At 40.5% G+C, this 51,034-nt stretch overlaps 1 long non-coding RNA gene across 1 annotated transcript; it reads left to right on the forward strand.

Moving 5' to 3' along the window:
* The first annotated feature begins 5,937 nt into the window (after positions 1 to 5,937).
* Positions 5,938 to 14,835, forward strand: LOC121921050. The gene is made up of 2 exons (XR_006101829.1): positions 5,938 to 6,080; positions 14,790 to 14,835. It is a non-coding gene; the product is annotated as an uncharacterized LOC121921050 (long non-coding RNA).
* Positions 14,836 to 51,034: the final 36,199 nt, after the last annotated feature.

A 51,034-nucleotide genomic window follows, 5' to 3' on the forward strand; every position in this document is an offset into this window, starting at 1 on the left:
ACCTGCACCGGCTAGGTCCTTTCAGGGAACCACAAACACCAAACAACACAACACACAAACCACAACAACACAAACAAAAAAAACCCCAACAAAACCCAAGACAAACACAAAAAACAACAAACAAAAAAACACAAAAACACAAAAACACAATTCTCCAGCCACAACCCCAACACCAACAAGAAAAACAAATTAAACAACAACACAACTCGACAAAAACACAAGCCTTGGTACAGGAAGATCTCCGGGCACGGAAGCGGGTCCTGCGATGGCTAGAGCATCGCTGGCGGAAACACCTACGCTTAGCCAACAAGACTCTCCTAGACCGCCTTTTGGAGGGACTATGGAGAGGCGTATACGGGCAGCTAGAATTCGTTCTATGGTGCTCGTCGATCGCGTCCGCGGAGTCGCATCCAGCAGAGTTGTTCAGGGTAGTCAGGGAGCTAACTCAGCTCCCCCCTGCCCCGAACCAGATCCTTGAACCTTCTAAGGCCTGCTGTGACCATTTTAACAACTTCTTCGCGGATATAAAACCTCTCGGATAAGCGAAGGTCTAGAAGCCAGCATTAGAGCAGAACCTAGAGCAGAGGTATCCAGAGCTTCCTGGACTCAGTTATACTGGATCAGTTTGAGTCTGTCAGTACCGAGGATGTGGACAGGATCCTTCAGGTAGTGTTAGGAAGACAACTTGCTCTCTCGATCCTGTCCCTCATGGCTAGCGGCACGGGGCCCCCGGTTGTGACCTCATTGTTACACACCGGATTATTAATACATCCTTGAGGGATGGGCGGTTTCCATCTAATCTGAAATTGGCCATGGTAAAAACTTTGTTAAAAAAGCCCTCCCTTGACCCCCTGTTGCATAACAATCCGGCCAGTTTCGCTATTGCCATTTTTGGGAAAGGTGATCGGAGGGCGGTTGCTCTCCAGCTCCAATCGATCCTGGATGAAATGGATTATCTAGACCCATTTCAAACCGGCTTTCGGGCGGGCTACGGGTTGAGACTGCTATGGTCGCCTTGGTCGATGATCTCCGTCTGGGCATGGACAGGGGTAGCGTGTCCCTGTTTGTGCTCTTGACATTTCAGCGGCTTTCGATACCATAGACCATGGTATCCTCTGGAACGCCTGGCGGAGGTGGGAATCGGGGGCACTGCGCTCCAGTGGTTCCGGTCCTACCTCTCTGGGAGGTTCCAGATGGTGCAGCTGGGAGACGTGTGCTCCGACAGGAACCCTAACATCGGGTCCCTCAAGGAGCCATTTTGTCTCCCATGCTTTTTAACATTTACATAAACCGCTGGGAGAGATCATCCGGAGACATGGGGCGCGGGGTTATCAGTAGCTGATGACACCCAAATAGTCTTCTCTATGCCTCCGGCTGATGCAACGACGGGGATGGCATCTCTCCTCTGTGGCCTGTTTGGAGTCGTAATGGGCTGGATGAGGGAAAACAGACTCAGCCTGAATCCAAAGAAAACGGAAGAGTACTTGTGATAGGTTCTCCTGGTCCGGGGATGGTGGTAATTCCACCCGTCCTGAACGGGTCACGCTCCTGTGAAGGACTCTGTACACAGTCTGGGGTGTGCCTCTGACTCATCGCTCCACTTACATCTCAAGTGGATGTGACAGTCAGGAGCACCTGTTATCAGCTTCGGCGGATACGCCAGCTGCGTCCCTACCTGGCAGAGGGACCTTGAAACTGTTGTCACGCTCTGGTAACCTCTCGCTTGGACTTCGTTAATGCGCTCTACATGGGGCAACCCTTGTACAACCATACCCAAGCACTAGCATTAGTGCACGACATATGGGCACCTGACTGGTCACTAATACGTCGTAGGCCAGACCAGTCAAAAACACTCGCACGCCACGGCACTGCCAGCTCCGGGCGCAATACAAGGTTGTTGTCGTTACCTATAAAGCCCTAAATGGCTTGGGCCCAGGGTACTTGATGGACCGCCTCTCCCCATACAATCCGCCCCGCACTCTCAGATCATCTGGGCAGCAACTCCTAAGAGTTCCGGAGGCTAGGTTAGTTTCTACCTCCAAGAGGGCCTTTACGATCTCGGCCCCCAGCTCTGGAACTCGCTGCCCACAGAGCTTCGCGCAGCCCCCTCCCTACCCCAATTTAAGAAGGGTTAAAAACCTATTTAGAGCAGGCTTACCCCTGAATATTTTCCCCCAGACTGTTTATTCTCCCCCCTCCCTCCGCCAGCACTGTAGACTGGCATGAGGTTGTAATGTTTTTAATATGTTTAGGTTTTTACTGCGATATGGCTTTTGTATCTTGTATTTGCTTGGTGTTTATTGTATTATATAATTTTGTTGTGCACCGCCCTGATTTGAAGAAGGGCGGTATAAAAATAAAACTTTTATTTATTATTATTTATATAGCTGTAACCAATTGTTTCCTAGCCCAGCAAGTGGCTGCAATTTTGCAATGTCATGGAATATTCACAATGATTTGAACTACTGGCGGAGAAAATCAGTGCTGATAAACTGTGTGCTGCTACGAGGGAACTGAAATGTCAGTTCAGCTTAGATAAAAAATCATGCAAGGCCTACAAGAATCAGGAGAGGATGTATACTATTATTCTTGGTCACTTGGCCATGCGTATAAGATTGTAGGTGCCTCCATTCCCTTCTTATAAAATAAAAAAGGAGTGACCTCAAAAAAACCCCCAACAGAATTAACCTGTTATGTATCCTTGAGATAAGAGTAAAAGCAAAGATATCTTCTTGATTGTCTTTTCCTCCTACAAAGTACCTTTGCTGGTGAGGCTGCATTTTAAAATGAATATCATAAAATAGGATCCTTAATTTTTTGAATCCTTAATATATTTTTGGAAAGGCAGAGGAAAAACATACTTTGTTAAAAGCATACGGTCTTTAGTTAATCTAGTCCTGTCTTCATGTCTGCTTGCAACATTGTCTCAAACATATAATGGTGAGAACCCTGTTGATGGTAACTTGGCAAATCAACACTTAAGTAAATTCCATTGATTCAATGGGCCTAGTTTATTTGGGATTAATACTTTAAAGTCCTTATATTGTTCACATATTTTTGAGAATGCAGTGCTGTGCAATTTTGGGTTTGTAGTCTTGAAGCCTGATTCAAAAGACCAGGCCTGTTAACTCAAAGTTTGCTGCAATGTTAGAGTAATCCCTTATGTGGAGATGATGTATCTTCCTATGTACCTCCATGGCAGTGGAACGGCAAAAAAGATAAATGTTTTACAACATTCTTTTGATGGGTACAACCAATGAATGATGGACTCTGCAAAGAAATAGATGAAAATAGATGGAATTCACTGTGGAATATTCCTATCCTGAATGTACTTGTCAAGCAAGGATGTAGCTATTTTGGGTGGAGGCAATGAGGACATTGGCCTTCCCAAATAAGAATTCTGTCCTCCGCAATAAAGTTTTCCTTCATCCCCCATATATCTACCATTGCAGTAAATCTGCAGTTGAACATTTAGGAATACATTGTAGGCATCCAAAGAAAAGGGTCAGGCAAAGTTACCAAGGAAGTGTGAACACAGCAAATCTAAGAGCTCTATGTGTGAGCAATTTTCAGTGTCACACTCTCTGTAATGCTAATAATTGGGTGATTGAAGGAAAATTTCATGGATAGCAAACAGAATTCTTATTTTCTGGATGGTGGGGAATGTCCTTACTTTTCCCTCTCATCATACTTACAGCCCTGTTGTTAAACACATTGGTGACATCTCAGATTTTGCATGACTCATCTTTCTGTTAAACCCACTTTTTTGGCATATTGCATAAAATGTTTTAAAGAGAGGTGGTAAAAGTCTGGCCCTTGGCCACATGTGGCATCCAAGGCTATTTTTTTGTAGTCCTTGCCTGCTCTAGACCCCATTTTGTTTCCTTCCCCCAATGAAGATGAAGACTTCACGTGCAGTAATTCTCCTTTTAAATAAGTTGCAACCTGTTGTGCTCTGTTTAACATAAAATATCAGTTTTTGGAAACCAGAAGTCTATGCTGCCCCCAGAGTGACCAAGGAAAACTGGTGCTGGATTGACCACAGTTGCTCACTCTGGCTTTAAAAGAACATCTGAACATTGTTGCTGTTATGTGCTTTTAAGTCAACACTGACTTACAGTGATCCTATTTTATGGTTTTCTTGGCAAGATTTGTTCAGAAGAGGGTTGCCATTGCCTTCCTTTGAAGCTGAGAGAGGGTGACTTGCCTATGATGGTGATCTTAGTCAAGTTACCTTCTCTCAGCCTCAAAGGGTTTCCATGTCTGAGCTAGAATTTGTACCTGGCTTCCCAGAGTCCTAACACTCGAACCACAGCACTAAACTGGTTCCCTGTTTACACACAACCCCTTCCACATTACTTCATTCTGTTTGTTTGAAAATATTCCCTAATTCCCATTGATTCAATATTGAGTGAACCAAAATATGTGAAGCCTATCTAGAAAAACTTAATTCTTTTGATTATAATTCTGAGGCAACCTCCTTGCCAGCATAGTTAGTAGCACTTGCGGCAGTGTAAGGGGGAGGGGAAGGTAACATTTCCAAGCACTGATGAAGTGCTAGTGGTAGTACTGTAGTGATAAATCTTATCCAGTGCATGTAAGATTATGTGGATGCCCCTATCAGGGAAGTTTTGAATGGACGATTATTTTAATATAGCCCTCTACTCATTGGGATGTACTAAGAGATGTTTCCATTTAGATCCTTTTGCCCATGTCTTGCTAGTTATGATGTTACTCCTTTGGGTAGAATAACAGAACAATGTTATTAGTTTATTGAATATACCTGTTTAGGACTTAGGTACTCAGCACTCCCAACTCCTCCAATCAATTTTCCCATTCATCTGATCAAAGTCACCCACTTCTCAGAAAATATTTAATAGCTGACTGTATTAGTGAGCGCTCTAAGATCTAATTACAGCACAAACTATATTATGGAGTGTTTGCTAGTACACTTCATTCATTTGACAAGCGTAGTTCCATATTATTTATTACAGCACTTTAGAGCATATTTTGCAATGCATTACTCTTGCACTTTTACTGCTTCATCACATACTCATCAATTATCAAAGCCTGCTCATTAGCTTCATTCAAGGGAGATCTAGTTACATTTGCTTGCTCTCTAAGGCCAGTAGCTCAAGCAATGCTTTGGTTGCAGTTCTCATAAAAGGGGGGGGGGGATGTAGAAAGGAAAGAAGGGTGGAAATACACGTTCTACCTTTGGGTTTTCCATAAAATAATTGCAGTATGTGTAATGCCTCTGTGAGAAGGGGAGCATTTAATAGCAGCTTAGATATAATGGCATCAAAAGGTGATTCAAGGTTGTTAGAATGGCAGGTCTGGCTTTTGCAACATGACCCTAAAGAGCTGGGAGGTTAGTGACACATGCAGACACCTTACATGTGCATATGTCTTCTTCTGGTTATTGGTATTCCCTTTCACCCTCTGCAGTGACCAAAGCACCCTATCCAGACTCAGTATTGCACTGCAATACTACTCCCATAGTCATTCTGTTGCTGGTGGAGGGAATCAGAGAAGCATCTGACAATGTTACTGTAATGTTGTAGTAGTAGTAGTAGTAGTTGTTGTTGTGTGCCTTCAAGTTATTTCTGATTTATGGCAACCCTAAGGTGAACCTATCACAGGGTTTTCTGTGGCTGAGAGTGTATGAGTTGCTCAGGATCATGCAGTATATTTCCATGGCCAAGCGAACTGTGGTCTCCAGAGCTGTAGTCCAGTGCTCAAACCACTACACCATGCTGACTCCAGATCATACCATAACACATTGGCCATCATTTAATGAACACCAGGACACATGTAGCTAACCATAATTCCCATCCCTGACCAAAATCCAGTTGCTAATCACAGATGTATAATGCTGAATAATAAGTCAGTTTAGATAAATCCCATTGATCCAATGCATCTGTTTTAGGTGGGACAAGCAATTGGATTTAGCCCAAGGATTTCTCCTTCAGTAGTCTTCGTTTTCACAGTGATCCTATGAAGCAGGATAGGCTGAGAGACTGTGAGACTAAAGATCACCTGGGAAGTTTGATGGCCACAACTACTTACAACTCTTACAGGTAAATAATTTGTTCACAAATTCTTTCTCTAGTGATGTGTTGAAACATGTGCTCTGGAACACTTCCTCAACCCTAATAAAGGATCTTTCAGTCTGGACAGTAGTATATTATAGCAGATTGGTACCCATTCTGAATCTTCAAGGTTTTTATTGAAGAAATCTTATAGGATATGTTAAAAAAAACCCCACCCAACACATAACAAGAAGTAACTGTCTGTGGGGCTGGTAGGGGGAAGCTCTTTAGTTATGTAATGGTGGTGTGTGTGTGATGTGACTCCTTATCAAATTGATACACTACTGCCTGAGGTACTCAGTTTTAGTGCTGTCAGCCGAGACACAATAAATAATGACTTTTAGTAAACCAATACATATCCCGTGTACATGTTCAAAAATGTAGCTGCCACAAAGAACTCATCTGGGCTTTGTTTTTCCAGGCTTCTCTTGACTCTGCATGTTTCATCCAAAACTGTGAAACACCGTGCAGTGGTGGCTGGTGGCCTCCATGCCAGGGGGACAGTGAATCCACTATGGTTTTTGATATGAGCTTTAAAAGGTGTTTACACCCTATTCCCCAAATAGTCTCAGTAGTTTGGATAATTATTATAAAGTTCAGGCTAAAACTCAAATCCACTGACCCAGTGATATGGAAACCAACAGCTGCCACCACCATCATGTTGCACTGCATAGGACAGCAGAATGCAACTCTCTGAGAGGTAGCCTATAATATCTGGAGTTGTATGGTAAAGTACTGGACAGTGTTCCTGTACCTGTAAAAATGATAGAGAGGAGGAAGTTTCGAAAAGCAATACCCTCTTCTGAACAGCTGTTGAATCAGTGGTGTCACAAAGGTTGGTGTCACCCATTGCGGTAACACATGGTGTCATCCCCCCAATTGACCTCTCATATCACACCATACAGAATCCTTAGTAATTTTTTTTACTAATGTTACTCATAAATCATAATTTCCATATGTTACTGAAGGTAAAGATATTAGTTGTGGCATAAACAACCAGCAAAATTAAAGCTTTATCTTTAAATTACAATATTATACGCACAGCCTAATTGTACAAAGTTTCATGTGGTTAAAGTGAAAATTTGTAAAATGTGATGTTTTTAAAGAAAATTATATAAGTTAATTTTGTTCTAAAATTTAATTAAAAAAAAAAAAAGCCCCAGGGACTCGCCTTTCTCCTACCACTGAGCCTCACACAACTGACGCCATCTCTTCAGTGTTTGAAAGGCAAAAGCACAGTACATTTCTATCAAAATGTAGATCTTTGGGAGCAGTGGTGTCAGCCCCCCTTAGAGTGCCACCTGGTGCAATCTGAACCTCCTACACTCCATAATGCCACTTCTGCATTAAATGCTGTTCTATATTTCATATGTTAACTCTAATAATTTCACATGAACAGGAAGTCCCAGGCTGCTCTAAGAGCAGGAGGCCTCCAGCACACTACATCATGTTGGCTCAGGATGTTACAGAGACCTCTGGTTCCAGGGAATGTTCCAGAAAGCAGATGGGTGTAATTCAAGTGACTAACCAGGCTGATTGTACCATTCTGCTGCCCCATATGAACTAAGAGATTGATGGATAGGCTGCCAGATGGTCATCACAGTGTATCTGATATAACCAGACATATTCTTCATCTGTTTACTTCTGTCTCTCCTTCCGGTGTTGTATCTTCTATATCAAATATTTGATTTCAAGTGGAGCAGCCTATGGCAATATTTGATTTAGAAACCATTGGACTAATATAATGGATTCCCTGGATCTGATTTCAAAAGTGTTTTGCTGTACCCTTCGGACTCTGATCCAGACAGACAGGGGGAAAATATGAAGCAAAGAGGCCACAGAGTAGGACAGAGGCCCCTGCCAGTGAGACAGAAAGCCAAGAAAGCATAGCGCTTTCAGAACAGCAAGATACAGAGCTTATAGTACTTACCAAAGATTGTTGGAAATAGAGAGGCCCAGCCTAGGTCAGAGTATTGAAATGACAGATGCTCATTAAAAAGGGAGTAGCTGAATGCTGATAACCAACCACAAATTATGGTCCCTCCTTCAGGCAACTGGTTGCTCACAAACAAGAACTTTATCGCACAGGCCCTGGAACAGGCGTGTTGCGTTCTAAAGGGGAACGTTATGGGGATGAGAGGCGGCATAGAACGCATCTTACCGCACAGGGAGAACACTGCCGCCACCGCCGGACATTCCCATCGTGTTCCAGATGTGTTCTTCAGGGGGTGATTTTCAGGAACGCTTCTCAAGTGTTCCTGAAAATCGCCCCCTCTGGGATGCATCTGGAACATGATGGGAATGTCCAGGGGCAGTAGCAGCGTTCTTCCTGTGCGGTAAGATTTCCTGATGGGGAATGTAGTTCTCAACAGCAAAGATATTTGTGTTGGCTGAACTTCCCCCCCTAAAAAACCTCATATTTGGACAATACTCACATTTGGGCAATACTTTGTTTAGGTCAATTGCATGCCACAATATATGTACGTTCTCTGGAATTCATTGTATGTCAAGATGGCACAGAAAACAAAGGGACTAGGGTAGGAGCCCTGGTGGCTCAGTGGTTAAATTGCAGCCACTCACTCACAAACCATAAGGTTGCGAGTTCAATACCAGCAAAAGGGCTCAAGCTCGACTCAGTCTTGCATCCTTCCGAGGTCGCTAAAATGAGTATCCAGATTGTTGGGGACAATTAGCTTACACTTTGTAAACTGCTTAGGGAGTGCTTAAGTGCACTGATAAGTGGTATAGAAATGTACCTGCTGCTACTGTACCTGCTATAGGGTAGTAGTGAAGAAAAAAAAGGCTGATGTCCAGACCGTGGATGGAGTGATGGCACACGCTCTTCCTCTTCTTCCTCTCCGTTTTTCTGAGATGGAAAGTGTGTTCCCTCAAATAATTGGGCTTTGCTTCTGTGTCTGAAAACAGTAGTGATTGCCAGCATTGTATTTCTCTTGTAATTTTGTTCCTCCTTCAATCCACTTGTTGTTGACACACCAGTTGGGACCACTACTTTATACTGCACTCATAAATGGAGGAGGAAAAAAAAGTCCTCGAGGCAAGCAAGCAAAAGGGAAGGCATGAAATATGGCCATAAAGCTTCCTGTTATTGTTTAGAGGCATAGTTCTGTGTTGAATTATAAAATGAAAAATGGGAATAATAGCAAGCACCAAATATTAGATCACTTTGACAAGGAAATTCATTGCCGGGAACTTTCCCATAAAGGAGATTACCATTGTCTGCCCATTTAGAGTCAGGAAGTTACTTTTTAAAAAATTATATTTACAAATCTACTTTTGTTTTTCATTGCATTCTGGCATGATTTAATGCCCCTCTGCCTTTGGCTGCTTTTTTACAAAATAGCAGCCGATTTTCTAATGTTGAGCCTCCGTCGGTGGATCATTATTCTGTCAGTACTGGGGAGAAGATGTTGCAAGCAGCTAACTTCAAATAGGTTTATGGTTCCACTCTGCTACTCACTCAGTAAATATGATTTAAGCCCACAAAACAAAATAACATGATTGCTATTTTGCCATGCATATTCTCGGCCTCTTGTTTCCTATGACTTTATTGTATGAACTGACTTTTGCTTGTGATTGACACATAATGGATCCCCCCCCCTTCTGTGAATTCATCAGATTTATACCTGTTAGTATCTCATTTGATTTTTCATCACTTGGTTGTTCAGGACTTAATATGTGCCCCTCAAATCTGTCAACAGACTGCTGGAAAGTGCTGTGTTTCATCTGACAGCAGGAGATAGGAAAAAGCTGTCTTGTAGTACCACATCTATTGTGATGAAGACAAGTCACTAGTTGATGTTGCAGCCATTAAATGTTGTCTGAGTTGGAGCTGTTGGAAACACTGTTAAGACTTTTCTGTAGCATTTAGAGTTAAGTTTGGATGTTTTAAATATTTAGCATTTTAGTGGCTGTTTTTATTCTATAGGGTTTCTTGGATGGGTTCCCGCAGTGCATTGGAATAATTTATCATCTTCAAGTATTTACGTTACCTGTTGTGTTTGGTGATCAAGAAGACAAGACATAAAATACAGCCAAGTTTAATTGGCACATGGGTGGACCCATGGGCCAAAATTTATTGCTAGGCACAACTGGGCTTTCTTGGTGGCTGCTCCTAGGCTCTGAAACTTCCTAGAAAAGCTAGACTGGGGCTTCCCTTGTTTTTTCTGTATAGTCAAGTGAAGATTTCATTTTTTTTTTTATTATTATTATTCTGCAGGCTTTTGGGGGAAAGTATCTTTACTAATATCAGGTATTATTTATATTTGTTCATTTTCTTTTTAATGGACATGCTTTTGAGATTGGCTTCTGTATTTCCACCAGATGTCCTGGTGAGGTAGATGGGACAGAGAGAAGGGCTGCTGCAGCAGAACTCAAAACATGGACAGGTTTGTAAGGCAGAATATGGTCCTTCAAATAACCTGGACCTGAGCCATATAGGGTTCATTTTTTAAAATAGTATTTAGTATTAATGGTATTAGATGTACCCCCACTCCTCTGAATATTTACTAAGGCTATGTGTAAAAAAAAAACCATTGCATAGTAGATGTGTATAGGATTGTGGCCCTCATCTCATTCCTTTACATTTGGGTCAATGCAAAGCAGACAAATTACCTTTAACAAAGGGTCTTTGCCTTGTCAGGCAACCATGACAGAGGCTGCATCCATACTGCAGAAATAATCCAGTTTGACACCACTTTAACAGCCACTTCTCAATGCTATGGAATTCTGGGAACTGTAGTTTGCTGTGGCACCAGAGCTCTCTGATAGAGAAGGCTAAATATCTCACAAAACTACAATTACCAGAATTCCATAGCATTGAGCCATGGCAGTTAAAGTGGTGTCAAACCTGGTTATTTCTGCAGTGTGCATACAGCCAGAGATAGTTTTACCTATCTCTTAACACCCTTGTATTATCTGAAGATGCATCCACTTTTGCATACTGTCCTTTCCCCCCTCTCTTCTATGGCTATAAGCTTCACACATTTATAGAGTGTTTTTGTGTTCTCTTCTAACCATAAAGTTGCTAAACTGCACAGGGTTAGTCCTTTGTAATCTTGGTGAGTCCTTTCCAATCCCTTCAGCCATTTAATCATCACAGTTGCCCTCCTTGGACTTCATTGCAGCTTGTCTGCGTTTTTCTGATAATGAGATGCCTGAAGCAAACACTCTGCTTCATGTGTTTATCTCACCAGGTCCTTTCAAAAAGCTGGACTGGTATCTTCCTGTTCTATGACATAAAGCTGAGGCAGTCCCAGTTCTCATTACAAATGGTGTTACAAAAAACATCCTAATTTGTTAGTCCTTCTCCTGAGGAAATAACAGCCTGTTCTGCCTTCATAGGATAATGTGAAAATTACAGTTCTCGAACAGATTTAGGTAAATATAATGTCTTTGTTCTTCCTTTCTCAAAAGGTTCTATTCTTTGGCCTGTTTTGTGTTTTGAATTATCTGGGTTCTATTTCTGTCTGTTTATTTTGGAGAATATATGAGCAAGATTATGGTGTTTTATCTCATCTTGAAAATGGAGTTTTGATCCTAGCCTATAAGCCAATTTAAAAAACAAAACCCATCCTCATCAAATAGGGATTCAGTTTGATCCTTCAGATAACTATGTGATCCAGAAAACGTTTGGCAAAAAAGATATGGAACAGCTATTTTTAGACACTTAAAAAAAAAGAGCATTTCACCCAAAACAGAGGACACAAAAGGAGATGGATTTGGATAGCTATCCTTGGTATATGGCATATGCTTGAGGTTAGGCTGATAATGTTGTTTTTCTCTGTGTTATCTACTAATCCACACCTAGTTTTTCTGCATTGTTTGTTTGACCTCAAACAGCACCAAATTAGTATGAATCTTTGACATAAGATATACATATGTATGTGTGTGCATGCGTGCACGCATGTGTGCGTGCATATGATATGAAACTGGACAGTTCATAGTTAATACACCTTTTCAGACAAACTGCTGTCCTTTGACAGCCTTTCAAATGGAGGATTGCCATCTGCAGTGGAGGACACAGAGGCCTCCATCCATTTGCTCCTTCTTACTTGAGTAGACCCACTGAATCAGCTTTGGAATGTTAAGTCAACACTTAGTCAAATCTCATAGATCCAATGGGCCTAATCAAGCTGGGACTAGCTATTGGATTTAGCTCATGTATGGCCACCCTAATATTCTTGTGCAAGCAAATTATTACATGCAGAAGGTATGTGCATTTGTGTGTTGAATAGCAGGATATTTTATTTTCTCATGCTTATAGCAGGTAGCTTTACTTCTCCGTTCACTTTGTTCTTGAGCACTGGGCTACTGATTCTGGATAGCGAGATGTTAGTATTAACAAGTTTTTCTGTCACCAGTTTGATTGGCAAGAAAAGGAACACAATAAATGCTTTCTTAAACGATTAAATGGAGAATCTACCAATCTCCTGTATGTGCACTGATTCTTTATTCATGGATTCAACCATCGGTAGCTTGAATATATATGTATACAAACATCCCTCTGTTTGTGTGGACTTTGAATCTGTGTTGCTTGCTTACTTGCGAGGGACAAACGGACAGCCAATAGGGCTTGAATATTGGTGGATTTCCATTTTCATGGGGGGGGGGTCCGGGGTCTGGAACGGATCCCTTGTGAAAATGGAGGGCGATTATATATAGAATCATAGAATCATAGAATTGTAGAGTTGGAGGAGACTGCAAGGGCCATCCAGTATGTGTGCGTGTGTGTGTGTGTATAATATAAATTCCAAAACGCAAAACTTGATTTTGCCATTTTATATAAGGGATGCCATTATATATGATGGGACTTAAGCATCCATAGATTTTGGTTTCCACAGTGGACCCTAGAAGCAAACCCCAGCAGATACCAAGGGCCTCTTGTAGTTTGGGGAAGAGAAGGAAAAGACTTGTATTCCACAGATGAGCCTCTATAAAAGAGTTTCTTCAGACTTGAGGTTTAGAAGAAACTGGCATCATCTCAAAGCAAGGTCTGGCAATCCTTCATCAGTTGTTGTTTCCAGGGAGTGGCTATGGAGATGGAACTGGGAAGGGTTCCTATCTCATTCCTCACTATGCTCTTGGCAATACTTTGATCTGATGTTACACTACAGTACAACGAAGAACCACTGAATAACTTTAAATGTTTTAAAGAAAATATCATAATACAGAAGAATAAGTCTGCTGAAAACGGATCGGTATGACTTGAGCAAGGGTATGTCTGGCTGTGTCAATTTGTTATAATAATTTGGGAATGATAACCATCGAAGACAGAAGTGATCTGTATGCCATTATATACTTGCAGTACAACCTTCTTCTATATCCAGATATATGTCCCATTGTATTCAATATGGCTGAATCATTAGTAAGTGGAACTGGCATTTCTACATATGATTGTTGCTTCAGACTTCCAAAAAGCTTTTGACAAAGACATTTCTTAATGCTCCCTGATTAAAATTATACACTGGCTTTGATGACTGAAGGATTTGGAAAGTATCTCCTCTCCTCTTTCATGTGTTAATTCTTCTGAAGGCAACAGATCCTATCTGATCTTGGAGGCTAAGCAGGGTCAGCCCTGGTTAGTACTGGGATGGGAGGCTGCCAAAGAATACCAGGTGCTGTGAGCTATGTTTGAGAGGAAAGCAATGGCAAACCACCTCTAAGTCCTCCTTACCTAAGAAAACCCTATGAAATTCATGGGGTTGCCACAAGGCAACAAGTGACTTGAAGGCATATAGACAAACACAGAAGAACTAAATAAGAATTCTTCCTCATTTGAAACTGATCTAAATGACAAGACTTTTTCAGCTTCTTTCTTAGCATCTAATAATCTACGCTATATGACTGCACTCAACTCAGTGTTATGTGCTTTACTGCTACATACAACATTCAGGCTCATTTTGTGAATACATTTTGCATTCTTTCTAATTATGGTTCTGACCACCAGATAATCACAGTTGTGACTGTGACAGGTTAATTTGGCATTGTTGTGTCTAACAGATGCTTGGTAAGTCTCATTTTGTTCTCTGTATTATGAGGACATAATTTCCAAGGGGATCAACCAGTTTTGCATAAATTTTCACATCTAAATTCCACACACAGGGTGTGATAAGGGAATAAAATAAAGCAATCTAGATAACTGACTGAGCACCTTTCAGCATTTAGCGCCTACCTGTTTGCTGTGACTTCAGAACTCTGCACCTGCTGTGGGCCTGTCACATTTTCACAGCACAGCTTGTGCAATGAAACCTGAACCAGGATTTTGAGGAAAAAGTAAGTAAGAGATGTTGCATCACTCAGGTGTACTGGGAAACAGATCCAAGCACAAGGCAGAGCAAGGAAGAAGTCTGAAAGAGAGGAAGAAACCCTTAGAAAACTAGAGGAAAGTAGTGGAGCTGTTTGAAACTGTGTTTTCTACTTTACATGGAATTTCCCAAAACTTCTGTTGGCTACCCGAAGCAAGATAAACAATCTTATATAAGGGATGGGGAAGTTAACCCTGTATCCAGCAAGAACTCTCCATGGAGTGGAGGATGGTGGAGAGGAGAAGCCTTAGAAAGTTGTAATATAACATTATGTAATACAGTATAACAGATCAAAGAAGATTTCGGAGAATATCTGCTTTTTAATTTCACTTTTTGTTATAACTGATCACAGCCTCTCTGATTCCATTGTAAGGCATACTACAAACAACTTTTAGAAGAAAAAGGGAAAACAGGAAGAAGAAAAAGGAGGGGATGGTTCAAGCAATCATAAAAGCCCTGCTGAGGTGTTTTGTGAGGAAGGTAAGTTTGTTGGTCACACTACTGTGGAGGGAATCTTTCTGGACAGACTGTTATTGTAGATCCTTTTGTTTATTTTCCCAAGGGTTCCAAATTGAGTTGATTGTCACCATGAAACAGCAATGGAGACAGACGAGGCTGACAGACTTGCTCTTCTTGTAGGTTTACTGCACCCATTTCAGAACTTGGAAAAGTTATTTTTTGGACTACCATTTCCAGAATTCTCCAGTGAGCATATCCACTGGTCATACTAGCTGGGGAGCTCTAGGAGTTAGAGCATTTATGCCCAAAGGAGTAATTTTTGTAGTCCAAAGGATTAATTTTCCAATCTCTGATCCACTTAGAGAGCATCTCCCAAGGGCTCAGTGGGGTGGTGGGTGGGCCGTGAAGCCCAAACACTCCGATCAATTTAGGAAACAGAGAGCTTAGAACATCCCCAGTGGCTGGTTGTAGTTCTCAGCTGTGCTGAGCAATGGCATATTGAAATATACAAAACATAAAGAAAGAGCTTTGAGAACTGACGTTAGACCACAATGCGGGAAATGTGGATTGAAATCCATGTTTAGCCTAGAAGTTCACTGAGTGACTTTGAGCCAGTTGTGGTTTCTCAGACTAACCTACCTCAACAGTTTGTTGTCAGAATTAAAATGGGTAGGGGGACTGTTTATGCCTCCTTCAGTTCCTTTAGACAAAGGAAAGATATAAAAATATAAATGTATAATATTATAGCCTCTATAAACATGAATTAATAAGCTTTCCTTTGCTAGCAAGTGCACAACACACACACATTCCTTTTTTCCCCATAACATTTTCTTTCTTCTTCTCTATTTGACTAGGATCAGCCTGTTTCTTAGCATCTGTTTAACTCTCCCGATATCTGGTTTTTAGGTTTCTTTGGGCAGGGTAATGTGAGGTTTTTGCCTCAAGCTTCAGTTGCAGATATTCATCTTCAAAAGGAGAAACAAATCTCATAGACATACAGAGGAATGTGCTAAAAGCATTTATAAAGGCCCCTGGGAAATGAATTGCATAAAAAGGACCACCCCTCTGTCTCCCACCCACTGCGACTTTCTCCGACAATATTTTGTAAAAAAGCAAATATTGTTTATTTTCAGAAGAGAGATAGATATTTTTGATCCAAGAAGAAACAATGGAGCCTGTCAGTTTTAGCTGCACTATGCATACATTGTACTGTTGGATCCAGAAGGCTTTAATATTTTCTTTTTAAATACTGTACTGTATTTTCACATTTTATTAATCTCTTTCCTGCCTTCTGGAGTCAGCAGGGGGAGCTACAGACTCATACACTGAAAACACAGGCCAAACACTCTGGACCAAACCACAAAATGCATTGAAAAATCTTCATTATTATTATTTAAACACTATTGAAGAACGTGTCAATCTACAGATAACAACTCTGAGTTCAGGCATCAATGCTACTGAATTAATAAACAGTGAAAATGAAAAAAAAAAAGAGTAGCTTTTCCTGTGCTTAGCTTCCGTTTGTATTGAACGTTTTCCATGTCCAGCAATTTTGACAGAAAATGAGCCTGCAATTAGTGGCATGGAAATTGTTTCAATGCAACATACTCCTAACTTTGAACAAACCATTGTTTGGCAATCAGAATATTTGGGGAGACTGGCTTTGTAGAATTATTTTCATATTACTGATAATAGTTCAGGCCTCTTTTGCATGACATTCCAAGGTCTCAGAACAGTAAACTTTAGCTTTTACCACTGGATTACCATCATTGCCATTGGCTGTACTATTTGGCAATGGTGGAAACCAATTTGAGAAAGATGAATAACACTGTTTTTGGTTTTCAAAGAAGTATCCGTGTTAATCTGTTGCAGCATAAAAGGGAGAAAGGGAGCAGGAGAGGGGAAAAAAAGGAAATGTAGCAGTACCTTTAAGAAAAACTGATTTTTATTTCATCATGAGATTTCATCGATATCAATCCACTTCTCCAGATATGATTTGTTAGCCTGTGTGCCTTCAAAAATTTCTGACATATGGTGACCCTAAGGTCATGAGGTAGAATTTGTAGAATTTGTCTCTAGAGTCATAGTCCAAAGCTCGAACCACAAACCTGATTTCATTTGTAGGTGAAGTACTCTTCTTATCGAAGCCTGGCAGTAGAGCTTGGGAAAGTTACCTTTTTACATTACACTTCTGGAATCCACCCAGGCAGAATGGCAGTGACTATACTGGTGTATGTGTTCCGGGAATTGTAGTCCCCACATATCTTCCCCAAATATCTCCCTTGCAAGTTGATGTACATGTGCAGAATAATGCGACCAAATGAGCAGGGCCAAATATTTGCCCCAATAGACATAGACCCCAGAATGGGATAGTGGCTCAGCCCCGCCCAAGATTAGGCTAGGAAAGGCTGAGCCCCCCTTGAAATGATCTGGCAAGATTGGACCACTATGACTCTGGTATAGTCAAGCTTTCTCAGTAACAATCAATCAGATGTGTACTAAATGATCAAGCACTAAGAAATATTAAGACAGTGATTGTCACTGAGCTCTTCCAGGAATAATAAAGAATGCCTGCAATCTATTCTGCTTACTTACTTGCTTGGGATTAAGGTACACTGTACACATGGAAGGCATTTCTAAGTACACATTGTGCTTGTAAGAATCTTCATATTATGGATGTTTGAACAGATGTGCAAAGTGGTTTGCCTTCCCTGTGCCAGTATCTGCAAGTAGGCAAAATTAATCACCTGCTTGCCAGTGTCGAGTCTTCTGCCTTGAAAACAATCCCAGGGTCTCTGCCATTGGGCATTTTGGTTGCACACAGATTACAACGAAAGTCCCACCCACATTCAATACACTCTCCATTTCATAACACTAATGATAGATTTGGGGTGTGTGTGTAGGATTTTGGTTTCCAAAAGCAGGAAAAGAATAATTTACCCTCCTTCCTGGCAGCATACACTGTAATTCATTGTGATTTCCCTTGGAATAATGCAGCACAGCTCACAACCAGCACACAAACACATTCTAAGCCATATTCATGTGGACTTTAACTCAATCTGCAAGATGAACTCAGAGGTTGCTAGCAATGGATACTGGCCAGGGCTGAACAATTATTCTTGGTTTTTTTTTTTTGTATTTGTTTTTAGGATGGATCTGGTTTGTTTTGCAGCCTGATTCTTGCCAGTTCTCATGAAACACCTGCTGGAGTCAATGAATATGTTATCCAAGTTCTAAGCATAGCTTTGGGCATGGAACAAGTTTTTTATTTTAAAATCAAGTTAAAATGCTTCATCGTTTAAGAAGTTGCAGGTATCTATTTCCAGCTGATGAGGTCAAGTGTGGACAATATGTAAGGATACCCAGGAACTGTCATACAGCCATAGGCTGGAAGTGTTTTGTATATTTTCATTTATGAAAGATTAGCACAATTTGCATAAGTTTAGCATGGCTGCCAGGCCACAGCTGGTGGACATGTTGTACTTAATGATGCCATTTGTGTAATTTCCAGGAAATTCCATCTGGGATTCCCCCCCCCCCCCCATGTTTACTTGATATGATGTGCAAGTGAACAGGTAGGTGCCACTGTTCCATGATTTTTGCAGCACAAAATGCACATGGCCTGTTCCAGCAGTATAGACATGTAGTAACTGGAATGGTACATACTGTGTTCCAGTTAGACACTGGACCAGATCTTGTGGGGGATGGGGACTGTAAGTCTCATAGCGTGCTGGGAATTGTAGTCTGAAAAGGTAAACTTTCCAAGGCCAATAGTTGGCTAGTGGTGATCTAGGTATAGGAAAAAGTGAAATCAGACTGGGCAGCTCTGAAAAATCTAAGGCCTGTTACAGACTGCCAAAATAAAGCTGCTTCGGGTCTCTTTGGAGGTATGCTATTTAAATGATGCATGGGTCCTAAGAGTCCGGAGGTTGTGTCAAAGCCACACTCCATTCCTAAGCACTGTAGGGCAACTTTGGTGCAGCTTCCAGATTCTTAGGATGCATGCCTCATTTAAACAGCATAACTCCAAAGAGACCCGAAGCAGCTTTATTTTGGCAGTCTGTAACAGGCCTAAGAATCAGTTTTCTTTGTGTGGGGAACTGTGGGGCCTACACCGACTGTCAAAAATGCAAAACCAACCAACCAATCCACCCAAAGGCAGCCAGAAATTCACTTTTAAAAGACTTTAAAAATACCTGTTAAACAGTTTGTGTGTGTGTGTATGTTAGGGTGGGCTGGAATCTGTTAAAAAAAGGGGTGGGGGAGAATTTCTGGAGGCTCCCAGGAGGCACAATTTCATATCCTGGAACTGCCCTGATTTAGCAGGGACAGTCCTAATTAATCCTCTGTCATACTTCTTTGTCAGCTGCTTCTCTTTTGCTCCCATTTCCCCCCATTGTCCTCAGCTTCAAACTGCTGTAGACTGAATCCAAAGTGCAAAAGTAGTTTACACTCCATTAAATTAGCAGGGAGAGAGGTGATGCCATTTGCTCATGACTGGAAGGCTCAGGGCAAAACAAACTGCTGCAACCTCTCCTAGGTTGTGAGTTTATCAGTACTAGCTCTGATTTCTTACAGATGCTGGACCAGTGTATTGCCTTGGTGATGACATCTGCTTGTGTGCAGCTGCCAATAATGTATATGATCCCTCATCTACCTGACTACAGAATCATGCATCAGAGCAAAACACAAAAGAGCAAAACACAAAACATATGGCCCCAAACACCCAAGGAGCAATGGGGGAGAGAAGCTGGGGAGATGAACCACTACTTTTTGGTGTGTGTGTCTCCTCTGTGTCTTTGGAGATGTGAATACCACTGTCTCTTTGTAGCTGTGGTGGAACTTGGCTGTGCCTAGATTACCATATCATACATGAGATGGTGTAAGACAGTGCTTCTTAAGGCATCTGATGTCAGATGTTGGCAGGGTTTTCTTTCCCTCATTGTGCCAGGGATTGGCATCGTATTTGTGCCCACTAGCTTCAACGTTTTTTGTCTTGCCTGGGAGCTCACTCTGTACCAGTAGCCAATGGCTTGTGGATTGGCATCTGCCTAGGAACCACCACTTCGAATAGCACTGGCCTAAGACATTTTGTTATTTGCTGGCAAGGGCCTTGTTTTCACTGATGCTCCAGGGGCAACCTGGAGTATCCTGGCCCCATAGCTGCCCCAACCTGCTTCTGTTACCTGGCATTCCATTTCTGCACCATAGCATCTGTCTGCATGAGTGTCCCGCTGGGCCACCCGGTACATCACCATACATTGCTCACTTCTGAGTTCAGAATGAGGTGCTCAGTGATTATCATATGACCTCAGAACAAGTAACCCAGTGTGGCAGTGGATGTGCCAGTTGGCCTGTGCAGATAGACATGGTGATTTGGGAACAGGGCTATGGATCTTTCTGGAAGATCCAGAGCAACAGGTAAGTTTTTAAATACCATATTAAGAATGTTGTACCCTGGTTCTGGTGTGGAACATACTGGACATCATCCAAACTTCTCACACCAGAACTGGGATTTGTGCTGCCACTGTGCATCATCTGAACACAAGCAGGAGAAAAACAGGTCTTTTGGCCCATTCAGACAAGGCCTAGGTGATGTGGACTCCATTTCACCTTAGAGAATACAGCAAGACTGTCAACTGAATTTTGCTACAATAGGAAGAGGCATCTTCCATGGCATGCCAGGGCATCAGGCTTGCTTGTGGGTGCATTACACATGGCACAGAGAATTCTGTCCATATCACTGCCTCCTTCCCACCATCTGGGACCAGAGACCAATGCCTCATTGTACCTGATGATAATGCCCACCCTGTTGGAAGTGAAGATGATGCACAGAAGACTGAGAAGAATGGCAAACAGTCCACATTGTACTCCACTGAATCATCATGTCAAAAATTAATCTGAAGATTCAGGGTGGAATAGTGTATAACTCCCCAAAGAAAGGTGATTCCTTTAAAGCCAATCAAATGTTATTTTTATTAGTATTCATCTCATCCCACTATGTACACAGTCATCACTTCTGTAATAAGGTATGTAGTATGAAATGAATTACTCACCAGTCTGAAGCTGTTTCAGTGCCCTGCCTGGCACTAGGGTCTGACACTGACTAATACAAAGAACTGGAATAATTCTTTGTTGATCAGAATAGAATAAATCCCCAAGAACTACGCTTCCCATAATGTTGCTCATGTTCCTTCAATAACCTATATTATAATATTACTCACTTGAGCTATGCCTGAGGGGAGGGAGAAGCATCATGGAAAGCATAAATGTATACTTTATGATTTGTGAGTGATCCTGTGAATCTCGGCATGAACTATAATGCAAAAAATATATACATACACAGCTCTGGGTAATGAAGCTGTTTCTGATATTGCACACAGAATGAATCCCATCATGAAATGCAACAATAACCTCAATATTCCCACCCTTTCTGAGTAACTTTAATATGGAAATACATACTTACTGAAATCAACTGTGTGTGCTTTTCATTCACCATGCTTAGTCTTGTGCAGACAAAGACATTTTTTTCCTGAAAAGCTCATCATGTACCTTTGAGATAATTATGTTCTGTTCCTGCATAGCTTTCAAAGTAATCCCTTTCTGTCAGCCACACAGTTGGGCCAACATAGGTTTTTGGCACTATGAGCCTTGCATTCTCTTCTAGAATTTGCATTATCTACTGCAAGTTACTGAATCAACTGACAAGGGAATTGTATTCTGTATGACATCAATACTGCATCATATCTCTTCAGATCAATACTGGATTCTTATTATTGAAGATTCCAGTTCACATGGAAAGCCTCCATTGACAACAGACTCTCTACTACGCAACTGTTCTATGTGTGCTGAGTCAGACAGGAAATGAAGATAGAGATGGTGGAGCTAACACATTTTTCTTCCTCACATTTTTAATTTACACAGAAAGGCTTGCCTGTACATGTGTGCACTGTACAGTGTACCTGTGTGTATGACTCTTGTGTGTATTGTGCAGGAGGTTGGATTAGGTGGCCTTGTGCTTCCTTCCAGCTATGAGATTCTGTGATTCTATGTCATACCATTGGATATGGCTCACATAGCCAAAGAGTTTGTGTACTTATGATTTAAAATGACAACAACTGAATGTCTCACTCTTCTAGATATGAAGATAGAAGGAAAGATGTGCAGGCAATATTCTGCTCACTTGTAAAGTGAGAAACATATCCACTCTCATCACCCACTGTTGTAGCTAATGAAGGAAATCACAGCTATTCTCGAAGTAAAGTAGCTTATGTTGCTGTTATGAGATGAAGTGGCAATGGTGGGGTGGAAGGAATGCAGACAGAGCTGAAGTTTCTGTTACAGTTTTGAACAAAGGCCCCAAACCATAAGACACTGCCAGTAATGCAGAAGAGCCTAACATTATTTTTTCAACAGTTGCTGGAACAGCTAAATTTAAAATGGTATATGCCTGCATGCTGAGTGAGCCAAAAACTGAGTTCGGGAAGAATGGGTGGATGGATACACCAAGTCCAGGACTGGCATTAATGGGCAGCATTTATTCAATAAGGACAGATGGAGATCCTGATTTTCACCTCCTCATTTTGCCAAAGCTTTAGAAATTCTGAAAAGGTCATGAAAATACCCAGGTGAATTTATTGCAGTTGAATCCACTCATATGAAATTTAGCAGGCCAAAGTCCTCCTTAAGGTGTTTTAATCAACATCATCACTTTTATTTTAAAAAGAAGCAATACCAATAGGACAATATGATGTCATAACTAACTTCTAATTCAACCAAATGTGATGGGAGGGCATTCTTTTAACTAAATAAAAACAAATCAGCTGAATTTTTATTTAAATCAGATGTATTTAAGAGCCCTGATGGTGCAGTGGTTAAATGCTTGTATTGCAGCCACAAATACAGGTTAAACTTGTACTGCAGCCACAAGATTGAGTTCTATCACAGGGACTCCAAGGTCCACTCAGCTTTGCATCTATATGTAGGTCACCTAAAATGGTTACCCAGCTTGTTGAGGGCAATTAGTTGACATATTGTAAACCTCTTAGGGAGTGCTTAGTTTACTGATAAGTGGTATAGAAATGTACTTGCTATTGCTATTCGAAGTAATTCAGAAATGGAGTAACCATATAGAGCCATATTTATTTCTGTATGTATGATTTGAAGACCATAAAACTATATATTCAACAGTGGAAAACTCTCTCTCTCTCTGTGTGTGTGTGTGTGTGTGTGTGTGTGTGTGTTTATTTATGTATCTTTGTGCCTTCAAGTCTCCTGTCAATTTATGGTGACCCCATGAATTTCATAAGCATTTTCTTACGTGAGGAATACTCGGAGGAGGTTTTGCCAATTCCTTCCTCTGAAATACTGCCCACAGCACGTCGTATTTGTTGGAGGGCTCCCAACTGAGTACTAACCAGTGCCGACTGCTTAGCTTCAAAGATCAGATAGGATATGGTACTTTAGGGTATTTAGGCCTAGTGGGAACCTACACAGGAGGCATAAGGTTTTGTACTGCCTTACACTGGGACTTTGTTCTTTGAAGCAGACAAAGTTCCTTTAGCCAAAGATAAAACTCCCCACTTTAGCTCCTAGAATCCAGATGACTTTGTCTTTGGTCACAAAGTAGACCATGAGCTTTCCACCGGACTGAAAAAAACAACAGATCTGACTTTTCAAGTTTTTTAGGGTGAGGTATTCTTTAAAAGGAGAATGAAAGTTTATTGTCTCTATTTGGTTTCCTCCTCTCAGCAAACTTAGAGGGGCATCAAGCTGTAAGTCTGACAATCCTAATTTGATACTCTGCTCTCTCCTTGTTGACATTTCAGGACAAGATGAAGATACACGATTTAAGATCCTAATCTCTCATTTCCTCCTCCGGCTTAAAAAAAAAAAGAACCCAAACCAAATCAAAAGATTTGCCTGACAAACAAACCTGTGGTTTCAAAAGCAGTCAAAGATCTCTGTGCTTATTTGATCTACCTAATAAAGGGGTTATCACAATATGGACAGTAAATCAGGATTTGCATAGTAGCAAGAGAAGTTATGGTTCTAAAGGACAAAGTTCCCTAGAAACCCAAGTAAGATAAACACCTGCTCTGTGGAGAAAAATAATACTAAGCATGTAGGTGAAAGAGAAGAAAGTTTCCTCATTTCTTTTGAATATTGAAAGTTTGGTCTCTCTGAAATGAATACTTTGTTGTGCTTTGTGAAGGCAAATATAGGGCTTTTCTTTTGGAGCTAAGACCCAAACACTGCTTGAATCAGTTTCTTGCCCATGTTTATTTGTCTCTGAGCATTCATGTTCTGAGGAGCTCAGATCACATATCTGCATTGTTCTTGGGCAAATTACCTTTCTTTTAGTTTTATCAATTTGCCTTGGAAATTTTGGTGCTGTGTGACTTGCCATGACCACAATGACATGAATTTTATGAGAATACTCACACCATTTCTAGACTTCCAAATGTGCCTAACAACACCTCCACATTAGATCATTTAATTGCTGAAAGGTGGAGGAGAGACAAAGAGAGAAAAACCTGATTTTAGACTGAATAAAGTCAAGTAGCAACAGATGAAAGCTGCCCACCATGTTGAGAGGGACTTGTAATCAGTCAAGGAATTAAGAATCCATGTTCAATACTGCCTTTATTTCAGGACTTGGAAAAATTATTTTCTGAACCACTATTCCTCAAATCCCCTAGCAAACATACATGTTGGCAGATTCTGGGAATTGATAATCTGAAATAAAAGAGGACCCTTTCCAAACTTTTCTTCTTTCTTTTTTTGTACTGGCTCAGTAGAGAAGGTAGCTAGAAAAGAGGACCAGGGAAGATGCTTAATCCACAGTAGAATTAAGGACTCCACCACTACTGCTGTATGTGTGTGTGTGCACGCACTCATGTCAGCACTTTGAGGCATTCAAGTGTGTAGTTCCATGCCCTCCATCTTTTTACAGATGAAAACTGGTACTTGTGTAGCCAAACAACATTGGAGTGTGATCAAGATGCCAAAAGCAATTAATGAGGATGAATGCAAGCTAGGAAAGGCTACAGTAGTTTCTGTTTGCCTGTTTCTACCAGGAGGGACAAGATTCTCCCCCCATTTTCACTCTTCCTCCTCCCTGTGTTGAGTGCAAACTACTCTTGGGAGATTATCAGATGCGGGATGAAAGGTCCTTGTCTCATCCTTTCCCCATTCTTATAGTGAGATCGTGAGAAGGTTTTCATATGACGTCATATTTATCCAAACATTATGCCATCTGGAAAGCATACCTCAATCATGTGAAAGACTTTCAACTGAAGTCACAAAGATTCTGTCATTGTCCCATCTTTGTCCTGTCATTGAAGTGGCATTGCCCAGCATTTTGCATTAATGGGAGTTCATGTTAATGCAATGCCACTTCAGTGATGGGACAATAGTGCTGCGATCTGAAAGCCTTTTGTGGGATTGATGGCAAAGAAGGGATAAGGACGGGGGAGTGATCCTGTCCTTATCCCATCCCCATGTGATAATCTCCTTGAACTTTGAACTCAGTTTTGCATCAACTGAAGTAAGCTGAGGGACAAAGGGGGAAATTGAGAGGAGAGAGAAACTGGGATATTTTAAAATCATCTGAAAATGTGGAATGAGAGAAGATTAATCAGGATGTCCCTGCCAAAATGGAACAGATGGAGGATATGTAATTCTTCAATCAGAGTTTCAGATAATGACCCAGGACAAGACATTCTGCTGCCTGAGACAAATGACAAGATGGTGCCCTGCACCTCCCACTCCATGCACAGAAGCCTACTGGGCTGGTAGCTGAATCTTCCTCCAGCACAGCTTAAAGGATTATATCTGTGATGGTGAACCTATGGCACATGTGCCATGGGTGACATGTGATGCCATTTTGCCCAGCATGGGTCAGGGAGGAGGAGGAACAGGTGCGTGTGCACGTTGCTCCTCCTCCCTGCTGTTTCCTGGCAGCTTCTCTCAGAGACAGCTGGAAGATGGAAAATGGTGCTGGGGATAAGGAGCCACAGGTGCGCACCTCTGGCTCCTCCTCCCTGCCGTCTCCTGGCTTCCAGCTGTCTCTCTAAGAAAGCTGGAAGCTGGGGAAAGGGCACTGGAAGGAGGAGCCACAGGTGCATGCCTGTTGCTCCTAGTTGCCTCCGGTAGGACAGCTAGGGGTCGGGAAAGCTCAGGGAGGAGGAGGACCTTTCCCAGCTTCCAGCTGTCTCTGAGAGACAGCTGGAGGGTGGGGGAAGGGCAGGGGGAAGAGGAGAAACCAGCATGCTCCCATTGCCTCCTCTCCCAGATCTTCCCTGGCTTCTAGCTGTCTCTGAGAGACAGCTGGAGGCCAGGGAAAGGGCAGGGTGAGAAGTTCTGCTGGGTGCTACCTGGTGCTGGAAATTTTTTAATTCAGCCATGCGGCCCCGAAAAGGTTCACCATCACTGTACTATATCCTTCATCACATCTAAGAAACTGTTCTGTTGTCTAATGGTTTGGTTCATGGGACCATCTGGTAGGCAGCAGTTGTCTCCCAGAAGCTGCTGCCTGAAGCTTACTCTGCCTAATGTTATGGTTGGCCTTGGGTTTGAGAGAGCCTTGGAAGTACTTATGTGCCGTCTGGACCTTCTTTCATGGGTCTCCGAATCTCAGCCTAACATTTTTGTAAATTCTTTTTCACTGTTGTGTCTAGCAAATAAGAAAGAACAATTGTCTAGGATTTCCCCCCCAAAATACAGATCAACATCTGGAGAAGAGCAGAGTATTTACAAGGCATGCTGGCATACTGTAAACCTTAGGCACACCCCATTTTTTAAAAATAAACTAGACATGGTTTTTCAAATCTAGCTTAAAATATTTTAGGTGTCTGATGACTGAACAAACAAGATCACAGAGGCTCAGTTTGTTTGGACACTCGGTATGGCAAACATCATCCCTAAATTAGAAACCTAGGAAAAAGTAGCAAGGTCTGTAATTTCTCAGCTTTTCTAGCTAGTCCTTAAAGACACATCAAATTAGTGTTGCTCAATCTAACACAACTCTGCTGCAGAATGTAAACGGAACATTAATCACTGGTTACGGCATGAGAAAAATCATTAGGTCATTGCCCGAAGCTCCTTGGGAAGAATTTATACACAAACTGAGACTGGTGTGTGTGCGTGCGTGCGTGTGTGTGTGTGTGTGTGTGTATGTGTGTTTAGCTTCTAAGCTACATGTTATGTCAAATTCTATTTTTCATTCCTTCAGTTTTTTAAAACCAAAAGTAACCCTGGACAAGCTGGGAATCTAAACAGAATGGGTGCATGTGATAAGGCCTTTTCTCTGCTCAACCTTGCCATATTCAAGCTACAGCTGGTGGGGAGAGAAGGGATTTGCTAAAGTACTCCATGAGTGAAAAAACAATTTGGAACAGATGATTTTAAACTGAAAAATGATTGACTGGAGGTTGGGGTATGTGTGTGTGAGGAAGCAGCTGACGAGAAGTGGTCAAGTAGGAAATAGTTTGTGAGGAGAGGATGCATCCCCTTTCCCAAGCTGTTCTCACCCTAAAACTGCGATAGGACATGATTGGATGTAAGGTTAGTAGAAGAAGGAAAGACTGAGACAAAAATTACACTTGCTGGCTCTCTAAACAATAGCTGGCAGGTGCCTAAAGCACGAGTAAGCATTTTGCATGCAAGGCCAGTTATCACAACTTGCTCTGCCCTGATAATTATGTTTTGACTAAATTTGTGCAGTTTAGCATTCAATTGGCTGATCACACCATGATGCCCAGGTGTGTAAGATGACTTTTTATGTTGTTTTGTTTTATCTCAAAAAAGAATCTCTGGTTTACCACGTCATTCTTGACATCTTTGCAGTGGTGTGATAAATATTGGATCAGTTACAAGACTGGCATGTGAAGTGAAGCAAATCTTTCTATCCCTGTACTTTGTGCAAGGAATACAAAATAAAACCACAGATATACCAAATTACACGTCGGTCATTTAATCACCAGTTACCCTGAAAACAGAGAGAAACTCTGGCTAGGTTTTTAACAAATAATGATAATATTTTAATAAGTACAGTTTAATATACCATTGGATATTTGGTTTCTTCTAGGAGGCATGTTCAAGCTTAGGTTTTCAACCAAGATGGCAGATGTTCTCTGCCTTTCTTTGCAAGGCAAAGCAAGCAAGATAGGAAGGGTTGAGGACAGCCTAAAACAAATTGGTTCCCAGCATCTCTTGCATTGTTGCAGAACATTCTGGGCATAATACCCACTGGAACAGGGAGCTGGCCAAGATGAAGATAGTTTAAATGAGTTTAGATACCCCACCACATTTCAATAAAGACTTCATGGACTCATACTGTAGGGCCAGCCCTACGGTCAGGCTACTCATTTGAAGATAAGGTTCAACAGCCTTCATTACTCTAGTCTGGTGGGAAATCAGCTTACTTAGAATTTTAGAAATGTGCATCTCACCAGAATTGCAAAATGCTTTCATTCGTTGTTCAGGTAATAACATGATTACAATATATAATAGCAGAGAGCTCACAAGAGCTCCTTTATAATACCCTAAAAAGAGGTCTGCCTGGGAACCCTTCTTCTTACGTATATATTGGATGCACTCCAAAGTCAAACCCTTTGAAGATATATTTTCTCGTCTGCTGCTTTTAGTGCAGGCAGTCATTCTCAATAATCTCTCACTGCAATGAATGCCTTGACTGTCACTTTTATTCTTAAAACTAACATGTATATACTCCTTCGTGTTGTCAGCAGTGCAGATTATAAATGTCCTTTCTCTTCTGTACCTAATGGATTGGAATGAGCTGTACAAGAATAATTTAATTTCCTTATCCCTCCCTGCAAACATAATGGCTAGGTGGTTCATGCTTGCCTAAGAACTTGAACATATGAATATATCTGCAAAGATGTATATCATTTTGTACGAAGAGAGTGATTGCAAATGCCATGGTGGCATCTCTCTCTCTCTCTCTCTGTGTGTGTGTGTGTTCAGCATTTCTGTAGCAATGTCTAGTAGTACATTGAGATGAGCAAATCCAAATGAATCTCTCCCCACAAAGTATAGTAGAGCAGAGTTTTTCATTTTTAAACAGCACTGTTTTAATCTACTGCTGGTTTTACTTTGATTTTTATAGGCTACATGTATTTCCCTTATACTTCTTGCTGCTGGTTTTATTAAACACTGTTTTATCATTGTTTTATCATTTTGTATTTTATAGTTTTAATTTACCTGTACAGCACAGAGAGCATAGGTTATTGGGTGGTCTTAAAGTATGAGAAATGAAATTTGAATTTCCACCTTATCATTCATTTCAAATTTATCACCTTCCACCAGTTTCTAAGGGAAAACCTATCTGGAGTCTTGCGCTGGAACACAATAAGCTTTACCACACTGTACAAAAACTGTGCACTGAACAACGCCAACAGTGTATTACCCAAATCAGTGCCAAATTCTTCTGCATATAGATAATAAGGTGTTACCTTAGCCATGGAACAGGTTCCATAATTGTGCTGGATTCTGGAAATTGAGAAGAAATCCTTTCTGGCCTGTTTTTGCCATGTAATATTCTACATGTTAGGCAGAATGCAGTACTGGTATCAAGGTGTTGGAGAAAAACAGAACCCTGCACCAAGTAGCCTGCCTAGAGCCCTTGGAGTGAACTTTCTCCCTCAGGTGCAACATGTGTGTATGTGCATGCATGTGCATGTGTGATCTTGTCTCTCCAATGCTGACAGAAGAGTCAGCTCTCCTGTGTGAATCAGGAAATTATACCATTTCCCAAAAGGCAAAGGCATTTGATCTACTGTTGTGCCTCTAGTGAATTGTGGAGAAACACATGAGCTAATGTCCTGTCAGTCATGTTGCTTTGTGCCTTCAAGTCATTTGTGACCTATGGAGACCGTAAGGTGAAGCTATCATAGTGTTTTCTTGTCAAGATGTGTTCAGAAGGGTTTTTCTTTGCCTTCCACTGAGATTGAGTAGGTGTGATTTGTCCAAGGTCACCCAGTGGATTTCCAGGGTTGAGCAGTGATTTTGAATCATGGTCTCCAGAGTCATGGCCCTATACTTCCATATGCATTTTATCTATTCTTGAGGAGGTTGGTATTTCCTTCCTCCTTCCACATTGAGGAAAGCTGCACCCCTAGACTCACCATTGTGTTGTGACAGTCCTCCCAAAGCCATTCCATTTGTGGTGGAGAGTAGAAGAGATTGGAGAAATATCTGGCTAGGTTCCCATGAGGTGGTTTCCATAGCCAGATACTGACTGGTGACATCATCTGCTGATGTCATTGTGTTGGAGGACTCCATCAGATCATGGCAGAAGATTCTTCAGTTTGCATCTGTGGCTATGGGAACACAGACAGATACTTCTCTGATCCCCTCTGCTCTCAATAGAATTGCCTTTGGGAGGGCTATCAGAGTGCAACAGTGAGTCCTGGGGGTGGTGACAGGGACGTCAGAGTGGAGTTCTGCATGTAAAACAAGACACATTCCGCTGCACATCTCTTTGCTTTCAGTCTACAAATGGAAGGGGAGTGGAAATGAGATTTACATATGGAAGCAGGAAAGGAAATATGCCAACTGGACCTTCCACTAGTGCATTGATTCTGTGGAGTGTCTGCATGTACATGAGGGGGAGGGGGAAGACTGGCCTGTTAACCACATGTGGCCCAAGCCTGTTGGCTTTCTTGCTTCCCAAGGTGCAGGGGAATAACCAAAACTTAATCAATTGACATTCTTGGAAGCTTTCATGATAGCAAAACAACAACAAACACACCAACTTTCCTCCAAACAAGGAAAACAAAACAAAACAAAAATAAACGTGGAACTTCTGGTTATTATTTATATTTCTATTCAGCTGATTTTGGAAGGAGGTGGGTACAGTCCATCCCATGCAGTGATAAGAAGCCACTGTCACCCAGGGGTTGTCCACCCTTCTTGTACATGTTTCTAGATAAGCCTTGTGTCTGATTCATCAGGGCTCTCTGCTTAGGTTCTTATGCTTGACTAGGGTTGAGGAAAGTGCCATCCATGGGGTGCATATGGACCCAGCCCCACTTTTGCACCCACCACAGCAAACTGGCATTCTATCTGGGCCAGTATTTGGACAGTTTTTTTCTTCCTGGAAAACCACTGCAACAGCATGAAAAACACCCAGACAAGGTGGTTTGGCTAATACTTACCAGAACCCCTACTCATCCCCAAGACTTTTATTTTTGAACAAAGGGAGAAAAAAAGTGAACAATGATGGCTTGATAAAGAACAATTCATCAAGTGGCTTGTATAAAACAGAAGCAGAAGCAAGAGGGCTGGATAAAGAAAGGAAGGGAAGAGGTCAGTAGGGCAGGAGATGAGGGAAAAAGACAACACAATCTAACCCACAACTGTCTCTGTAATATGAAAAAAAAAAAAAAAAGGAACTCTGCTTGTGATGGTAAACACAAGCCTGGGTTGTGGTAAATCAACTGATGGCTTTGGAGGAGGAGATTCATCTACCAAAAAATGAATTCACAATTGAGGTTACCTTCTGATCAAAGAAGGAGATCAGTGGAGATCAAATCACATGCAGAGAGATCCTGAACTAAAGGACCGTCATCACTGCCAGCTAGTGAACTCAATAAGATGTTATAGGAGGTGAATAGCTGATGAGGCATATAGGCTTAAGCTTGAATCTTCTCCTGCTAATAGGATTGTCGAGATTCATCCAGATGAGAATAATAAGTTGCACAAGCAATCCTCAGCCTTTGACGCAATTCTTCTGATGGATTCTGTCTCTGCCGCTTTTCTATACCCCTCCTTTCCTTTTCCTCATACAATGGTATAGAGCTTGGGCTGTCACAGTACATTTGAAAAAAACAACAACAAGCCATGCCTATTGGATTTTGAACCATGAATACATTTATTTGAACCTGATAGTACAAGGAGACTTTGCCTCTCATTTGTTCTTAAACCGGATGCTTAGATGTTACTATAATTACAATAAGCAAGCTACAGTGCTATTATTGATGTAATTGTTATCAGACGAAGTTAGTTGCTCCTGAGGAAGTAATAAAAAGTAACTCGTAATAACCACTGTATGATCTGCCCATATTTTTATAGTTGTTCAGCTGTCTGAATAATTGAGGCATGCATATTAAGTTCTGGAAAAAGAATAAAACCAGGGGAAAACTAACATTTTAAAATCAGGCTCAAAGCTGCATTAAAGAGCTGCTTTTATTTTCTTTGTTTTTGGTGCCTGTTGCAAAGAGCTTATTAAAGAAGTGTTTATAAACTTCCAATAGCCTTACATATTTACATATATAGCTGTAATTTATTTTATAGGCATCTTCCCACCACTCAACAATTGGGTCTGATTAGCATCTTGCTAGAGTAAAATCAGAATAATTTTTGTTACAAATGTAGATGGGGAAGCACAGCAGGGAAAAAGGGCTCTTTGCAAGGAGTTTTACTTGTCCACAAGGAGAAACAAGTGACCATTGCTTTTAAAAAATATCCAAAGACAAAAATGCACCGGGGAGAGTCAATAGCCCAGTGATGGAACACAGGCTGTGGTGACAATGGGTTTGAGCTCTATTTCGAAGGCAGCAGGACTGGGATGGACACATTCATTAATCCCTATAAAAAGAAGTGGGAGGGAAGGGAAGAATACAAAAAGGACTCCTGTAGAGATACAATTCTGCCCCTAATTTCATTTCTTAAGGAAGCAAGGGGTAATTGCAGGAATTTTCTTCCCATTGCCAGAAAATCTTTTGGGCAGTTTTCTAAGAATATTTGCACTGGGGGTTATCTGTACAGGAATGCCAATTTCTGCATAGAAAATTGATTCTGTTTCTGTGGCATGTTTGAAATGGACAGATTTATTTCAGCATTCCTTTGCCTTGTTTAATACTCAGAAATGTTGCTGGCAATCTTAGATAGTTTTAGTGTTCCCGGATGAAGTGGGGAGAAAAGAAGAGACAGTTTCACTTTTAGGCATAGCCAACAGGAGCAGCTGGAACCTGTATTGCCTACAATGAGGCCAGGACAATCATTGGTTTACTGTATGGCTGTCCTCAATGGGATATGGAAATAGTTTTCAGCACCTTGGATAGCTGCTTTTATGTTCAAAGGGAATTGACCATTCCACTGATAGAAATTGTCAGCTGCTGCTGGCTGTAACTGGAAGGCAACTGTTAGATAGTTTAAGTTCTTTTTAAAAATCTAAAATTGGGGTTTAGAACAGAACAGAACAGTACAGTACAAAAGAAGAAGAACAGACAAGGGTCTGTTGTACCATGCTTTGTGGACTATTCATACATCTTGCTTCACTGGGCCAATGATTATTAATTTGTTTTTGTTTTTTTTATCATGGTCCCCTTTCAGAATCTGATAAAAACTATATATTCTCTCTCTACACACACAAACACACACACACACACTACACTACACTGAAACATATGCATGTAAAGTTTTGCATACAGTTTGTTTTACTGCATTGGAAATATCCTAATATGGCCACAGTGACATATACAGTAGCATCCCATGCACCCCTACACTTTCTTGGAATGAAACAATACTACATTAAAATAATTTAGGCAGCTAGCATAGTAGGCAAGCATACAATTTACCTGTTCATAGCCTCCCTCCAAATAGTGAGATGTATTGTATTTCTGTTTAAATTATAACAATCCTTTTAAATGTGCATCTCTACATATGAATTAGCATATTCAAATCTTCATCCTCTTCTGTCCTCTTTTTGGTAATGCAAAAGTTGCCATCACTAGAACATGCAACATACTGAGGGTTAGCAACTTTGGAATTTGCCTATCTAGCTACTAGAAAGTTATTCCATCTAATTTAGTATTATCTACATTGGCTGGCTGCCACCCTCCAGAGTTTTAGATGAGGGTCTTATTTAATCTTTGCTAGATGGGCCACACTGCAGACAAACTGTGTTTTTAACTGATAATTTAAGATATGTAGATGACAGACTATTACTAACAGAAACAAAGACCTAGAACAATTACTGAATAAGATCAAGGAGAAAAGTGTCAAGGTTGGATCAATGCCTGCAGGAACTGAGCAGAGCAGCGGAGGGCAGGGGGACTTGGAGATATCTCATCCACAGGGTTGCCATGAGTCAAAGTTGACTCAAGAGTAGCTAACAACAAGCAACAATATTATAGCCATTTCCCAACTACCTGATTCTGGTATACTCTGTTGATAAAACCAAGGATGTGGTATCTGAAACAGAATTCAGAATTACTATGACTCTGGAGCAGAAATTAAAAATAAAAACTTATATGTATTGTAGAACCCAGCTCTGGAATGGCAATGTTCTCTATTTTCTGTTTTTCTGTGGTTGTTGGATATTGTTGCTTTTGTCCCCTTAGGTGTTTGTACCTCTTAGGGCATACATTAACAGATCCATCTGTCCTGCTTGCAGAATTGTCACTGACTCAGATCTTTCTAGCCATGGGGTAGTACTGAGCTGCTGTGTTGAAAATTGTACTCAGTTCAGAAAGGAAGAGAGCATTGTTTTCAACTAGTTTCCAACTATCTTGGCTTAAAAATGTGTAAATACAATTCTAATGACAGCTCATGTAGGTGCCATTTTGTACCAGTCAGCCTAGTTCACAAGGTGACCTTATAGTGCACATTTTGAAAGTGATTGTTGTAGTTGAAGGAAATCTGTTCCCAGCATAATATATAACAAGAGATGATGGGATGAAATTCAACATTATGCTACTAGAATGGGACTTCTTTTCTCTTACTCCTTGCCCCTGGTTGCCGAATTCTCTGAGGGATAATAAACCTATTAGAATGGATTTTAAGGTCATGTGAGGGACATATAAATGGAATCAGGTCTTCCATGTTCCATTGGCAGATATTTTTCTGTTGATAGGATTGAATGCTGTGCACACGTAATTTATATTCATGTGTATCTAGTTGGACATACAGCAAAATAACAAAATCTACCCCCTCATAATTGTAACTGAGTTATAACTTACTAGTTATAACTATGAATAAATAGTTAGAGATGTGTATGAACAAGTAGTGTTTGCAATACACTACTTGAAGGACATCATACTGAGGATGGAACAAGCTTGTTTTCTGCTGCTCCAGGGAATAGGGCATGGAACGGTGGATACAAGCTACAAGAAAAGAGATTCTGCCTCAACATTAGGAGGAGCTTCCTGACAGTAAGGGCTGTTCGACAGTGGAACACACTGCCTCGGAGAGTGATGGATTCTCCTTCCTTGGAGGTCTGTAAGTAGAGCTGGATGGCTTTCTATTAGTTCCAAATGCTTTTGCTTTCTGAAGGCTCAGTATATACAAACTTTGTTTCATGTACAAAATTATTAAAAATATTGTATAAAATTACCTTCAGGCTATGTGTGTAAGGTGTATGTAAACACAAATGAATTTTGAGTTTAGACTTGGGTCCCATCTCCAAGTCATCTCAATATGTAAGTATATTTAAATACAGATATTCAGAAACAATAATAATAAAACTCCAAAATTCAAACCTGTCCTGGTGCCAAGAATTTTGGATAAAAGAGACTTGCATTGCATTACACTGATACTATAGTTTCCTTTGGGCATGTTAGAACAGCATATAGAGAGTTCACAGAGGCCTTTGGCAATGAGAGAATCTGCTGACTTTTGGTAACGGAAAGGAGCATCCACTGTTAATATGATCATGTTAGAAATAATTGAGAATAAAGGCTTGTGTGATTTCCATGGAGAATGTAGCATTAAGTTTCCATGCAGCTTCAGCTGTGATACAAGATACAGCACATCCCAAGTGACTCATAGATGCTGTGAGACACAAACAACTTAACCTGACACACAGTCATTGAAAATGGATTAGCTCACAGAGTTCAATGAGGGTAAATTGCTTAAATATCTATGTAGACTTCTATTGGCAGATTGTTTAAAGCCATCAGCCATCTACGGTAGCTTCTGATGTGATTTAAACACTTGTCAGCCTGAGAAATGTGGGTGAGGTCCAAAACTGCATCAGGAGTTTTCAAGATTAAGAAAAGGGAGGGGAAAAACTGCAAATGCTTTAGTGACTCTCAAATCAATGTCTGTTTGTTTGTTTTGAAAGAGTGCTTAGAATTGTCTAGACTGCAACCAGCATTTAAGATCAGGATGGGCTTGACAAGTGCCAAGCGATTTAAATAATTCTCAAAATCTCTGAAGTAAGATCATTTTTATCTGTACTTGAAAGAAATTAATTATTGACAACCAAATAGGTCTTATGCCATGAAGAGGATTTGCTTCTTGGAAAGCAGTTCTTGAATCATGACCATTAGCCAATATCAAACTGCTAATTGATTTGTAAAATAAATTATCATTATTGGAAGAACAGGGAATGAAGGAAAACAATAAAAACAGGCGGAAAAAAAGACTGGAGCTCAAGTAGAAGCTGGGCAACCATTTCTTGGGGATGCTCTTTCCTGCATCAAGAAGCATAGATGAAAGCTAAGTGCCTATGACTCTATAGGATTTTAACTGCAAAGCTTAGCAAAATCCATGCTGGATGGAGGACTCTGGCAGCCATGGCCACAAAGCGTAACCTTTTAATGGTCTGTTTAAGCCTGGAATTTTTTTCAGGGTGGCCCACATACTGTATATGACATTTTATTTCTCTGTTCTGATACAATAAAAGAAAGACATTTCAGGAGCATGTTTACATCAATTATTCTCAAAATTACTATCTTTAGGTGAATTATTTATATCCTCTATCAGAGAATCTCAGAAGGATGCAAAAGTAGAATAAATTGAAGTGGCTTAAAACAAAGAATTTAAAATAATAAAGAACAATTTGAACAAGACTAAAATTGCATTAAACAACAATAAAAACAGATTAAAAATTAAAACAGTTCAAAACCTTAAACTGTCAGTTGCATCAAGTAGACAGAAGGGCTGCTTTGAGGGGCTGATGTTTTTTTTTTACCCAGAAGAATTAAAACAAGATCACTCAATGGCCTGCTGTGAACAACTTGCCCAGCACTTTGCAGATAAGCTTGCTTAGACCCACTCTGAATTGGATGCTATAATTAATACAGATCCATTGGATGTTATTTTGGTTCCTGTTTGTTCAGCGATAACAGATATTTTTCAGTTTGTACAATCTGAAGAACAGGAGTTTGGAGAGGTGAGAGCTGCCAAAGATGTGTTAGATCCTTGCCCTTTCTTGATTATTAAAAGGAGGACTAGCTGTAGGTTCAGCGATTAGTCAAAACCTTGGTAAAGCAAGGCTAAATTCCAGCATGCCAAGAGGAAGCAGTTGTAAAACCATTAGCGAAAAGGCCCTCCCTGGATCCCTCCATATTGGACAATTATTGGCCAGTTTCCAACATCCCATTTTTAGTCAAGGTACTAGAGAGTGTGGTGGTCTACCAGCTCCAGGCATTTCTTGATAAAATGGAAGATCTCCGTCTATTTCAATCTGGTTTCAGGTTTGGCTATGCAAAAGAGGCAGCTTTGCTTGTCTTGATGGATGACTTATCTTAGGAACTGGATAGGGTGTGTGTGTTCCTATTGGTTCTGCTGGATCTCTCAGTGGCATTCAATACCATTATATCCTTCTGGGCCACCTTGCTGGAGTGGGAGTGGGAGTGGGAGCTGTACAGTGGCTCCATTTCTTCCTGGAGGGGAAAAGCCAGAAGGTGGTGCTGGGAGACAGCTATTCAACTTCTTGGCTGCTGGCCTATGGGATTTCTTAGAGCTCAGTTCCATCCCACATATTCCATATGCATCTAACTGCCAGGAAAAGTTATCTGGGGATTGGGAGTTTGGTGCCATAAGTATGTGGATGACACTCAACTCTTTGCAGTGGTGCACATAGATAGGTGACCTTAAGGAAGAAGGTTAGTAAGAATATGGTGCTGCCCAAGGTGAACCACTGATTATCTACAACATGATGTAGCAATGGCCACAACTTGGATCGGGAACATGGGGAGCAACATAAGTGCACTGCACCCCCAAATGAGAATTCTACCCCTCCATGAATTTTTTCCCCCAGTCTCCAAGTATCTAGAACTGGAGACATAGGGGCTGTACAAACAGCCCTGAAGGTGAGGCCTCCCGCTTCCTCTTTCTCAACCAGATTAGGGCCGCGGCAACTGCATGCTGCGGCCCTGATCCGACCTTTCCAGGGCGCGAAAAGAAGCCACAAAAAGTGTCTCCTTCTTGGTGGAAAGGATGCCATAGCAGCAGCAGCAGCATGGTTATACAGTGCTCCTTCAGTGCTGCATCATCTGGACGCAGTGCCAGAGGAGAACCATGACACCATGCAACATGTGGTGCAGCATGTGGTGTCACGGTATGCTGGGGGCAGAGCTGGGTAATGTGTCATGTGGACGTGACACCTCAACTCTGTTCCCAGGCCGGCCTTAATAGCTGGTTTGAAGAGCCCCTAAGACAATGAAAACAGTTCCTATCTAGAACTGTAATATTCACCGTGTTTACATCCCGTTTATAATTTTGCCTGTTCCTCTTCTTTGGTGGTGTAAACTGTATTTCTAAATGTTCAACTGAAGTTTTAAGTAACTGCAATGCTAGAAATTTGGGGAGGAAGGCAGAACTCTTATGGGGGGGGCTCTTCATTTTGCACCCCCTGTTACAGCCTGGATTGGATAAATGCATGCAGAAAGATTAATGGTCACGATGGAGATAAGGATACAATTGGCATCAGATGCAAAATACCAGTTCTGAGGAACATGAGTTGGAGGTTTGCAACCGTGTCCTGCTTTTGGGCATCTCATAGGTATCTGAATCACCACTGTAGTAACACAGTGCCGGAATATTTCAGTCCTTGGCCAGGCAAAACAAGGAGGTGAGATGAAATCAGAGAATTGATATTACATGCAGATCAAGCAGGAGTATCAGTGCCATTCCACCCTCTCTCACCATGAGTGAATACTAGAAAACAGCTAATTGAAAAATAATGGCTTCTGTTTAAATGGGATAGAAGCCAGCACAAAACTCAAACATTTGGAACACACTCCCTGAGAAAGTGGTGGACTATCCTTCCCTGGTGGTCTTTAAACAGAGGCTGGATGGCCATCTGTCAGAGGGGTGCTTTGAGTTCCTGCATGGCAGGTGGTTGGACTATATGGCCCTTGTGGTCTCTTCCAACTGTATGATTCTATGATTTTATGAAATTATGAAGTCAAATTCCAAAGTGAAAGTGCATACTATGTGTGAAATTTTGTGAAAATATAAAATTTTGAAATTTCTCTCAGTGCCATTTTTCCTGTACAAAACTCACAAGAAATGCTTTCGTTGCTGGAGTTAGTAATTTTTTTTAAAAAATCCATCCTCCTGTTGTCATAACCCCATTAGGTAAGTGCTAAACAATAAATGCCAAAAAAAAAAATATCTACTGTAGGTCTTGACCAGCCTTCAATGGAGATAAAGGCTGGAATCTTGTCAGGGATGTACAGCTTTGTAAGTGGGCTTATGTTTGTGGGAATTAGAACTGGGAAGTTTCATAACTCCCTTCAGTAAAAGGCAGCCAGCAAAGTGACCTAGACGATGAATGGTAGGACTGATGTCCAATGTCCAAGACTGATACACATTTGTACAGATGTGCATCAGAACCGATACACATCGGGATCAATGTGTATCGGTACCATTGTGCATCAGGACACTAGCTAGGAAGTGCAAATTGAACACCAGGACATTCTTGCTGGTGTCTCATTATGCCTTTTTGCAATTCACTAACAAGGTTTCTTAGCATCTCTGTTATGTAGCTAAGTACACGTAAGGTTGCTTAACATATTCCATGGCACAGGATTCTGGTGTGTGTGTAGAGTGGGGCAGGATAAGAGGCCATGCCAACTTGTCACAAAGTTTCATGCAGTCCTTATATTAAGGGGGCAAATATTGAATTTCAGGAGTAGTGTTCTTACAGGTATTATTAAATGAATGCTTTTCCTCCTTCTAAACTATCAGACAATGATTTTGCTTTTTCAACCCTTATCTAGGTATGCATATTTCCCCTTGTATAATCAGACTAGAAGCTTTCAGACAGGAAGCAATTATATTTCAGACAAATAGGTTTCTGGTTATTTGGAGAATTTGCTATGCTCCAGTAAAAATTATTTAAATCTTTTAGTTGCATATTTCATTTTTAGTTCAGAAGTTAAAATACTGTTATTTGGAAGGAACATTCTAGGCTTTGTAATCCAATGAAATAAGATATTTGACCTATAGTTTTATTCCTTCTGAGTCACAATTTATATTCAATATATAATGTTCAGTTTTTATTTGTTTAGATTTTGAAAAAGGCTCTTTAATAGTATTATACGATCTACTTTTTATACTTATAATGTCCAACCATTGTATTTATTTATTTATTTGCATACCACTCTTTCTTTAAGGAGCTCAGAATATCTTAAAATGGATTATCTTAGTGTTGTTTTCACAATAACCCTTTGTGGTAGGCATGACTGTGTGTTTATATGCAGCAGACACTTGTTTGTGTAAAAGAACGCATACATATTAAGTGCTGTTAGTGTTTGTTTATATGTGTCTGTAAATGGGGATAGCCATTTGCGGGATAAAGATGGTCTAGATGCTGACTTTCCTATTCCTTGAAAACTGTATATTCTAAAACTCATTGTCTATGGTAAAGCTCATGTACATGTTTAAGAAAATTTAAAAGATCAGTTCTGTTATGAACACACTTTATTTGGACCTTTTAATTTAGTTCATCAAAATATTTCTTCACATTGATATTAAGTTCTTTGCTGTCAGTTCACTGATTGTCTTTCTTCAGCTCACAGCCACATTGTTTCTCTCTATTAAATGGGTAACTTACATTAATGTTCTCTGAATGTTTGATTCCTTAGTAATGGGCTATGCTGTATGTGTATGTACACACACATGTCTGTGCATAATTCAGCCACATAGCCATGTTAGTCGGGAATATCAGTATGGAAAGGGATCTTGCAGCACCTTTGAGATTGTGTGAGAGAGATTGTAGCATAATCTATTGTAGACTTAGGTGCGTTATAGACCACCCAAAATGGGTGGTCTTGCACCGCTGCCGGTTGCTGCGTCTGCAGCAACAAAGAAGCACCAAAATACATCAACATGGCAGCCCCCATCTATATAGGGCGCCACCATTTTGTACGTGCAGAGCGTGTACTAGGGTTAGGGTCGTGAAGAAGTCACACCCCTTCCTAACCCTAGTACGCACTCCGTGCATGCTATATGCCTGTCAGTAACGGGCCCTAGTCTACTTCCTCAGATGCATCTAAGGAATAATAGAATTATAGAGTTGGAAGAGATCACGAGGGCAGCCTCTCTTTAAAGTCCTCCAAAGAAGGAGACTCCATCACACTAGAGGGAGTCCATTCCACTGTCAAACAGCTTTTACTGTCAGGAATTTCTCCTAATATTGAGGTGGAATCTCTTTTCCTGGAGCTTGCATCTATTGTTCCATATCGTATTCTCTGGAGCAGCAGAAAACCAGCTTGTTCTCTCCTTAATATGATACCCCTTCAAATACTTAAACAGGGCTATCATATCACCTCTTAAACTTCTCTTCTCCATCCTAAACATACCCAGCTCCCTAAGTCTCTTCTCATAGGGCATGCTTTCCAGACTCTTCACCATTTTGGTTGCCTCCACTGGATATGCTCCAGCTTCTCAACATCCTTTTAGAATTGTGGTGCCCAGAGCTGGACACAGTATTCCAGGTGAGGCCTCACTAACCCACAATAGAATGGCACTGTTAGTTCCCTTGATCTAGACACTATATTTCTGTTGATGCAGCCTACAATCATATTGGCCTCTTTAGCTGCCACATTACACTGCTGACTCATGTTAGGACTCCTAGATCACTTTCACATGTACTGTTGTTAAGCCAGGTGTCCCCAATTCTATATATAGACATTTCATTTTTTTCATCCTAAGTGCAGTACCTTACATTTCTCCCTGTGGAGCTTTCAAATCTATTAAGGTCATTTTGAATTTTGATCCTCTCATCTAGGAGAATTAGCTGCTACTCCTGATTTGATGTCATTTGAAAATTTGATAAGCATGCCCTCTATTCTTTTGTCCAAATCATTGATAAAGATGTTGAGTAGTATCGGGCCCAGGACAGAACCCTGTGAGACCCCACTGGTCACTTCTTTCCAGGATGAAGAGGATCCATTGCTGAGCACCCTTTGGATTTGGCTGGTCAACTAAATACTAAACCACCTAACAGTTGCATTGTCTAGATCACATTTTACTAGTTTGTTTGCAAGAATATCATGGGGGATCTTGTCAAAGGCCTTAATGAAATCAAGATATGCTATGTCTACAGCATTCCCATCATCTACCAAGCTGTTAATTTTATCCAAGAGAGAGAGAGAGAGAGAGAGAGAGAGAGAGAGAGAGAGAGAGAGAGATCAGCTTAGTATGGCATGATTTGTTTTTGAGAAACCCATATTGACTCTTTGTGATTATGGCATTTCTTTCTAAATGTTCACAGACTGTTTAATGATCTGCTCTAGAATCTTTCCTGGTATTGATGTCAGACTAACTGAACAATAACTGTTGGGAGCCTCTTTTTTTCCTTTTTTGAAAGTGGGGCAACGCTTGCCCTCCTCCAGTTTGCTGGGCCTTTTCCTTTTCTCCAGGAATTCTCAAAGACTATTGCTAATGGTTCTGAGATTACATTTGCCAGTTCTTTTAATACCTTTGGATGTAGTTCATCTGGTCCTGGAGACCTAAATCCATTTAGATTAACTAGATATTCCTGTACTACCTCTTTAGTTATTCTGTGCTGTATTTTCCCTGCTTCATTTTCCTCAGTTTGAGCACTCTTTTCTTTTTGTGAGAAGACTGAGGCAAAGAAAGTGTTGAGTAGTTCTGCCTTTTCTCTGTCCCTTGTTAGTATTTCTGTATTTTCTCCATGCAGTAGCTCTACCATTTCCTTCTTCCTTTTGCTATGGACATACCCCAAGAAGCCCTTTTTATTGTTCTTAATCTCTTTTGCAAGCTTGAGCTCATTCTGTGCTTTAGTTTTTCTGACTTTACCCCTCCATGCGCTAGCTACAGTAGACCAAGTAGACCAAGTCTACAGAAACTCATATTACAACTTATTTTGCACAGTACGTTTCATATGTTCGGAGGTATGAAGCAGTATATAAACACAGCTGCTGTTGCTATATGTGCATGCATGTTTATTTGATGTTATTTGTATAACTTCACATGCAGTTTAGTTGGGCTCCCCAGCTTGAGCTATGTAGTTTTAGTTCTTTCTGGCTCTGTGCTTTTGGAGTTTAGATGGTTTGGGGCAACTGTGGTTTCAGGCATGAATAAGTGCATGGAAAAGTTCTAAAAACCTTAGATGGAGCACTGCATTTTCTATACAATTTGTTCTTTCACATGAGACTTATCACTGGATGCAGGGTTTCAGTCCTGCATATATCAGCAGTGTACTCTATATCATTGGGCTCTTCCTCTAAATCACTGGGCTCCTCTCCAGAGTTAGAACTTTATCTCATTTAACAGTGGGACTATAACTGTTATATTTTGGCTTCTTTCCACTGATCGCAATATACTCCACCTCAGTGGTCCTGACCAAGTGTGAGAATTCATTTATTCAGGACTTTGAAACTCTTCACATTCTTAGTTGGCTACAGATATTATGGAACCAAACAGAAGGAGGAGGAGACTCAAATCCTTCAATGCATTAAAGAGGGTACCATATTGAAAAATACTTGAAGCAGAGTCACCCAGTCTGGAGAAACCTGCAAGCATAGGTGTTTAGTTGTGTTGACTTCCCAGGGATCTGGAAGCTTGCTGGTTCTGAACTCCAGCTCCTGCCAGGAACACAGGCAAGTACAGGTATTTGTGCATTGTACTCTATTGCTTTATTTATACTCTGATCCCTACTCCCCCCCCCCAATTTTGAGACTCAAGACAATTTACAAAATAAAAAGTAATGCAAGTAAAAAATGATAGATAAAATGCAAATACAAAACATATAGATAAAATACAATTAAGCTGTCTATCAAATTAAAAGCCATTTGACTATATTCCATGATTTCATCCTTGCAAGTGAGGGCATGTAACTGCTTCAGTTTTCTCCCTATTGTGGACACTTTATCAGATGAAAGAAATATTGTTCTATCTTAAAACATATACCCAGGGGTAGCCATATTGGTCATGTCACAAAGTAGAAGTTTGTGGATTTTGGATTGATCTATCTTGTCCTTAAGAATCTTCCTGATCCACTTGTGATTTTTTAAAAATAGTGTCAAGATGTATAAAAATGTAAGAGAAACAGACCACTACGTGGGAATTAGCTAAACTGGGATAATTACTTACTTAGTCTTGAATGGACAGCTGTGTATGAATATTAATTTTTCTCAGAGGGGTTTTTAAGATGGAAAATCTCTCCAGTAGCTGTTTTGTTTTTACAGTGTAATCCAGGGAATTAGAGCATCTTATAAACCAATAATTAAAATCATATGTTTTCTTTTGAACCCAAATATGACACATAAGGTCTTTTCTTTGAAAAGGTAAATAATTTCCAGATTAAATGTTTTACTAAATAATTAGTTTCTGGGTTAACTGTATTGATGTCAAGTCGCTGAATGGTTCCTAGCTAATTATTTTGGAGTGAGCTGAAATGACATAATCTTTCAAGCATATGTGGCTGAGTGCTGGGATTTGACAGTGGAATAACAAATATGATATCATTCCATCTCCTATAAATGTTCCCTAGTTACTTTGGAACTTCACCTGACATAAATACAAATATAACCATCAGTGCAGTATACTGGAGTGTAATGTAGTGGTTTGAGTATTGGTCTAGGACTCTGGGAGACAAGGGTTTGACAAGAGTTTCCATTCAGCCATGGAAACTCATTGACCTTGTACACATTCTCTTAGCCTTAGAGGAAGGCAATGACAAATCTCCTCTAGATAAATCTTGAAAGAAACCCGGGTGACAAGGTTGCCATGTGTTGCAGTCAGCCTCTGATTTAGAGCCACTGTAGAGTAGTGGTCTGAGTAGTGGACTAGAAGGTTGGAAGACCAGGATTTGATGTATGCTCAGCCATAGAAACCTACAGGGCAGGCTACACTCTCTCAGCCTCAGAAAAAGACAATGGCAATGCCTCTGAATAATCTTGCCAAGAAAACTACATGATAGCTTCACATTTGGGTCACAATAAGCTGGAAAAGATTTGAAGGCATACAGCAACCGCAATAACAACAAATATAAATATGCAAAATGTATTTCTGTATTATATATTATTATTACAAAATGTACTAATGTATTTTTGCCAGAAATTGAGAACATATTGTTATATATTTTTTTAAAGTTGCAGACTGATTAGTTCAATGATTTGAATGTTTTAAAAAATGATATGCTTTCCCTCTCTAAGGAACGGGATTACATTGTTGGGCTGTCATTTTTAAGGCCCCAATCCAAACAAACACAAAATAAAATCAATAACTATTATCTAAACGTGTAGGAACATATTACCATTGTTGTACAGAAAGAACTATAAGGAAATAAATAAAAGGCAGACTTATGTCTTACCTCCTGACATTTGTGCCAAAAGGAGAATAATACCCTTTTTACTTATTTCTCACTTCTAATCTTTCAAGGTGTATTCCAGCTTCTGAATATGTCCTACATAGTTACATAGCTACATGGTGCTCATGGACTAAAGGTTTTTGTTTGTTTGTCTGTCTGTTTGTTTTGGCATACAAAAATACCTTAGTAAAAGTTTGGGTTGAAAGCTACTGGTAAATAGAAATAGAAAGTCATGATTTGTGTGCAGGAAACTTCTGCACAGAAAAATCAATTTTTGCTTTTTAAAAAAAAAGCAGACTAAGGGGTTGTACAGACTGGCATTTTGTGCCGGGCCTATACGTGTGGTGAAGGCTGAGCGTCTGCACGCTTGAAGCCCTTACCGTGCTGCCTGGCTGCCATTATGGCATGTGCCAATCCACACGGTACACATCATGATAACGCACACCGGGTGCAACATCCAAACGGTGCTTTGCAGAAGGGGCATCATGATGGCATGGCGCTTATGATGCCCCTTCCGGGGGCTTCTTTTTGCTCCCTCTGGAGGCCGCAGCATGTGCTTGTGACAGCCTCCATCTATGGCACAAAAGGGCAGCACAGAGCTGCCCATATGTACAGCCCCTAAATAATCTTTGAAAACTGTGCAGGTTTGAATTACTTTTGATGTCAAGGAGAACAACTATAATATTATTCATTCTTGCTAGCAAGAATCAAATTTATCAAGATTTACACCCCTGATCATTATACTCCAGAACATAGAACAGAGACTTCAGTTGTACTTGTGTCCTTCTGATGGGCTTCCCATAGACAAGTGGTTGCCAGTGTGTAAAAAAAACATATTGGAGTTAAGAGGACTTTGGGTTGATCCAGCATAACTCATTTTATGCTCTTACAAAATGAATAAAAAATACCATCCAAGCAATACCATTTTGGATCCCAGAAGCCTGTGTAAAATAAATGCAAACCCCAGTCATCTTCAGGCAGAGTGAATGGCCGCCTCAGATAATGGAGTATTAGGAGCACTGGATTGCACAACTGCTGGCTTTGTAGAGCAGTGGTTCCCAAACTTTGGTTTTGGACTCCCAGAATTCCTGATGGTTGATGAAACTGGATAGGTCTACTGGAAGTTGAAATCCAAACCTTCTGGAGGATCAAAGTTTGGAAAACACTGTTCTAGAAGGTCTCTGCTGCTACTGTGTCTCCCTACCTCCTTCTCCCTTGTTCTATTGCTACATCGACCTACCCCTTCCTTCCTTGCAGTTCTCTTGTCTCCCCTGGTGCCATTATTGTTCCACCCTTTCTTGTTTCCTGCCCTCACACTGACCCTCTAGGGATGCAATTCTTCACTCTGTTTCACCAGGAATTTTAGCAGCAGCTCCTCAGAAAAGTGCATCCCATCTTCTAACCATTTAAATATTTCCCAATAAGTGATGGCAACTCCCCTTTCTAGGAAGGCTTTGTTTGAAACTTCTGTTTGACCCTGGCCCCTGCCATGTGGATGAACATGACCTTCTGTAAAGTTTTGAGGCATCTGCTACAATATCCCGGTGGGCCATGGCAAGCCCTTCTTTTTGCTTCTAACCCCTCACTTTAGTTGCAGTTGGCAATGCAACTTGGAGGACAAATGAAATATTGTCAAATGTTGAGCTGTCTAGAAGAATGTCCCAATGATTAAGAGTTATCACAGAAAGGTACACATACACAGAGAGCAAAATTATATTTTATTATAAGTATCATTTTAACGTTTATATATTTTAATTGTAAGGTTCCTTGAAGGAATGTAATAAAGAATAAAAACAATGATTTTATTTGTCCACAAAAAGAAAAATAAAGAGTTGCACTTTTCTGAGGAGCTGCTGCTAAAATTCCTGGTGAAAAAATGTGGAAAAACAGGTGACGGCTCGAGGCTTTTATATCAGGACTACAGTGAATCCACTATATGGCTGCATCCACATTGCAGAAATAATCCTGTTTGACATCACTTTAACTGCCATGGCTCAATTATATGGAATCCTGGGAACTGTAGTTTGTTGTGGCACTCAGGCTCTCGGACAGAGAATGCTAAATGACTCACAAGACTACAGTTCCCAGAATTCCATAGTACTGAGCCATGACAGTTAAAGTGGTGTCAAACTGGATATTTTCTGCAGTGTATATGTAACCTAAATCTTATTCAATACTTCAAAGCCTCTATCTATAGTGCTGAACACTATTCCCAAAATTGGTTGAGCACTTTGCATAGTTCCTTCCACATGTGGAATAAAGCCCAGAGTGGAATCATTACTCCTTGGACATGAAAGCCACCGACCACTATTGGGACAAAGGCAGTGATGTTTTGATTACTGAAGTTTAACAAGGGTGGGGAAATGAGAGTGAATTTCTGATGCATACATGTCTGTGAGAGAGAGTGTGTGTACACGTGTCTTCAAGTCACCTGTCAATTTATGGTGACCCCATGAATTTCATAGGGTTTTTTTAGCCAAGGTAATTGCTCCCAACAAGTTGAGTACTCCTTTTGGTGACCTATGGAAGCATGCAAGACTGAATTAACCCTGGATCCCTGGGATCAAAATCACAACCTTGTGGCTGCAATACTGGCTGCAGTACTGGCATTTAACCACTGCACCATCAGGTATGGACCTGTGTAGAACCAGGTACAATTCAGCTAGGAGAATATAAACACCTCTCCCCCCATAACCATGTTGATGGTATCCCTGGGAAACTAAAAGAGCTTTGACATACGTTTTGGTTTTAGACTTTGAATGAATGTAGATGGGGGCTCACATCATCTTGGCAGCTGACCTAAAACATGGAGCCATGGCTCAAGATTATTTCCATATTGTTTTGTTGTGAGTTGATTAATCTATACATAACATTCCCTGTTTCTGGGGCTTTTAAAAAGCTGAACTAGACACTAAGGGTAGCAGACATCAAATTCTTCTGGCTGGAAAAGGAAAATCATTACAGTTGTTTGCGTGAATCTTGTTTTTACAGCTGGAAACCTCTAAGCAACAAGGTTCTTGTTAGAAGACTTTTATCTTGTTGACCAGATGGTGCAATTTGTTTGGTGCTGATGTGAGAGAGCATCTTCTGAATTTTGTATAAGGACAACTGTTCTGATTATGCAGTGACTTGCTGTGTTCCTCTTTCTTGACTGACTTTTCTTATACTCTCAGCACAAATGTAGTTTGAACTGTGGAGGATTGTTATATGACTCTATTCACTCACTCTGTCTCACTACCTTTTCCTTGGTAATTATGCCACTTAGTTCAGATCCCTCTCCTATAGAGATAAAATGAGATACTGTAGAAAATAATTTAGTTAACTACAAACTTGGGGACACTTAGAATCCAAGCCAGCCTTTCTCAACTATCATCTTTTTTCCAAACCAAACCAATTAAAAATGAGCAGGGATGATGTGGGTGGGATTGCTGGTAAAAAAACAGCTACAGTAAGATCTTTTTGTACTTTATGTAAAATTCTTTTAGCAGATAGAAATTGAATTAATAAATAAATGCAAAGGGAGGGTGACATGAATAGTACATTGTCTATCTAACCTCAGATTTTATACGCAGCAGTTCAGTATTGTGAAGACCACTGGTATTTTCTGTGCATCCTGAATAGCCTGGGATCACCGTGTGGATAAAGAAACTATAAATAGTCTCATAGGACCTTTTCTTATAGTTGGCAAATAAATGGCTGACAAGGGAATGGTCAATGTCCTTTTGAACATTGTTTCAGTGGGTGCTGAACGTGTATTCAGTTCTCTATATGCACAGTTTTTGTGTTTTACTGAGATGGCTGTCCAAAATGCACTCACCTGAGACAGAGTCCCACAGAACCCAGTGAGAGTTCCAAAATAAATATTTTTAGTCTGGATGCATATCAGTAAATGTTCTCAACAGAACAGAATGGATGGATGAATCTGATTACACTCTCTCAACCACAGAGAATGGCAATGGCAAACTCCCTCTGATGAAACTTCCCAAGGAAACCCTATGCTAGGTTTGCCTTAGGGTCACCATGAATAAAAAATGACTTGGAGGCACACAACAATAACAACAAACACTTGGCCACAATTTCACTACTGGTCGTGCTGTTCTTGCGGAATACCCTTTTTTGCCGTCCTTGTCAATACCTTTTTTTGTTCCAGGGTTCCAGATTTTGTGGAAAATTCATACATACAAAAACTGCCCCTTTCCAGGCACTTGCATTGTGTGACTGAATGCCAGAGAGGGTAAAGCTAGTCATAACTTCACAGACAAGACTAATTGCCACACGCTCTCTCCCTAAACTAGAATAAAATTATCTGAAAAGGGCTGTAATTAAGTGCTTTTTTGTCCATTTACTTGAAACAATTGTGCTTAATTTTGATTAGCGTCTGACCTGTCTTATAAAGAAGAACTGATGATGATTTTGCTTTTGACTACTCTGTAATAATATTGCTAATAATAAGATAAGATAAGCAAATAATCAAATGTCCAAAAGCATGAATAGTAGATTTTGACTGGTTAGCAAACTGGAATTTTCAGAGTTCTGTCAGCTGCTCACGAGCCGCAGAGAAATGGGCTGGTCACCAATGTAGTCTAATAATAATAATAATAATAATAATAATAATAATAATAATAATAGTAATAATTTATATTTCCTGCCTCTCCCTGCGGATCGAGGTGGGATTACAACAATAGAAACAACATTACAAGATAAAAAACTACAATTTCATATAAAATACACTCAATAAAACAGTAAAACTGCTATCAATACAATACATAGACTAAATCATAATTTAAAATACATATCTTTAGAAATAGAGGTGGGGTATTTCTAACTCTCTTATAGCAGGTTGGGTGGCTATTCTACTCAAATATTAATGTACATCTGATGTAGAAATGTCTCACTGGAGAATTGTTTATAGTTTATAAAAAGTACTCCAAGTGACTGATTCAGATTTGTAATTCCTGCAGCTTTTCAATCGAATTTTTCCAAACCGGAAAATTTCATTGCCTCCCCCTTCAGCTAAGGTGCTTCTGAAGTTTTTGTCTCAACTGCTCTTCAGTGTTCTTGTTTCAAAAGCAGTGCACCTAGAGCCCTAAGCAGATTACGTTTCCATGGCTGTTTGTTATGATTTATTCATTGACATTCTGCCAAATACTAATGAATTCCCTCCTGCTAATGAGTGGCATTTAATAAGAAGCTTTCAACAATGCTATTTTCCAGAGCCACAACATAATGTAGATACAGGTATGTGCATATGTGTATATATATACATAGGCAAAGCTGAAAAAGGACAGTATGCCTTTCTAAATCTCTAAAGCCATCTATTGTGAAACATAAATACTTCTTCATGTGATCTGACACATCATGGTGGTATCACGTGTTTCAGTCACCAGTGCATTCTAAGAAGCACATCTTTTTAAAACAAGTTTTAAAATGAAATTAAAATGATTAACCTTTGTTGATTTGTTAGCAGTCTTCCAGAAATGTAGCCAAAGTAGCGTCCTCATTTACAAACATGAGGGAGATGCTGGAGAAACTCCAAGTTTGCAGTAGTATAAAAATGTGAAGGAAGAAAAAAAAAAAAAATCTAGTCCAATGAAGCCAGAGCATGGTCAGTATGTGAG

Source organism: Sceloporus undulatus, chromosome 2, assembly GCF_019175285.1.
Source record: "Sceloporus undulatus isolate JIND9_A2432 ecotype Alabama chromosome 2, SceUnd_v1.1, whole genome shotgun sequence".
Classification (NCBI taxonomy): domain Eukaryota; kingdom Metazoa; phylum Chordata; class Lepidosauria; order Squamata; family Phrynosomatidae; genus Sceloporus; species Sceloporus undulatus.